Raw genomic sequence first — 64,476 nt, 5'->3', positions numbered from 1 at the left:
TGACCCTCAAGCCTTAAGGTTTATGGTATATTTTCAATATACGTGTGTAGGTAATTTGAATGGAACGCAACCAGTGTGCGAGGATGAGTTTTATATATTTACTCTTTTTAACCCTTATTTATTTTATTTATTTATATTTCAAATTGTTCCAAAACAAAAGTGCTGTCCAAACGATGATTGAAATTGCATAAAACGAAGGTCTACAAAATCTAAATATGTTGTTATGCGGGTCGATCCCTTCAGCGAAAACCTTTTAAAATTCTTTTGTTTTAATATATATTTTCTTTTGCTTTGTTTGTTAGGTTTTTCATGTTTTACCGTGTCTTGTTTTCTATTTGGTTGGTTGTTTTTTTTTTTTATACTTTTTTAAGGGGGATATTTATTCTGTGGTTTGTTTTTGTTTTTTGTTTTGTTCTTTTTTAGTTTTTGTTTTTTTTTAAGTTTGTTTTGTATGCGTGTGTGTGTATGTGCACCATGAACTGTAATGTATATAACTGTCCTAATATTTTTTCCTGATGTTATCAAGGGTCTGATGAGGTTTGATTCTGAAAAGAAGTAGCATAAGTTACACGTCAAATATGCTGTAAATACTGTAAAATTTGACATAAAAAAGTCTATTTTAAAACGTCGTGTATAAAGTAAATTAGTTTATCCCATTATATAAAATGATATAAAAACCGACGTAAGTTAAATATGTCGTATAAAAAACATGTTATTTCCATGTTTGATTAAACCAATAACGAGAGTGTAGGACGAGATCTAGATAATATATACAAACTAAATAGCGCACAAACTTAAACCTTTTTTTAACCCATTATGTGCTGCTTTATTTCAAATTATAGCTGCTGACATCACTCCTCCAGAGATTTGACGACGATGATTTTTAGAAAGGAAAAAATGCTGAAAACAAGAAAAAGAATAGATACAATGATATAATTTTAGACAAGACTATTTTTTAACTGAGATGATTATTTGCAGTTTGCTCAACAGCCAGTATTATATTGTTTTATCCATTTTTTTTCGGGAGGAGTATAAAATTAATTATGTCAACCTTGTTTGTAACTTGCATTTTAAAAGCTGCTATTCACCTATACTAAATATAAGCTAAACTTTGCACCTTTTAAATACAAAACATTTTTCCATAAAATGAAAATTAAATATTAATTTGAGCTATAATGATATTAATGATATCAGAAATGCCACATTCGATTTCATCTGTTGAATGGCACAATGAGTAAGTTAACGGTGTTTTCTTTCCTGTGTACCTACATATGCATTTAGATTAAAACACACCTTCTTAGATATGCATTTTGAGTCACTGTTTAAACCCTTATTCGTTTTATTATTATTACTGACCCTAAATCACACCATAAACATATAACACATTTCAAGTAACATTCAAATATACGATATTATGATATGGATATGGGATTATCTGTATCACTTGCCGTATTTACCATCCACCTACACTGTGGTAATAAAGGAGCAAAATGATAGAGAATATGATCCATATTTTGGCATGTTATATTCAGTATATAAAGCGCTTATAAATCGGTCAATCTATATTTTTTTTACAAATATTTAATGACATGATAATGTCATTTAGTTCTTCCAATCTTTCATCGCAGCAGAATCAATAAAATATGGGGTTTTTTTAAATTGCATTGACAGTAATGATAATGCTAAATTTATTTTGTTTTCTTAAAGGACCTTTGTAGATAGGATTTATGTTAAAATATACAAAAATAAATCTAGTAATTACGTAAATATTTGTAGAAATAAGAATACACGAAAAAGTATAATAGTGTTTGATTAATTATTTATAATGATATTGTTTGTTTTAGCAAATAAAGATATAGGAGTCCTCGTATTCACATATGAAGTTTAGCTTCATTGGAATTAATGTATTTTATGAAAGAATAATCAAGGAAATAAAATAACACTAAAATTAAAACCAAACATAACACGCCATGGAACTAAATTGATATATTAATGCATCAAATACCAAAACTTTTCAGATCATCTCATAATTATAAAATATGCAGATAGGACAAAAGCCAGTTCTTTTGATTTCGGTAGATCTTTTAAGTATACAATGATTAAAATAAGTATATTATCTTATCACTTATGTTTTTTCCTGTCTGACATGACAATAATAAAACACATCAAAACCGACAACACAAAAATTAATTAAGACGAGATTATTAACTCTTAATTGAAACCAATGCCAATATGAATATGAACATATTCCACGTATGTTTCTGTTGCTGATTGGGTGCAAAGACTTCACTAAAAACTGGGACCATGGACGAGGTGCACCGGTAGAGTAAGCGTCCTCTGCTTTTCTAGAAACACCCACCGAGCTGCTCAAAAAAAGTCAAGTCATTGAAAGAGGAAAGGAAAACTATGACTTATAAAGTCCTCTGCATATTTACTCAGGGTACAAGTAATTAGTGTATTTACCAGAATAAAAAAGAACATTTTTTTTTCAGATGTTATTTAGCCTCAAAATCAGCATAATTTACTGTCTAAAATAACTCACCATGCAGTTGCTAATACTTCTGGTTTTAATTATGTCTACAACGTGAACAAACCTTCAAAATCATGGAATGTTTCTTTGATTACGTGACCAAGAAAAGAAACGCACTTATCAGTTTTAGCGCAAAACACGAGTAAGAATTCTCAAGGGAAGTATAATTCTAGATTCTAGTAACTGAATAATTCCCTCGGATTTAAGGTGGCGTATTTCATAATTGATTTATGGTTTAAACTAATCTAACTCTGCAATACATCTCTCCCTTTTAACACTTTGATTAGCCAATTATATGTACCATTTCACCTAAGAATGTCATATCAAAACGAAAAAGAATTCATACTTTCTTTTAGAATAAACAAAATGAAGGTGAACAGTATCAGCAATGTTTGTTTTCCTAGTATGCCAAGGAGCAACGTACAATTTTGTTAGCCTCTACACATATTATTTGCACCAGAAATAAAGGCACGTGTACATATTTGCTCTATTTTAAAGACTGAACAATAAAAATATAAATTTAAATCCAGACCTGGATACTTTTTAAGGAACAGAAAAGTGTGACCCTTTTCCAGCAAATGTTTTGGAATGACAAAAGAACCGTACCGGACGACATCAGAGATCTGTTCTCCTTTATAACTGTCATAGAAGAGGTACATGGAAGGTAAAGTAAAGAAGGGCCCCTACTTGTGCATTGCATGTAAATTAACAAGAATTCAATGTGTGTCTGGAACTGAACTTCAAATTTAAAGCACACTTACAAATTTAAAAAGACAAAAGTTTATTTTATTTTCTGTTTTTAATACTTTAGATGAAATTATATATAAAAAAAAACAAAACATATTAAATCAGCAACATCAGAAATAAGGATAGTAAACTGGAAACAGTGAATAACCACAATATTATCAGGACTGCAAAGGAAGGCTTAGATTCAACGAGCGACAAGTTATCTCTTAAATGCATTCTTTGCGCCAGTGATTATATTTTGATTATTCACTAATTCCAAGTTACTATCCTTATTTCTTGATAGACAAGTTTGTAGTATAACAAATTTAAAAATACCTAAAACACCATGGCTTCATTCCTTGTTTTGAAAAATGTAGAACATCTCGGTGATTGATTTAGCTTCCTATTTCGGTAGTTTGGGTACTTCTAGTTTACAATCAAGTGTTTGATTAAGATCTTTCTATATATTTGATTTGAATTCTGCTGATGAGAGTAGTCTCCTTTTAAGGCACAGACAGTATATCGAAATAATTTGCAATATATATCATTGGTTTCTTTTATCAACTTCTTCATTATTTGAAGGAACCCAATACCTGACATGACCCATGTGGTTGCCAAAGAATAAATGAACTGTTCATATCTTATTTGGCTCTTCTTAAACCTAATTGCATTCACATAAAATTGTGCTGTGTTTTAGTTCTTATGACTTTCTTGTTCTTCGCAAATTAACACGAAATATCATGCTAATTTAGACACAATTATATTTAAAATTATTTCTTTATATCGAAAATTGTTCTGCTAATATATTCATTCCTTTGTAGTAACAGTATTTTTTCCTGTCTGAAGCTGTCATTGATTAACTAAAACAGCTCAATACCTTCGTCAGGTTCAGTTAGCAATTTTCTAATAACAAATAATGAAAAAAAAAGACACTGCAGTTAACATAAAGAATAAAAGCTTATCATTATCGACTCATTATTAACTTTTAGCAATTAAAATATATATTAACCAGAAGACTCACTTATTTATGGCAACATGTCATAATAACTTGTGTTCACGTTTGTGGCACCTACTTAGATTTATGTTTTTGAAATGTATATCCCATCATTTTTGCCGCTATAGTATTGTAGCGGATATGCATGCAAAAAGGGATTTTAAAAATGTATGTAGGATATGATTAAAATAGAGGGCATGTTTTTTTTACGTGTACCATCACATAGTAAAGCAACGTAGCATCTAAAATAGTTGTTTCAAGTCAGCAGTATTTCGTTACTTGTTCTCCATATAGTCCGTAATTCCTCTCAATTATCGGAAATAATAATCATGAAAACCAAGGTTTTAGCGGTAATAAAAAAGGATGTAATCCAGGTAAAAAGACCAGACATAAAAAAACATACATAACAAAGAACACAAAGTGACTAAAATCATATATAACAAATCATATATAAAGTAACAAAAACAAATGAGAAACTCGGACTCCACAAAAACCTGTGAGCAATGACCAGGTGCACCGGCAGGATAAGCATCCTTTGTTGTTCTAGAAACACCCGCCAAATTTCTCATAAGAAGTCAAGTTGGGGTAGTCGACGGAGAAAACGAAAACTATGACAGGTTGAAAAAATCAGTTTTTCTAGCGTGGCTGGATACACCGTAACGATCCACGAGTTCATGATGACGAACATAAGACTTCTGTTGTAATGACTTCAATCTTGTAGCAACATAACCGTTCCAGAAGCCTATTCGATAGAATTCTAGCGCGATACAAATGGTCAGCGTAGTTTCGGCAAGCTCTGACATAACGTATGAGTTGTGTAATGAACACTCAATGCGCATGTGCTAAAGGGATGTTTCCACAGATGAAAAGAAAGCTGACAATTCTGAATGAAAAAATCTCCACGTTTGTCGTAAAATAATAAATTGATTTCATAATTATGCTTCTTCTAATTTTCAGTTTTCAACTTAAGATTGCAAAAGGAAAGGTATAATCTGATTTTATGACTAAACACATTTTGTACATTTAAACATTTTCAATATATGTTAGAAGGTCAGTGATGAATGAACCCCGGCCAAGCCAGTCCCGCACATAGTTACAACCGTCTTTTATCAAAACAAAGATAACTTAAAGTAAAACGCACCCAAATTTGGAGAATTGGTTTACAAGTAACATGTATGATTTCAGAATCCATCGATGATTGAAGTGTAATGTCTCAGTAAATGCAAGCATGACGTCTCATTTGTTTACTACAGATCCTCTGATGTTTCAAGCTTCTCTGTGACGTCAAAATCGATACCAAAAAAAAATGTTGCCAGTTGTGTTCTGTTGTGCTTCTTTATCAAAATGTAGGATTATTCAATCGATAATGTCATATATTAAAAGAACTGAGGTTTTTTGTATTTTGTATGTTTTGCTAAACTGATATGAAATGCATCTAGTGGAAGTGTGTTAACAATTATGATGATTATGAGTATGAGTAAAAGTTATCTGTCATCTTCCGAAGTATAGGTACTTACATTAACAGAGATGTAAATAATCGGGGAATCTGATAATCAAATATCTTTAAAAGTTCGCATTCAGTTCCACCTTACAACAAATATGACTGATTATTGTTGTTTTGACATTGTTTTTTTTCTTGTTTTTTATTTGTTTTTTTTATATTTTTTTTGTTTATTTGTTTGTTTGTTTGTATGTTTTTTTTTTTGTTTTTGTTTTTTTTTCTTGTTTTTTGTTTTTTTGTTTTTTTTTGGGAGGGGGTGTTATACATTGGGAACTTATTAAGATAAGAAAAAAAAAGAACCAAAATCTTGTATTGTTTTCATATACAATACTAACTTTGTTTTAATTAAACGTAGCTTATTGACCTACCAATCTTGTAAAAGTCGTCAACACTTCAATTTGGTAAAAAACTTTTTTTATATGTTGGTGTACAGTGTACTTTGAATCTGAAATTGACGGTTTATAACTTTTACTGCAAATGCTGATCGCAATAAAGGCATATTGACGATATATTCTCTACAAAAAAAAAAATTGTGTTATAGGACATATCGAATAAACTTGTACAGCATCATCTCATCAGACATGCTAAAAAATGCTATTTTATATTAAAATAAATCGTGGTAGTATATTAGTATAGCGCTGTCGTTGTCTTCCGTGTCGTCGTCCCTGGAAATAGAACACAACTAGATGTACATATATATAGTAAAAGTATAGATAATTTATAAAATTACATGTATCTATACCACATAGGTCAAACTGGTATTTATTGTTGGGATTTTATAACTTCAGGGCCAAGGAGGGTGGCAGATACATGCATTGTTTCCTGATATCCAGATAATAACTTGACTACTAGTGAATTAATAGCTTTGTATTTGAACCTCAAATGCTATACTTTAAAGGATGATTTGGATTGATTTGGGAGGTTTCGATTTCAACTATTTAGGAATATGGTTTTAAAAAATCTGGTCAATTCTGAACCTGAGTCAAAAATCTAATCAAGACCAAAATTCAACGCTACATCAAGCTTGAAAGGTGTTTCCGTACTTGCCCTAACTGTTTAGGGTTCACACTCTGTGGTCGTATTAATTACTTTTTTGATAAAAGTTAAATCAACCAGAATAATGTCTTTAACTGTTTGGACCATGATATAGTGTAATTGTACGTACATATGTGCTCAACTGTTTTATTTTAAGAAAAACGAGAAAAAAACACCACTATATATCAATCTAAGGCCCTGTGGTAGATGGTTATTTCTTTGCTTCAACGAGGACATTGGAGTACCAATATAGCTGGAATGGGTGTGGGGAAGTTAATGTGTCCATTGTTTGTATCTTCGGAATGTTTTCTAAAACATCTAAGACTTTTGTGTTATCTAGAAGTTGTACAGGTTCGTTAACAATTCAACTCATTCAAAAACATATTCTTATGAAACGATTTAGTGATGACAAAATTTGCCTAATATGTACTTGATTCATTCCATTTTTTCAAAAAAAGTAGATAACCTGGATGCAGTACGTTTAGTTTGGAATCGTACTTGGTTGCCTATAGTTTGCCTTCCAATGGGCTGTCACTTGATATTAAAAAATCCCATGTACATATACACGCATAATATGTTTCAATTTGTAGTTGAACTTCTATTTGTGATCCTGATATTATGCCAAAAAATATTCAAATTTGTGTTAATTTGTTTTTAAAACTCGATCACCATTTTATAAAGTGCCTATCTACAAATGCTCCTTAACAGCTTAGCTTGAACCGTCGATGGTATGTAAAGTAGGGTTGTCTCCAACCACTCTCGCCATCTCTGTGTCTGTTTCTTTTTCTTATCTTTTGTTTCCTCATAATAATTCATGAACTTCTGCTCATAACTTATAGACAAAATATACCCATCAATATAAAATAGAAAATGCATTTCCCAAACATTTACAAAATGTAGAGGTACAAATGCATATTTCACCGAGATTTCTCATATATCCATGGCAGCACCTCCTCAATGTCCCCGGACAACAATTCTACTAAAGAAAATAAAAAAAAAAATGGACGAAAAAGAACGTCTTAAACATCATCTTCCGTTATACAAGCTACTTAATTAGGGAATATATAGGCTATTGTAGAAATTTCCTTAAAAAAAACTTCCATTTAAGAAATAAATCACGGAAACTCACTTTTTCTTTGCTTTACCATGGACTGGCAATGTTGCATTGTTTTACCGCGATAAATAACGACATAAATGGCTAGCTCATGGTAAAAATGATAATATGGAGTTCCCGCCATTTATTTCTGTTTTAATATGGCTTGTTTCTTTATATTGTTTTGATAGATGCAGCCTGTGTATTGCAAGAAATGTTGATCATGTGTTAATCACTTTTTTTAACATGGCGGTAAACAATACCTGTCAAGCACATTATATTATAAATAATGCTTTCTCGATAATAAGTACAGTGGATAAATACTAGATCTTAATCAGAGCCATACGCATTTTTATGCGCGTTTCACACATGATTATACATTTAACCGAATATACATGTACATCAACGCCATTAATAGTCTTCGTTTAATTATTATTTATTAAGATGTATGCCAACTAGACTCACCGTGTTTCAACAATGGCACATATGTATCGAATAACAGTGACACTATTAGATATTTATGTATGAATGGATTCAGTGGTGACAGGTGTGAGTAAAGGGAAGACGAATCGAATTAAGTCAAAACTTTACCTGGTAAACTCTATTCAGTATTGTGTACAATTACACTGATCTTAACTATCAGAAATGGAAATGAGCTTTTTATCAATGGATATTTTCCCAGTAAATCCATATCTCATAACATGTTCAAATGTCTTTAAATGGGTGTATATTATTCAAATTACCATTTTGTATTCTATCAAGTATTTGTTTGGTTCTTTGTTTTGTTTTGTTTTGCTTTGGTTTTGTTTTTTCATTGTCGATTTGATTTTCGCGCATTTATCATCTGATTTCAATTTAGGAGCTGAAGCTAACTCTGGTGTCTTTATTGTAATCACATTTGTAGCTGTTATTCTAATCGGATGTGTATTAGCAGTAAGCATAATATATGTACGGCGAAATAATAAGTTATCAATCATATATAAACAAAGTCAGTTAAGTTCTGCAACCAAAATTACTACGACAAACCCATATTTGAAGAAAGTTGAAAATAAGCAAATTGTAATGGTGACTAGTTTTTTGTTATGAAATGTTCAATAATTATATCATGCTCACAGTTTTGTGTCCGGGTTGCTCATTTACTCCTGTTTCTTTGTACATGACATTTTGGTTATTTAATGTTTTTTTTCTGCGTAACTGTTTTCCGTGTGTATTTGTTGTCTTTGAATTGTGTTAACTTAGTTACATCACCGTTAATCTAAATAAAGGAAGAACTGTGAGTACATGTATATCGAAAACAAATGTTAAAATTGACTGTATGTAAAGCACACAAAATACAAGTATAATACAAAGAAATTATATAATCAATTGAAGTATTTCGTTAGAGCAAATTAATTTTCCATGAATTGAATAATAGCGTCTAATGGTTTGGCGATGTTTGTCGTGTTTTCGTCTATATATTATTGTGTACTTGGTTATCTTGCGAAAGTTTGAAAATTAGTTTTTTTAGTCAAAAACATTACAACATTCAATGCTAAAAAGAAGATTAGAGCAGAGTTGTGCTGTAGTGGCTACAGTCGCAAATGGTTGCATTCCATCAATTTAATTTTATAGATTGTAAGTGTTTTTACAATCTATGAAATTGTTATATATGGTTATATATCAAAATGGCTATACTGGGTATAATTTCCTAGAATATGGTTTAGAATTAAAAAAAACACAAAATTCTCGTTTATTTTGTTCTTGGGATATTGTATTTAAGGTAGATGACCTGAGATAAAGGTGGTTATCCAAATATTAAAAAAAATGTGTAGTCACTAGATCGTTTGAATGACTCCCGATATTCAACTTTCAAAGTGAAACTGATATAAAAGACAATAACTCCAACTTCTAGGACAAGTGTTTTAGCCTTCAGCAACTTTGTACTCTGCTAAGTAGGAAATTGATGTATTGGATTAAATGTTTCAAATACATACATTGAGGAATATATATTTCATAAGGTGGGAAAATGTTTGGAATAACACCATCTATTACAAGATTCCTATAGATAACATTTTCAAATTAAAGTATAAAATATTAACTAGGTATAATGAATTAGATAGTACGGCTAACAAATAAAATTGCCAATTTTATGACTTCATAACTTTTTTAGAGTTACTATTATATAACTTATGGGATTGCAAGCTTTCCGCTTTCATTATGTATCTGCGTACTATTTTCTAGCATACAAATGTGTCCAACGCACAAGTTTGTCCCATTGTGCCGTGAAAGCTTTTTTTGGGACATTATTTTTATCATTTTGTGCACTTGACAATGCTCTTTATTTAATATAAAACATTACAACTTGATACATGGTTTAAGCTTTATTGTCCCCCGCCGCAACGAGGAGCGGGGACATAGAAATGCTGGTGTCCGTCCGTCCATCCCAAGCTTGTGGACGCAACTCCTCCGAAACGGCTGAACGGAATTTGACCAAATTTTGTAAGATTGTTTGTCACCATATGTAGTTTACCATACTTAACTACTATTTTTATTCGACAATTTTATGTGAGTTATGGGACTTTGTTCATTTTTCACATAATTCACAGTATGAACACCTTGTGGATGCAACTCCTCTGGAACCACTGAACGGAATTTGACTGAATTTTGTAGGATGGTTTGTCACCATACGTAGTTGAATATACTCAACTGCCATTTTAATTAGGCATTTTTATGGGATTTATGGGAGTCCTTCAATTCGTACCCTAACTTAATTTGATTCAATAATATACATTAACCTTGAATCGCCACATGGACTTATGAAAGTACATAAGTTTTGAATCTGCTATATGACTACGCGTAGCATTCTTTTATTTGACTGATAAAGACATTTTTCCAATGCTGTACCCCATGATAATTTAAACAATTAAAATTGTATTTTCGGTTTCGTACATACATATAAATCATTTTTTTTTTTTATGACAATCAAACAATAGGTTTTTGCAAAATAGAGGTTTGGTAACATAGAAGCCGGTCACTGTTATACAAGATAATTAAAATTAAAAAAAAAAACCTTATTCAATTTTAAATATAGATCCCTTTTCAGTGAATTAATCCTAATATTTGGTTGTTTGTTGAAATATTCTGTAAAAAATACCCTAAAATACCAGATATGGTTCAGTTTGGCTAGTGATTTACATATTTAAAATAGCAATCCATTATTTTTTTCAGTCCTTACTATTTAAAATCTGCATGGTAATGTTTCTTTCATATGTTCTACATTTAGTGTTATATTGTGTACAAATTTAAAGAAAATTGGATTATGGGAAAATTTACTACCTTAAGTTCTACACCATGAAAAATGATTTATTCAACGGATATTAATGGAGTCTACATAGTCATTAGGAAGATATCTTTTTTTGTGTGTCACTTGTTTTAAAAAAAAATCACATATTTTTAAGGAAGTCAAAAGAAAGATGGAATCTCTGATATAGAAGACTTGAAGAAAAAAATCCCAGAACCATATGAATACGTTGTATTGTAAGTTATTTTGACCTACACTTAGAAATCGATGGTAAAGGAAAACTATTGACCAAACTTTACGACAAACGTGATGACTTTTCATTCAGAATTGTCAATTTTCCTTTCATCTGTGGCAACATCCCTTCGGCTCCTGCGTATGCAGTGTTCATATCACAACTCATACGTTATGCCAGAGCTTGCCAAAACTACGTAGACTTTTTTGTATCGCGCTAGAGCTCTAACAAATAGGCTTCTGGAACAGGGTTATGTTGCTACAAGATTGAAGACATCACTATAGAAATTTTATGGTAGTCATCATGAACTCGTGGATTGTTTTTATGTATCCATCAGCACCATGAAAACTGATTTATTCAACGGGTCATAGTTTACATTTTCTCGTTTTCTACTCCGGACTTGACTTTTTATTAGCAACTCGGCGGGTGTTTCTAGAAACGCAGAGGACGCTTACCCTACCGGTGCACCTGGTCCATGCTCCCAGTTTTTAGTGGAGTCCGAGTTGGTCATTTGCTTTTGTTACTTTGTATGTATGAATTTAGTAACTTTATGTTCTTTGTTGTATATATCTCTTTTCCATGTCTGCTCTTTGTCCCTGGAATACATTCTTTTGATTACCGTTATAACCTTGGTTCCCTTGATTACTCTTTTAATAAGTCTTAATATAATGTTCATAACAGTTCTATTGGGTGGACAACCAAAATAATAAGCATTTTCTGACCAAAATTTGCTATATTTTACTTGCATGCAGTATTGTGCTTGATATACCAATTCCCTTACTAGAAACTTACTGGACTTTTATCAGCAACATTAACAATCGTCCATGTCTGAAATATCTATACAAACTACTAACCAAATTTGAAATCTATCCATCTAGTGGGAGTTGAGGTTTTGTGATTAAAAATGTCATTCCATAAACATGAAAAAATGGGTAAAAGACAGAAATGGTTGCATTTTGTATAATAGGAAGTAGATGTCTGATAGATTTTAAACGATATCGGACCTATACCTGATGCTGGATACCAAATATCAAGAGGTTGGGATTAGTAAGTTGCTGAAGGAAGTTATACAAAAATTACTCTATAGTCAATAGCCCAACCAACATTCACTATGACACATCCCAATTTTCACTATTTGAAATTCAGCCAAACAGGAAAATCCCCATTAAACAGGGAATAAACATAAAACAACAATTGAAACTGTTTTCATGGAATGCCCAATCCATAAAACTCCAGTTCAAGCCAATGTTTTTATTTTAGACGGACATAATGTTTTGAGTTGACCACACACTGGTTAAGTAGGATTATAATATTCCTCATTGAAACAAGCTACATTCTAAATTCTTTAAAGTGTTTGGAATTCTATTCCAAATGGGAATTTTCATGTACATTATATGCTTATATATTTGTATAACAGAAAAACACACAATGGCTTTTGTTACTGGGTTTGATAAGAAAAACATATACTAAAACTTTGTCTTTATAAACAATCAATTAGTACATTAGTTACCTGTGCACAATGCAATGGCTCCTACAATTTTTTTGTCAACATGTTTTAGCAATTATATTTTTAAAAGCACGGAAATTCATCTCTCTTTGTAAATAATAGTTATAGTCATGGTAAGTACAAAAATGAAATAACCTTGGAAAAAGACTGCTATATAAATTAAGTACAAGACAGAAAAAATGAAACAATTATTGACTTTTACTACAAGTACACGATGTAGGACCCAACACTACTTTTTTTTAAATTCATCATATGTGTGATAACTACAGGATCATAAACGTATAACTGTATTTACCTTTTTTAAGCTGAAGCTGTAAGGAAAGAATGTCACTTCCCTTATAAGAAAGTGGCAGATGGCGAGGTTAAAATCACAGGTGTTCCAACTAAGTTGCTTCCAATCAGGGCCATGTCAGGATATGGTAGAGATAAGTTTCTCAAGTTGATGTCTGTTAATTATATTACAGTAGACATGTGAGGCCTTAATAATACAAACACATTTTATACTTTTGTACAACTGACATATGTATTCAGTAATCATGCATGACTTTTGAATTTGCCACTCTACATGTGTAAAAAGAATCTCCCCTACATTTCTACATGTTTGTGTATTTTGGTTACTGTCAAGACTTTCACTTAGTAATCTTTGGAATGTCCTAAGAGTTGGTTTATTGTATATAAATGTATATGTACCTGACACCAAGCAGTTAATAACATGTACTACTGTATAGTAAAACATCAATTTCTTAAATCATCATTGTCTGAAATAAGTCAATTTTTACATACTTAATGCACTTTAACGATTGTCCTCACAATAAATTTACTAATATTTCTTTTAATGATTGAAGATTTGTTAAATACATGTACCTCTACTTCCAGACAAACCCTTTCTCCATCCCCCCCCCCCCAAAAAAAAAAAGAAAACAGACTAATTTCGTTAGTTAGCTCTCGAAGGTAATACATTCATCGAAATATAAAGCATTCGGGCTTGGAGGAATATATATTAATTGACATTATCACAGTTGTTGTACTCCATATTATTTGGTTACGACTGAAAAATAAAAAGAGAACAATTAAAATATCAGAAAATATATAAAGAATGAATATGTTAATTAATCTGTATTTAATCTACTGCTTATGCAATCAATGATTTAAGCTAGAGAGCCTATAGAATGAGACTCCCATTTAGCAAATAGTTAATTGTACGAGGGTCATATGGCATTATATTGACTGGTATGTCGGCCCGAAATAAATAAATGGACCAAAGCGGAGCTGAGGACAATATAATTTTTAAGGACGACATAGCTGTCCAGATAGTGCCATCTGACCTTCCGTACAATTAACTATTAGCTATGTCATACTTTTCCAGTTAACAAGCTTCATCCAAAAGGTACTCAACAGCACTTTGTGATGCTGAATATATCGTTTGTCTACAACATGCATGCTAAATTTGTTTGGAATCTTTTGACTCCTGTATAGCCTTCAATGCATCTTCATCTAACAAAGCAAATCCGCCACACAACATTTTTGTTTCGATTGAAAATCCAATAATGGAATCGAATCTGGAACAAGACTGTCAATGAAAATAAGCCACGCCTACCGGTCCAATATAATTTCCATCCGGCATATATAGCATTGTATGGACTTACACAGTTTAAATACGGAAATAGACAAATAATTTCTTAAAAGTATTGCATTATAATTTAATATGTTCTCATTATACTTTTGGATTTTCATTTTTTTTACTCAGTCAGATGTATGTTTATCAACTGGTCCATATAAGTTATACGGACCATAATATGGACCACCTAACTATCAAATAAAGAGTATTACATCATTATTTATGAAGTTGTTTTTCTCTTTCCTTCTACAAAAATCATATCTGAAAGGTGTAATATAGCAATTAGCTATGACAAGTTACTTTGGGTCAAATTACAATATTGGAGAGTTCACCAACCTCATTAGTGATGTCATATTCACTTTATTTCTGATTGCATCCCATTAGATGTCAAATTGACTGGCAAATGAACAACATAATAAACACATGTTTTTTTTTCGGGGCGACTAACCAGCCAATATATATTGCCATATGACCTTCAGCAGCCTGAACTATTTGTCATTAAGTTATTGTTTTCCTCCAGTATACAATATTTATATTAAAAACTGCTCTTTCAATTTCTATGGCAATTGTTTTTTAAATAGAAAATGGTCATTAAGTTTTTAGTTTGAAGTGTGTTAAATCATATGCTTTGTACCAGTATATTTAATGCTTGAAATAAGCTTTCCAATTTCAGATCTGACATCATAACACTTACCCAAGAAGAATACATGTAAGTAAAATGAGTTGTCAAAGTCTATTGCTTTTGTCAAGTACATACCGGTAATTTTCAAAATTGTAAGATGATTTTGTTATGACAGCAGAAATATGTCCATGTGTGCTAAAACATATAAATCTATAGATTTGTATAAATATTATAACAACTATAATCTAAGTGTTTATCATTTCAGGTCCTTACAGAAACAAGATGATTTTGTAATGGTAGAATTACCAAATGATTTTGGTAATTTTTAGTTTTTGTTTAACCATTTTACATTCACTATTATTTTAATGAAACCTACACATCATGTATAAATCATATCTTGTCAACAATTATAATAAAAATTATGAATTATACAAATACAACAGACAAAATTGTATGTAATGATTGCTTGAAAATGAAAACCATTTCATTTTCGGATCAAATGGAATGAAAAATGTATAGCATTTAAAAAAAAATAAATATTTGAAGAATAAAAACATGAAAACAAGAAACTAGATTTTGAGCACATTAAGGATTTCAGATGTCAGATCATTGGGTTCCTCTAATATCGCTTCCTTTCTTTTCCATAAGCAAGATTATTTCAAGTTGTTTTATCGGAGTTACATGTACATATGTGGAATACTATTATATTTTCAGAACTGCTAACATATATAATAATGCCAATTCCAACAGAGTAAACTACAAATACTGGAGTTCACACACTAGAAAACCAACCAAAGCCAACACAAAAAGCAAACATTACAATGAAAGCTCTAAAATCCAAACAATTAAAACCACCAGTAACACATACTTCAGCAAAACCTTAAGACACACTTACAGCTATAAAACCTGCATTAAGCACATACTCAACAATAAAGTATCCACATACACACACAACTTCCCAAGCAACACAAAGACCAATAACTGTACTACATTTTACACATTTACAAACAATAACAAAATTGATTTATTTGTTCAAAGTAATGTTTCTGTTATATGTATGGGAAATAGTAAAAGCGTCAGTGGATGGCTCAGAAAACGATTTGAATGTTCTCTTAAAAAAAAAATATTGTGCATACAAAGTTATCTCCCTTTTTCAAAGAACTTCAATGCTTTATAAGTATTTTTCTCTATAACCGTTGCATGTAAAAAAAAAGACCAACATTCAACATTAAGAATTTTTAAACAATTTTTATATGAATATGACGAACATTTTTGAAAAAAAAAATTGTCATGGATTTAGCATGCACACACTTTTAAATAGATCATTCAGGAAAAAAACATAGAAAACAAACTTACGACGCTTTCGTGACGAATTTTTAAAAGCAACATAACTAAATCAAATATTTGTTATTACCTCATGTTTCCCAGACTGACAGTTGTTAATTTTACGTCATATCATTTATCAATTTTTCGTCCTGAATATGTATACACGATTGTTTATTATAAAAAATAGTAATGTTTTATATGTCTATAACATATTTTATTAAAATATCACAAATCAAGTATGTAATACAGGCATTATTTTCGTTACATGTCTGTTTATTTTCTGCCTCCAGGGTTGGAGGACAGATTACAAGGCCTCTTATGAGCTTCACTTACATCAAATGCGTCCAGACGTTCAAACCTTCTTCTCCTTTTACTGCTAATCGGGTAACGTCGAAGTCTAATTGGCGTAGCGTTTGACAAATGAACTATGAACGTTTGGTATGAAATAAAAAGAGCAGGAAAGCACGTATCCGGGAGCAAATTATGGGAAAAAACAATAGGTTTTTCGTAAAAGATCACCGAGAAAAGTCAAATGTAGCAGAAGGATAAAGAATCAGCACTGACAAGCACGCAATGCAACAACGATCTATGTACGATTGTTAAAAAAAAAAAAAAAAAAAAAAAAAAAAAAAAAAAAAAAAAAAATTGGACAAATATTTAAATTGGTGTAAACCTAGAATATTTATAGAATAAACAGATTGATAGATGGCCCTTTTCATATTGCTTTTGTTACATGCATTATCCCCTCATTTAATGAATGAAATGGATATTGATATGAAGAGTAGAATGATATTTCTCTGAAGCAAAGTTGTACTGGTTATGAACAAAAATATGTTATATGATGATATTTGTTACTTAAGCAAATTCAACACTTAATGTTGCCAAAGAAAATTATGTGTACTTTCTTGTTTTCCAAACATTTTCTTAAATTGTATGCATCCTCCGTAACAAGGACAAGGATGTATTTATTAGTGCAATATACATACAGTTTATATTCAACAAGTTGGTCGTAACGAAATGTCATACCACTCTTCTATCATTCACTATCCAAGCATACAATTGAAAGGGGCTATGATTTGTATAATCAATTGTGTGTTTATATGTTTCAGTTCATGTCGGCATGTTGCTTTTTTTTTTTTTGTTTTTCTTTTTAGAGCATGCACATGTATTGTGGAGTAAAAAAGAATATTCAACATTTTAACTATTATTTTTGATTAAATAAAATACATTTTTCATATCCATAAATACTTCAAAATATATTTTTCCATCATCCCCTTTCAAAATCCCATTGCTAATTACACTATTCCCCCATTTTCCATTCCCAATGTACCATATAATGGGACGATTTCCTGATACGGTTTATGGCTCCTTTAATGGGTTATATGTCAGAAGTATTGACTTCCTGAGACATATCAAAAACAGAGTGATCTTTGTGTCTTTGTGTCCTGTTACACATATGTAATGTCTACTACATAAGTGCTGTTGTGTGGTCAATCATATAATTCAGCACTTAATATACATGTAATTTCGGGTGAGTGAAACCACACAATACGTATTCATCACATTTACACATTGACTACACCGATCAGCATTACTGTTAAAGCGTGCAAAAAGAGTAAGCAAGGGTCCAAAATTCGAGCTTAAATCGAGGGCACACAATCTAGGGACTAATACCAAGCAACAAAATGCAAACCATAACAGAAATAATGCGTACGAAAACATATGGAATACAAAGTCGTAGCATCAAATTGTTTTTTTTTTTTTTCAACTAGTTATTTGGTGCATTTTTTATTTAGCAATATGAATATAAATAAAAAATATTTTTCATCATTTCCAAAATTCTGGGAACAATTTTCTCGGAGAAAAGCTAGTGACTTGTTTATTTTGTGTAAATCGATTACCAAAAAAAAAGGAATACATTTTAAATGATGTAAAGGACTATTTACAGTGTTTCTGGTTAAGACTGGTATATAGACACATGCCACAATAAAAGTTGTTCCACCGGCAGTTTTTATAAACACTCGTTGGCCTTTTTTTCAAATAAGTATGAAATTCATATGCAATTCCAATTCCTCATTCTCAACTATATCAAAAAAAAATGTAGTTTTTTATCAGTAAAAAGTTATTCAACCAACAGTCTTTATATACACTCGTTTGCTTTTTTCTAATACTTATGAATTTATTTGTTTAAGACAAGGAAGAAACGATACGAGCCATATATTACAAGTTTTTTAGTCTGTTTAGTCACGGAACAAATTTTGTTTTAAACGGTCTTGCCTTCCAAATTCAAGTTGTTGTTTACCCTCCCATCAACATATTTTCAGCACTGAAGGTAAATTCCCTGAACACTGAAACGTGTCTTTTTCCTGAATACCTACATCAGATGGTGCATCTTAGATTGTAAAGTGACTTACTATAATTACTAAATTTAACGTTTACATGCCCATCATTTCACATGAGAAAAATTGTCTACTTTCACAATTGATATGCAATTCCCATTCTTAATTCTATATATACACATGTAAATGAAAAATTAACCGAACACAAATACTGTAATCTATCTGTTTATATTTTGTATCATTGAAATTTAACTGTCGTGTTACGTCTCTTAGGCACTAAAAGGGCGCTCAAATATACTTAAGATATGAAGGTATGTTTATTTGATTATCTTAATTGAATATAACTCTCTCATGTCTACACCTTCCGACGAGAGAGAAGAATTTTTTGTTTAGATCTGTCTTGGTAACATTTCAATCATGTACTTATCTTAAAGTTATCATGACTATATAATTCCTTCTGATTTTTTAAACTGAGGATTTAACATCAATCGTTTTATTGTGTGCATGTATCGTACATCCTTCCCGTTGAGTATAGCATGTTGATGACACTTCCTTTATGCGGTTTATGTAACACAATTCTCGTGTTATGGTTGTACACGTAACCGCAATCACCATAGATCATAACTGATTTTTGTATACATTAAATTTGACAATTACGACTTTTATAATATCGCACAAATTCTCTTAAATAAAAAAAGGTAAATCGGTTACTTATTATCAAGTAGACCAAACAGGAAAAATACTTAAGCCAAAATGATAGGTCAGGCTGACATTGTGAAATATATTGTATTTGAGTTATAATGTCTTACTGTTTTTTTTTTGTTTTTTTGTTTTTTGTTTTTTTTTTGTTGTTGTTTTTTTTTACTTTATTTTCTTTATTCAGGTATTACTTTCTTTAAACGAATTTCATTTCATTTCTATTTTGTATTACAGCAAACCGTCCGAAATCCCTTTGGTCGTATGTATATGTATCAGATACCTTATTTAAACAGTGTTATCTTAAATTCAATATTTACTGACGGATTGGGTGTTATCTACAAAAACAAATATCCGAAAGGCCTCCATTTCCTTGTATAATCTTTTAGATAAATGTGGGGTCTTACATGAACTGATTCGATGGAATAACAATGCTAACACATTTTGTGATATTTATATTGAATGCTGGACTACTCACAGCAGCTGAAGGTAAGATCTGAATATAGTATGAAACGATTGCACTTATTATGAGTGAACAATTTGAAACAGCTGATGTACTTTCATTTAGCGCTTATACAACACTGTCATTAACTGTACTGCATCACTAGCAGGTCGATGAAATACACATGTACAGACATATCAATATAAATAAAAATATAAATAATGGTAAGTCTTATAATCTTCTTGCATTTTCGAACGTTACTAAATAAAAACATTTTAATATAAAAAAGTCAGGTCATTCATTAATGGAAATAGTGTAATGTAATACGTTTTAAATTAAATTGTATGTTTAATGTCTTCTAATGAAAGGTGTTTTACTTGGTAGTAAAAAGTCCAGTCAAATATACAACAACTACGCAGGTTATTCGAAGTACTTCCGGGAAAAATATGATGGAATTTACGGGTCACTTTAAACCTCTCTTATTTCTACCACAAGATAAATATGTTTCAGTAAAAGTTGTGATATAAGAAAACAAACGACCAAAATTACTTTATGCATTGTTTCTATATTAAGAATCGAAAGTAAGCATGTCAAATGACACTTAAAGACATAAGGACGAAGTTCACATAAAACCGAAAAGTCCTGCGTGATAATCCCAATAGATCCATATAACCAATACATTATAAAATGCGGTGTTAAATGTAGTTTTAGAAAAGTGCTATGCCTGCGATTGTTAACAAGTTTTAATATTTTATTTTTTGATAAAATTCATAGAAAAAATCGAAAATTTTGACTTTCCCGCTGTTCAATTCGCTCTGCAGACTTTATACTTGGTTAATATCCATAGGCATAGCAGTTTTTTAATTGCCATATTATCGGGGATTATTGGAACATGATGAAAGAGTTAATCTTTAGGGCTTATTACCCAGGAATTTTTACTTTCATTCATTAAGGTGGCAAAAAATCGTCCTTCCATATTTTGCCAAGCGCACAGGTGATCATTTTCTAATATCGGATCTCGATATGAAATAACTACGATATATGACATAGTACCATATCCGGCGTATCTCTTCAATTTGTTGAAATAAATGTTCACTTTTTAAATAACTAAATTTTTAATACAAACTCATTAAAACACGAAGGCAGAAATAGGATAATAATTAAGTTCTAAATGAAATCAAAGCGCTCATTTACTGAATCAATTTATGTTGCTTGTTCGAAATTTTACTGCAGAATAAAAAAGAGATAAGATATACAGAAGAAACCGGAATTAACGCATCAGAACACAAATTTGTTGTATTAAATTAATAAAACCCACTGATTAAATATCACCATGATGCTCAGCATTTTAAAATCCCTTTACACTCGTGTACAGCTCTATTCACTTATAATCCAAGTTACATCTAGTTTTAAAATAACTTAACGTTTAAAAAAATGAGGCCAAATAAAGAAATATAATAATAATTACAAGTTATAATAACACAAAACCGCAGACTTACACAATTCGTTGAAAAATTGCATTATTAAAGTAACCAAACCACTCGTTTATTTGTTATTAGTCTCCGACTCCCGATGTCATGGATCGATAACTGTCCTCCAATTGCTTAAAATTGAGATCAGTTTCAACTTAACTGTCTGCTTTTAGTTTGTTTAAACTGGCGTGTTTTTATTTGTCGTTACTTTTTTTTTGTTTGTTTTATTTTCCTTCTGAGGGATACAGGGATATGGCAATGGCAGATCGGGGCAGGGCGTGCGGACCCCTCCTGGTTTTATTATTATTTTTAATGAATTTAATCGCGAAAAAATGTAAGTACAGACCTAGCATCCCCCTTTTCTAAGGAACCCCTGCTGGCAACCCTCCTTTTAAAGAGTCAGGACCCGTCCCTGTATGATATAAGAATGTTTTCTGTGTCTTCCATTGCTAAATAATAGGGGAAAAAAAAACATTCCAGCATAACGGTCGAATACAACGAAATACTCCCCATTTTCATAAATGCTGAGCACTGTTCTAAAATGTGAGAAACTGTGATGGCTTCGGATGTTGGGTCACCCTTTTATTAGTACGCATTAGTAGAATGTTGTCAAAAGGAGGAAATGGATCACAGCCTCCTTTTTGTCAACATGAGGATAAACTTCTGCATGAAATGAGAAGAAAGTTCATTCGATTGTCGTACAGTATCACTCTTAAGTCATCATTGTTCCTTTAGGACTAGTGAAATGGTGCAATCTAATAGGATTTCTTTGTCTAGTTAAACATCAGATGGCTTTGTATGTGTCCAACATTTATAGACAACTTGAATATCGAAAGTAGTGTAGTCATGCAAATACATGTAATTAGAAATGAGCAACTGGTACTGATAAGAGGTTATACATCAAGTGCTTTTTATTAAAATCTTATTAATTCAAACCAAATAATATGCTATTCCATGGGCGGATAGAGATGGTCCAATGTGGATATCTGTTGTGATAAAATTATCGAGATATTAAGTTTTAATCTAAAACAGCCAAAATCTACCCTTGACAACCCATGCTTGGCAAATTATATGGGAGAGGCGCATGCCCGGCACGCCCCGCCTGAATCCACTACTCTGCTATTCAGATTAACAGGTTTTCTGTTATGTTATTTTTTTTTTATTCCGGTAAAAAATGCGGAATCTTGTTTGATTTTTTTTTTAATATAGGGATCTATTTTCTTGCAGCGGTGTAAGAGATAATTTCATGTGCTAACAAGCTTTACATATCTTCAGGTTCTGGTGATTGCTTTATCATTTCTGATTTTCAATCTAAATTGATAAAATGATAGAGCTTGTGCGACCTAAACATGCCTCGAATTTTATGACACATGTAGGAAAATCTAACTGTGAATAAATGATAATCATTAAACTGGTGTATTGATTATTTTGTTCTCTTTCAATAAACTTAGACACCCTGTATGGTTATAGATAAGCTTCGTCGCAAGGCACTGATAGCATGCTTAACTAGTAATATTTATAGTTTGTATAGTTACAGTAACTACTATTCCCTTTACATTTACATACATGTATGTAACAATCAGACAAACCAGTTTCCAATACATGGTTTCACTGAGGAGTTTACAATTATTTGGAGTGAAAACTATGTAACTTTTGAAGAAAACTGATTTGTTAATGTGTAATGATAATAGTGATTGAACTAGTATACAAATAAAAAAAGATCATACTTAGAAAATTAAAATCAATTAGTTCATTATTACATGTTTGATATACATGTATTTAAAGGAATCATACCTCTAGTAAATCTTCCTTTTGCCATATTGGAAGACACCCATTCTGGCTTTTGTAAGTACATGCAGTAAATAAGATGTACATGTGTTGTTGTCTATAAATAAGTGCAAGTGTCTTCTTTAACATTGCCTCTTTAAGCCTCATTCCTCCTCATACTTTGTTCTAGTTTCAAAACATGAAAATTTCACTTCATGTGCATCAACAAACAACACTGTGAAAAAATATCTAGCATCATTTGTTACATGGATTTTTATATATGTACATATTTACATATATATTCTTAATCCCATGTTATGCCATGTGGCCAAGACAACTCTCAAGAGTCAGTAGAAGCAAGCTATTATTCTATTGACCTATCCAACATCATGGCATCACATAATGAATGGTTGGAGTTATCAGCTTGAACTCAACAATTTACTTTGGCGCATCCTGAAATATATAAATATACATAATATAGTTATTCATCTATACTTAGACTTTCACTGTAATGGATTACATGCTATGATTGGCATGTCATCTTATATACAGCATATATCAGGGTTCTCTAAAGGTCATTACAATCTTTATATTAAGCTATTAACTATTTTCAATTCATAAAACCATGTCCACACATCATGGTATAATTATGGACCAAATATTTAACAATTAAGCTAACAAAAATGCATGCAACACTATTACCAGAAAGACAAGATGATTGTAATTGCGCTTGTATATTTGTAAGAAGGGTACATGCCTTATAAATTGGGTAACCAGTACATCCCACTATTTACAAATTTGCTAAAATCAAAAAAATGAAACAATTGAAGACACAGCTAACTATTTAAAACAAAAATCCCATTGTATATTTCTTCACCAGGTAATACATGTATGTACATTGTACATGTTAGTTGTAGTCTTATTTACTACTGGTACCTAGATACATGTATTAAGAAGATGTTATCATAGAAATATTAATAGACAGTGCTACAATTCATCATCACCCATATACACTTGTGTGTGTCAGTGAACATGTAAAATGCACTTTGCATTATGAAATATATCAAACCATCTGGTTGTACTGGCAAATGTCGTTCATATTTGGTCATCTTCTACATCATTTGGATAATGCATACATACATACATTTATGTGTATGTATATAATCCTTGTTACAGAGTTGAGTTACAGTCCTTGATCTGCTTGAGGATAGCTCCGACAAAAATTGATTAATTACAAATTCAAATTGAGTGTTGTTTATCCAGATTTTCTCTGGAAGTTCCTAAGACATTAACGTTTACATGTAAATGCATTTTGATACATTAGAAGGCAGTATTCTGATTGTAAAATAACTTTTTTCGTTGAACAAAACAACAATAACAAACATGGCGGCGTCCTATTCTGATGTTGCGAGAACAGACACTAACGCTAGTGGTGATAAAAAAGTTGATGACGACCCTAATTCTGTGAAACCAATTTTCGTAAAAGACAGTGATATATTTGGTTCTGTAATTCCCAAAAAAGAATCATTTGTCACACATGTTGAAATATACAAGGCTATCGGCGAAGTAGTAGACCCATGTACAATCAAAGGTATCCAACGTATTCGTCGTATGTGGCGTATATATATGGACAACCAGGAAGGTCGTTTGTCGTTGTTAACAAAGGGCATTGCGCTGAGGGGTAAGCAAATAAACATTCACACACACAATCCAAACAACCCTTTGACTTCAAACCTGGCCATAATGAAAGTTGTAGTGAAAGGGATCCCTCTTAGTGCTGATGATGGCATTATTAAAAGAACAATAGAACTTAAAGGGGTAAAAGTGGATTCCATAACAAGAGCACATATCAGAGTTGATGGGAGACTCACTAACTGTGAAAATGGAGACAGGATCCTATTGTGTAAAACCTTTATAGAACCTCTACCTAAATTCATGAAAATGGGGAGATACAGTGCTATAGTCTTACACAGTGGCCAGCCTACAGACAGTTATTCAAATGAGTCAAATGTTAAAACATGCAATAAATGCTTTGAAACTGGGCATATGATTCTAGAATGTCCAAATGATTGGAAATGTAAAAGGTGTAATGAATCAGGGCACAGACAAATGGATTGTCCAGAAGCATTAACACCAGAAATGTTTAGTGACAATGAAGGTAAAGATGATGATGATGATGTTGAATTAAGTGAAAATGAAAATGATGATAATGATAGTACAAAAACTGATGAGCCTGAGGTACAACAAGAACAATGTGAACAACAAAAACAGACAATAAAACAACAACAGACAATAAAACAACAACAGACAATGAAACAACAGCAGAAAGAAAAAAGGGGTCAACAGTCAAATGGACAGGCCTTTGGGCAATCTGACAAGACACCCCATCAACAAGAAAAACCAAGAACTTGGAGAAATCAAAACACTTCCAAAAAAAAATGAAAAGTCTGTTTCTTTTGTTAAATCTCAAGGTACAATCGACGCTTCTGTAAACACACCAGAAAGTAGAAATCAACATGGTAAGGGTAGAAACAAAAATCAACACACTCCTCCAACACCTGAGGAGAGGGACAAAGGTAAAAAAAGCAAATAAAGGTTAATTACTATGTAAAAGTGTAATTTTAATTAAACCCCCAAAAAAAAACTTTAAAAAAAAAGATAAAAATGGTATGTAAAAACAAGCTCTTCAAAAGAGTAAACATTGAATTGTGTTTTTTTTTTGAAAAGATATTGATTCTTTTCTTAAAGTTTGTTGTATTGAATTTAATTGTGATGTATATTTCACATAGAGATGATATTAATATTTGTGTGAAGGATTCTAATATAAAGAAAATCAAAACTTGTTTTAGTTTTTCTTTTGTATGCAATACATCTTTAATGTTGTGTAACATTATAATTAAGTTGTACCGTACAGGCACTTACTTTATTAAGTTGTTACAAACTATGAAAAAATGTAAAACAATACAAGGTTCTGATGTAAAATCAAAATATTTAATAGAAAGTGGTAATAAGAGAGTTGCCAAAATAGAGTTAATTATGTCAAACTATGTAGCTGATTTAATTTACAAAAACTGTGAAATGAGTTTTACCAACAATAGCTTATTAAATAATTCGTTTACAAACAAAAACGAAAGAATAAAATATGTCAAGATCACATATCCTAGTTATGTTTACAAACGTTTATTAAAACAGCTGAAGTTTGTTTACGTTTTATTTTGGATTTTACCTATTCTATTTTTAGCACTAGACAAACTATATTTGGGTTTTTGTCTATACCGTTTTATAGTATGTATGTACGACACTGTCCATTTAAATTCTGATTTAAGACCAAATTTTGGAAATTTACTTATCACTTCATATTTCATCCGATCTAGAAGTGGTTACAATATTTGTCTCAATCGGTGTTTTCATAACATCTTATACGTGTACTTGCATATGTTACACGATGTCTGCAAAAAATATTTGCTAGCTTATACTGAAGAAACTTATAAAATCGAGAAATACTCACAGTATTTTATCCGTTTGTGTCTCGAGCTCCACGTCTTTGTAGGGTTTGCTGTCTCGGTGCGTTTCAAAGAACACATTAATAATTTTTATCTCGTTTTGAGTAAGGAAACACTTGTTCAATCCGATTTCATCACATTTTGTTCCAAAGTTTTCATCTTACAGCTATCTTTCACAAAATACGCAATTGTCACAACTTACATTTTTTATATTTCTCAGGCTAATACCCATTGTCACTTCAGAACAATAATTTTTCCACTTTTTACGGATGTTAATGTTATTTTAGATGAAAAAAGTGAATATCCAGGTAAAATAGCACACGCTCTCGACCACATGTTTTTTGTCTATCATTATAAAGCTTTGACCCAGACAAGGTCAATAGGTGCTATCAGGTCACGTACACTTTACCCAATGTTTGTACCCGTTTTAAGTGTGTTGTGTAACTATATCTGTGTCATCGTTTGTGTAAAGTTTTTTGTTTGTGTAAATGTTAATAAATGTTATATTGATATATACGTATTTAATATAAATATTATTATCACTATTTACAATGGGATCTGAAAATGTATTAAATCTAAATACTTTAAATGTAAACGGTTTGAAATGTAGAAATAAACGGAATAGAGTTTTTGAATGGATTAAATCACAAAAGTGTTCGATTTGCTTTTTACAGGAAACACATTTTGATATTAATATTGAAAAAGAAATGTTGAAATACGACGAATTTAAAGTTTATTGCAATAATGCAACAACAAACAGATGTGGTGTTGCAATAGTAATTAAAAAATCATTAAAACATAACATTATTGATACATTTTCAGATGTGGAAGGTAGGATCATTTTGATTAATATTGAAATAGATAATTGTATATTCTCTTTATTATGTTTATATGCACCTAATTGTAAAACTAGTAGAAATGAATTTTTTTAAAAAAGTAAATAGTATGCTTAAAGAACATGGGATTGGAATTCCTATATTGGGGGGTGGGGTGGTTTTAACGATAATTTCAAAAGTATTGATAGGAAAAGTACTAGAGTAGGGACACAAAATAACCAACCAGTTAATAGTCTTAAAGTTTTAATAAAAGAAAATAAGTTAACTGATATCTGGAGACTTTTAAATGAAAATAAACAACAATTTACTTGGCGGAGAAAGGATAAGTCTCAAGCGAGTCGCATAGATATGATATTGATCGGAAAAGATTTTATCCCGTATGTAGAATGTTGTAAAATTAAGCCAGCTGTCATTAATTATACAGATCATCAGAGCATATTTTTAAAGTTTAAGACCTTTGCGTCAGAAAAAGGGAGGGGTTATTGGAAGATAAATAAATCGGTTTTAAATGATGATGTTTATGTAAATACGATTAATCTATTAATCGATAAGTGTTTTAAAGATAAACAAAATACTAATGATATACAATTGGCATGGGATGTTTTCAAAATTGAGGTAAGGGAGATAACTGTTGAATATTGCAGAAATAAAGCAAAAACAACTAGGGAAAATTTGAAACTTCTTGAGAAAAAATTGGAACATAAGTTGAAGGTAAGGGATGAACAAGACGTAGATTCAGATATTACAGATAAGGAAATTAATAATCTTGAAATTGAAATTGGTAAAATTTACGATGAAAAGGCAAAAGGGGCACAAATCAGATCTAGGGAAAAACGGATTGAACTTGGTGAAAAAAATAATTCGTATTTTCTTGGTTTAGAAAAACAGAGACAAATTAAGAAATCAATTAACAAATTAACGTCCGGGGATAGAAACATTCTAACAGATCAGGGGGAGTTGCTAACAAATATTAAAAATTATTATAAAAAGTTATATTCATCTTCTTACCCAGACAAGACCAGTGACTTAGTGACCAATACATATTTAATACTAATCTTGATCCTAAAATAGGCGAAATCGACAAATCTAATTGTGACGGAGAAATAACATTGGACGAATGTACTAACGCTATCTTTAAAATGAAGCTTAATAGGTCACCTGGTTTAGACGGACTAACTGTCGAATTTTACAGAAAATTTTGGGGGAAATTGAAAAATATTATAGTTTCGGTTTTAAATACTGGCTATAGAAACCAAAACCTCACATATTCACAACGTACAAGTGTATTAACACTTTTATTTAAAAAGGGAGATCCTTTGTCTTTGGATAATTATCGCCCAATTTCGCTCTTAAACGTGGATTTGAAACTTCTGTCATATATTCTGGCTCAAAGGTTGAAACAAATTTTACCTGATATCATTAATGAAGATCAGACTGGTTATGTTAAAAATCGTTGTATTGGTTTCAACCTGCGGCAAATACAAGATATTATCGACTACACAGAGTTATATAAAATAGAAGGGGCAATTGTATTTGTTGATTTTTCAAAAGCGTTTGATTCCCTAGAATGGAACTTTATGTTAACTGTTCTTAAACATTTTGGTTTTAATGATTCATTTATATCGTGGGTTAAAACGTTGTATAATGGTATTCAAACTTGTGTCACTAATAATGGATGGATTTCTGAAATATTTAAAAACACAAGGGGAATACGCCAAGGATGTCCTTTATCTGCTCTTTTATTTGTATTATCTGTAGAAATAATGGCATCACGAATACGAAGTAATAATGACATCAAAGGTATCAATATCAAATTAGACCAAAGAAATCATAGTATAAAAATTTCTCAGTTAGCAGACGATACTACTCTGTTATGTAGCTCAAAGCAAGAAGTAGAATTTGCTATGAACGAAATTGAAATTTTTGGGTCTTTTTCTGGGTTAAAATTAAATCGAAACAAGACGGAAGGAATATGGGTAGGGAAGTTAAAATCTTGTAAAGATAAAGTTGCAGGAATTAGTTGGACTATAAATCCAGTAAAAACTCCGGGGGTATATTTTGGCTATTGTAGGGAACAATGTGAAAAATTAAATTGGGAAAATAGAATAAATAAGATGAATAGACTTTTTGATACATGGGGAAAGAGAAACCTAACAATTTTAGGAAAAATTTTAATAACAAAAACACTTGTCTTGCCAATTTTTACATACATAGGGTCCACTTGTATCGTACCAGAAATGTACATTAAAGAAATAGAAAGTAGATGTTTTAAATTTATATGGGATAATAAACCCGATAAAGTAAAACGAAACACAATTATTGGTAGATATGAAGTAGGGGGATTGCGAATGGTAGACATAAGGAGTTATTTTTGTTCATTGAAAGCCGCGTGGGTGCAAAAATTAGCTATCGGAGAAATTGTAAATTGGAAGGTTATTCCTCATAAATATTTTAATGGTATTGGTACAAATTGGTTAATTTTTATGACGAATAATGATAATAGTATAAAACATAAATATTTTAAAGATATTCCTGGTTTTTACAAAGAAGTATTAAAATGTTGGAATTTATCAGGTGGGGGCAATCAAGAAAAACCTACTACATTCACAGAAATAAGAAAACAAATATTATGGAATAATAAATATATTAAATTTAAAAATAAACCTGTAATTTTTGATAATTGGATTTAAAGTAATATAATTTATATAAATGACATAATAGATGCAAATGGATGCATATCTCAAGAAATCATTTTAAGTAAATTGAAAAACAAATCTAACTGGATAGCAGAAATTCAAACTTTGAAAAAAGCCATACCTTTCGAATGGAAGCAATCTTTATCATCAGAAAATTCTGTAAAGAGTGTGGTTCATTTTAAAAGATTTCAAATTTGTTGGAAAAATATAGATATAAATGTAAAAAATATTTCGAACAAGGTATTGTATGAATCATTTATAGTTAAAAAATTTGAATCCTCTATTGGAGTAAGCAAATGGTTCAGAATTTTTGATATAAAAGACGTGTTTTTTATGCCAAACATTTATAATTTTATTTTTGGTTATTTACAAGAAAACAAATTGAAGATGTTTCGATGGAAACTTCTACAATTCATAATTCCTAACAGAAAACTATTATGTAAGTGGAAAATAACTCAAAATATTCAGTGCAATTTCTGTAATGAAGACGAAGATTATCTTCACTACTTTATATCCTGTTCGTGCTTAGATAATTTTTGGACAAAAAAGAAATTCTTCGTATATGTAACATGAATTTTGAGATTACTTTGAAACATCTTGTTTTGGGATATAAAATATTTGATGTAACATATTTTTGGTTAAATCTCTTATTAACTATAATAGGTTTTTCTATTTATAAAGCATACTATGTATCTGAACATAGAACCAAACATGTTAATACTTTTGATATCTTTGTTAAAGAATCGAAGACTACAATTAACTCAGTTAATAGTAATTCAAAATTAATATTCATCAAAAATCATGTTAAAAACAACTATTAGAAGTGATATTGTATGTTAAGTTGAATGTATTTATGTATTAGTAAATTTATGTTTGAAATATTTTATTTTGACACTCTTTACTACCCTGGGTAACTAGTGATCATGAACAGGGAGCGTCAGAAGGTGCTTGGACTTCTGACGTAAACTGTAACAAGCTTTATTGATAATAAAGAATATTATTTGTTAAAAAATATAATCCTTGTTCAAACTGTTGAGGTAGTAAGTGAGGGTCCTAAAATCATTAATGCAAATTGTGTTTTTTAAATATATACTTGTGAACTGATTATACAATTTTGATGATAAATAGCAAACATGTATGAAATTGGTTGTCATAATTATATCGTGTGTTCACAACAGTTACATTTTGATGAAAATCAAGCAAACATATTACTCTTTCAAAATTTTAATGACTTTGTAACTATAAGAAATCAGTTGAAAAGAACATACACTCCTGAAAAATTGTTATGAAATCTCAAAGTGCATTTATTTCTGAATTCATACACATACTGCTAAATTTCCCATTTGATCTAAACTGTTGTTCGGTGCAGAACGAAATTATATGCATTATAAATGCAAAATATTGCAAGAATTTTCCCAAAGTTTCAAAACCATTGGTACAGAAATTTCAAGCAGATCAAACATCAAAATCAAAGATTTCTATTATAGACAAGTAGACTAGTGCTGAATTGTAAACAAGTAATGATCACAGAGAACAGATCAGAATGTAGCATGACACATATGAAAAAATAATTCGTGCATATGAGATTATGTGAAAGTGCTGTGTATAGTGTAGAAAAATCAAAAAATTGAACTTTTGAATAGATCCGGAAGATCCCACATTGGCATATATTTATCAAGCACTTCAGGCTAACTTATAAAACTATAAAAACAGTTTATCAAAAAAATTTCATAAACTTTGTTACAAACATTTGTAGGTAGAATGTTATAATACTGAACGCACTAGTGAGTAATAATAGAAAGTGTGGTGAACAATGATTTGAAAAGGACATAAATCAATATTTATAGGGTGATTTGATGTCTGGGAATACAGTATATGTATTTTTTGTATGAGGAACTTTAATTAATCTAGGCTCGATTTGTGAAGCCGTTTATATTAGTTCCCCATATCAGCCTTTGAAAATTTAGTCAGCTTGAATGTTGGTGAATTCGTAACTTAATTGAGTAGAATTGAAATATACAATATTCCTCAAATAATAACAATATTGTTTGCAGCATTATTATTAAGAATAAAAAACAACTTCCATGCCGAGTTCATTCAACTTAGGGAAATACGGTCTTTATGTTTACATCAGGAGTAAAGTGGTCTTCAAATATTTAATCTGTATATCTGAATAGTGAATATATAAACAAATCAAATTCCATTTATGTGCTTCTAGACAAATGAAATTGAACTGTTTAGTAGACTGTATACAAAGCATATTAAAACTTAAAGAACCGTATCAAAATTAGATACTACAATAAGTAAAGATACCTTAATTGGTAGATATGGAAAACAGAAGGACAATGGAAAGTGTAACGAGACAAAAATTTCGCAAAAGACAGTAGTTGGCCCTCAATTTACAGAGACTTGACCGTGATCGACGCAATTTGGTACATGAACAACGATCGGGTGATTGTAGGACGATGATCTATTCTAAATTACGTCACATATAATAGAAAGATTCATTGTCTGGAACTGTCCAGGGGTATGGCAGTATAGAACAGCTATTCGTATTTTCTTTGTCACGACCAAGGACAGTTTCTGTGAGGATCTGTCAGGGAATAGGACAAAATGTGTCCTGACCCAGGACAGCCTCTCTCAGACCCTGTCAGGATCTGTCAGGATTTCTGTTCTATCTGCTGTCGTAAAACAGAAATCCTGACAGATTCTGGCAGAATTTGAGAGAGGTTAGAAGTGTTCGCAACTGTAGCATTTAAGAGGAGTCCAATCCAGATTTCTTTCACTCCTCGAATGGCTTACTGCAGCGAAGATGGGGATCAAATAATATGTATTTGAAAATTTGGGTGGGTGAGAAAGAAGGAGTGTGGCAAAGTTTGTTTAATATTGAATTAAAAGACTAATGCGGTTTGAGGGGAGCCTTTTCTTGAGAAAAGGTAAAGTTATTAGAAGTATTATAGAATATAAACAATCCAGATAAAAATAAATAGCAACCACGATCAATTTATGCATTAATAATTGAGTGAACGGATTCGTATACCCATTTAATCGTAATTTAACAAATCGTAAGGCGCATAATTACTCGATAACACACAGTAATGCAGAAATTTAAAAAAAAAAGGGTCGACGTGGGTTCCATAACCCAGAATCAGCTGGATCCGCCACTGTATTCATTAAATGACGGTCAAATATATTCCAATGCATACTTTTTATTGTTCATTGCAGTTGTACATTTCAATGCGTGAGTCCTGACGCTATTTTACACAAATATCAACATGTATCGGATTACAATACTGGCGAATTAAACCATAAATGACGAATAACTACTTAACCTATACTTGTATAAAGTTGAGACAGGCAGACTAATGAATTCGCCACTTTCTAGTTCGAAGGTTGTACACGGTCTTCATGTTACACAACTTACTAATTTACTCTAAATGTTTTCAATGTGTAAGATGAGTATAATCACTATATTGGAAGTTGACATGTAACATCATATAACGCGTGTATATTGTGATCGTTGTGGTTATATACGATACAAAGCGATGTCATTGTATTTATGATATAGTGACAGTGCATGATAGAATGTTCCTCTGTAACAAAATTTGATATTTCACATGACTGTGAAAAAAACTATCGGACTTTCATCTGCCAAAACACTGTAAAATTTAAAATTTATCTGAAAATTGCTACAATGTATAAAATGTGTAGAAAATCTGTATAAGAGAAAGGATAATCAATTGGTCATTTATTTTATGAACTAAAATACACTGATCTTCTATATAGTTTCAAAAGGTTTCAAAGCTAAATGAAAAACTAAGTATCAGCTGCCCCTAGGGCATATTGTGCAATATTGAGTAAATTTTCAAGGGTTTTGTTTCTTTTTTTACATTTCAATTTCATACAATGATAACAAAGAAACATCAAACGCAGACCAGAACTTAAAAGTCAGACCAATGCTTATTAGATTAAAACCTGAACGCATCATCGACTGTAGATGCCAACGAGTCATGGTCACGGTCAGTTACTAACGTGATTGTCGACAAGTGCCCGGAAGTCATTGCACAAAAGACTTAATAACTAACCTTTTTTTTACAAATAAACTTTACACAGTGTAAAAATGACTTTCATGGTGTGTTCTGAAGTATTCTAGATGCCTTGATATACAAACGTTCATTCGATACATGGAACACAGCGCCCTATCAATTTGAGAAAATTTCATAAATTTGATAAATATGAATAAATGAAATTTAAAAAAAAAATGTTTATTCTACTCCACAACCTATATCTGTCTGTAAATTTGATAGTTTCCCGACGTATTTGTGAGGCTTATTTTAAACTTATGTTGTGAAATGTTGTTTTTCTCTATTTCACGATTTGATTTTGGTTAAAGTAATATCAAAATCCCCCAAAATGTGAATACACAGCATTTAATGCAGCTTTACATGACATTCCGACTACTGCTGTTTAGTAACGTAATATTCACATGCAAACATTATGTAATATATTTTACTATAATTGTTTTACTTATTTAAAAAAAGAAAGGTTTTAGCGGTGTACATTTACCTGCTAACTTGAGAGAGCACTTTTTTAGAAACAAAAATGTCAAACGACTTTTTTGAAAATAACATAGTAGTTTGATCAGAGTAGAGACTAAAACCATCGTACTACAGCCTGACACCGTCTTAATAACATTTTCGGCGCAAGTCTGAAAAAGTCTGAGCGTGACTGAACAGGTACTGGATAAGAAAGACTGAACTGATTAAAAAAAACTGGACAAGACTTAAATGGTTACGGCTGATAACAGTCTTAACATCTATTGAACGACTCAACTAGTCTTAACAAATTTTTTTACAGACAGGTCAGACTTGTTCAGACCGAAATGGCCGTTTAAGACTGTAACCAAAGTACTAGTGTTAGCAACAAAATTTAACACTTAATATGTTCATAAAAAAAAACATATATTAAATAAGAATCATGCAATAACAAATCGAGCAAATTAAATGATTATATCAAAATAAATAATACCTAAAAGGTATTACCAAAAAGGTAACATTTGACATTTTTAAAAATAGATTGCTGAATATCATAACATGAACCTTTCATTTTCACGAATTTACAATATATATCAAAGGTGCAAAACGTTTCGTCAATAATTAATTATACATGCCAACGGAAAAAAACAAACAAACAAACAAACAAAAACAAAAACAAAACAAAGACAAAAAACACAATTTTACGTCATAACCGCATAATCATGGCTTTATACGTCTCACATGAAAAACAGATTCAAATATCACGTGCCAACACATGTTAATGCTATGTGTCGCTGTTAATCATGAAAGTTGCGTTTCACGTATAATAGTTTTGTTTTTAAAATGTTTAGTATAGGCTACAGTCAACGGTAAACTGTTGTTCAATTCAATACACAATTTTCTATTGAAAATTGATAAGCATAATAGAAGTATAATTCTTGCAACGTGCTAATCCTAAGCGAATGAGAATCTGTAGAATGCATTATTTTTCATATAATTCAATATTTAACATACTTTAAATCAGCTATTTATTGGTAGTATTTTGCTAACAAGTTGATGTTCAAACTTCCAGATTCATCTATTTATATGTACATGTAAATGTCTACGTATTAAAAAAAATCATTGCACGCTCATTTAAGCATATCAAATGTAAGAAGAATTTTTATTTCAATTTTAAAATCTGGAACTTTAAATTGAAACAAAACGTTAAATTTTCCAGATAAGCAAACACATTTCTAAAGATCAAAATAAACTCTGAAAAAAATAACTTGCTGTAGGAAGTCAAGAGTGTATGCAATCATATCCGAGTAACTGGGAAGGAACTTACAATGGTACTGTTCATACAACTGTCACTGGTAAAACATGTGCGATGTGGAGCACAACTATATATCCTGGATATGGACCGCTGAACTATTGTCGTTCACCAAAAAATGATAAAGATGCTTCTAAAGGACCTTTTTGCGTTATTAAAGGGAGTAATAGTCATTGGGAATACTGTTTTGTGCCACTTTGTGGTGAGTATATTTTAAAATACTAATAAGGACAGTTTTATTTGTACTTGTTTTGGATTTAAATGTTTCCATTTCACAAGGTAAGCCGAAAATTACTACGACGACTTCTCATTTCCAGTTGATAGTTTTCATTTTCTTGACTGCATTTTCATACGGTACGTGTATATATATTTTCAACTATTTCCATATACATGTGTTTGTAGCATTTTTTTTCAGTTTAAAAAAGAATTCGCTGTGTAACAAGTTAACTCCTAATTCAAGGTTTTCGTTAGAATACTTTAGTTAAGAAGTTTACTTAACTCTTTTATAAAATAAAGATTTGATCGTACTTGTCGTAACTTAACCAAAATTGGATTTCACATCTAATGTGTTAACGAAATGCTTTTACTCTGGAATAATATTTGAACAAACTAGTGTATAGGGCTTATTTTTACCGTATCCTTGTTCAATTTTTGAATAATGTTTTATTGTTTCCAATAATGACTATTTTGTTAATAATCTAAATTTTAATGAACGTAATCACAATTTGTCCTATTTCCTGGCAATACTTTTTATGTAAATTGCTTTTGTTTGAGTATACAACGTGTGCTTATCAGTTGCTTTTGGATATAAAACTAGCTTACAGAAACCACATGTACTCATTCGAGGAAGATATAGTTTGTCGTCTTTTGTTCTACATGTTACGTTTTGTAATGTGCTTGTATTCTATATCGATCTCAAGAGTAAAATCTGGATTTGAATGATTTTTATATTCTTTTTTTTTTGTATTTTACCACCACTGTCCATGGTGAGGGGGTTGAGTGCTCACAAACATGTTTGAATCGGCTTCATACTTTATGTGCATCTTAGCCAGGAACCTGTTTTCGTCTTTATGAATAATTTCAAATTATTTGTTCTCGAACTTTTTTACAGTCTGCTTATTTGTGGGTTTTATACCCGTTAAATAATAGCATTCGATATGCTTTGACACATGTTTTTTTTTTATTTATCAACTGGAGACACAGCTGTTTTATTTATGAAAAAAAAGGTTTGAAAATAACTCCTTCAACCTATACTATTTCAATCCAGGGAGAAATTGGTTTCTGCTTTCAATCAGGTAATATTTCAAAACAATGTGCAATCGTTTTAAGAAACCAAGATTGTTTCCCTGATAAATTATTACAATATGTGTCGTTAAAGGTAAAAGTATGATACCTTATGATAACACTATACATGATCTTACAATATAACACAGATATAAATATACCTTGAAGGTGGATATAGTTTTTCTTATTTCTCTAATCATGATTTTTATTATATCATTTTAAGATAAAGATTGTAGAAAAAACGTAACTGACAGAAATTATAACGGAACTCTGAATGTGACGGTTTCTGGATACAATTGTCGATCTTGGAAGTTGGCGTCTGATGTTCTAATTGGTGGCACTCAACCAAGCTATCAAGGGGAGACTTTAAACTACTGCAGGACACCACACGATGATTCAAGGACGGCACCATGGTGCTATATTGACAATACCGAAAAACAATGGGAAATGTGTAACGTATCCTTATGCAGTAAGTTTATTTGTTGCTGAAGCCTTATATAATGCATATCTAAAACTAATGATAACTTTTATAAGATGTTACAGTGTCTTTCCTACAACCATGATAGTCTTTTCTTACCAATCTGGTTAACAGTTCAACGGATTGACAAAGTTATGGGGACATTTAAACTTATCAGTTGCTATTGTAAGAGTTGATGAATAGGTAGTCACTCAACCATGACAATTTACATGGTCAGGTGTAAGGCAGCCAATACTGGCTAAGTTTCACATCATATGGAATATAACTCACAATGTGCTTTGAGGAAATTTAATGTGTTTTTCACATAATTTGTATTTTTTTAACTTGCTAACGCAGGAAAAGTACTAATGTGGAAAACTATTGCTTGTGAATATTGTATATATTTTTCCAAGGAAAAAATATTTAAACCCACAGGTCCCCAAGTGGATAGCAAATATGAAATGGCAAATTAAAGTAAAATTGAAACACTTTCATGGAATTAACAATAACTTGGAGTTACAATGTTATGCTACTATTTATTTATTTGTCCCATCTCAAAGCTGAATCCGTTGAATACTGGTTTTTAAATATATGCGTTGAAATATACTCCTTCAAAGTATCTTCTTTAACAATAGTTTGGATTCTTATAAATTTCTTGCACACATTTTTTTTTATATTATTTAAAATATATAAACATGTACAAATTGTATATATAGTTCTGATGACATTTAATGGACTTCAGCCATAAGTATAATTCCAATAAAATCATTTTCACACAAAACACTCAAATAAGAGCTGTAAATCATAGCACTTAATCCGGAATGAAAATGAAATTAAAAAATATTCTCCATATCCAGTTACATGTATATCATTGCACTAGATCCCAAGCTGTACTTCCAATGAAAAAAAAATTAATCCAAATCTTTAATTTACAAATAACCATTGCACAAGATCCCAAACTACATTTTACGGTTATGAAAACCATTGCACTAGATCCCAAACTACATTTTACGGTAATGAAAACCATTGAACTGGATCCCAAACTACATTTTACGGTAATAGAAATCATTGCACTTTAAAAAATGCACTAAATCCCAAACTATTATATTTGAATGAAAATCATTGCACTTTAATAATCTACAACAATTTCAAGGAAAACAGCATTTAAATCCAAAGCTATACATTCAATAAACAGCAGTTAATCGAAAGAAGTTCCAATGTAAATAACACTTATTCCAAATCTTGAATTTCATTGCACTTATCATCCCAAATTATAATTTCAATCAAACTCAATGCACTAAATCCCAAACTATAACATAAATGAAAATTATTATTAACATGAAAGTTAATCCCAAACTATGAAAACCAGTGTAGTTAATCCGGAACATCATAATTCGAATGGAAATCCTTCACAATTGATAAAGCACTTAATTCACTTTTAAGCTTACTCATACTCAAAATTAAATAACATAAACTCATAGCACTATTTCAAAAATTGTTATTCACGTGAACCTCAAACTGTTTGCATTTTGTATAACACTTGTTCCTTAACTATAGTATGAATCATATATTTTCCATTAAAATGGCAAATTGTTAAACCTATTCCAGTTTTATGAAGGAGGGAATAAATACTGATCGTGATCTCATTTTTACAATAATATTTAAGATTTCCGTGCAATGTATTTAAGATAAAATAAGTACTTTAATATTCCTTTCTAAGTCATGGTTTTCAACTTTGGCAACAAAATACAAAACAAAATATAATTTATTTAATTTGAACTCCCCTTACCAATGATAAGTAGAATACCCCAGGTAGCTGCTTCAGATTTTAATAAGTAGGAGCTAGCTATGAAAAGATTCATAAGTAAGTATTCATAAACTCTTTCGATAGCAACTTGTCAGTTTAAATGTCCCAATAGCTTTGTCAACCCATTGATTTGTTAACCAGATTGGTAACATGACTGTCATGGTTGTACGAAAGTCATTGTAATATGAGTTTGGCCTATGTATATGATGAACGGAGCCCAATGTGTGCCCTCAAACCATGAAACTATCCACTTTCGTCTGAGAGAGCTTAACAAATTTCGAAACATCTGGGCGCCGTGTTGTCGAGTGCTTTAGTCATCGCTTTCTTGATATAAGCTTTTATTCGATTTGTATTTAATCATCGAAGCTAGCGAATATTTTTTTCGTGACTGGTTTAGTATTCAATTACACTTGCAAAGTACACAAAAATGAATCAGTCATAACAACTGGATATTGATGCTTTGTTCTTGCCATGAGTATGCAGAATCCAGTTAATAATACAACCATACGGAGCTGGGCGTATTAATTAAATAAATACATATATAATCGTATCCATCGACGTAACATACAAGACAGCACTCCATCCACCCCCTAGGCCTTCACTTGTACAATTATCTATTTCTGTGTCTTCCATTCTTCATATGTATGACGTCACGGACACTCCATTTAGATAATAACATTCATTTTAATGTGTTATAAAATACGGTTACACAACATAAAGACGTGTTCATTGCCAGCTCTGAGCTAATATCGCATTGTCCCTATTTTAGACGAGCTAACTAATATTTGATGTCAATGTTAACCCACTGCGTGCTTAGATTGAGAACAGACACAAACATCATGCATAAATCATTTTGATCTGTTCTTTACGTAGAGTTTTATCCATGACTCATGCAGTGTTCAAGGGCTGAAGAGATAACAAAATTTAAAATGCTTCTAAAGTTTTGCAACTTAAAATATTTATAAAACTGCTTAATGTAGTCCAAAACAGTTCGTCCTTTTATATGCACAAAATCAAGCTTCATATTCTTTGATTATTTATATAGAATTTGCTTACAATTACAATTCGGGAAATGAACGGAGGCACTGGTTTGGATATTACTTTTACGTACAATTATGATGTTTGTAATTGGATGTAAATGGAACATATATGAATGTTTTTATTCATATGCATCTTATAAGTTTCAGTTTATATGCTTCTTTTAGCGAAGACAAAGCTTTAACTAACTGTTATGCTTGACTATCAACATGTTTGATACTCCTACTACAGTTCATGTTAAAGACTAAATGATTGATTGATTGATTGATTGAGTTTTGCACCCAACCAGCAATATTTCTGTATTATACGGGCGATGAACATGACATGGATGTAAAAATGAAGATGAATTTATGATGAATTATAAAATAGCATATGACACAATGATAATAGGGTCAAAGAGTTTCGATTGCCACTAAGTATGGGAGACGGTCAGGGTCGGGAAATTTAAGCAATTTTGGCGGAGCACAAAGGTTCCTATTCCTATCTAATGCCACATTAAAATTATTTAACGTTTCATTTTTCACAATGCGTTGCGACACCATGGTTTTCGGTCAGGTTTTCTGTATTATGGCCTGAGAAACCAAGCATGCCAGAGGTACACCATTCCATCACCTGGGGCACATAACCAATTTACTCCGTGGGCAGAGCACCCTATCTCCAGCGATTGTTCTGAGAACTATTTAGTTGCCTTTTTTGACAGGTTAAGCGCTACTGTCAGTCTATTCTTTTTATACCCGCATCCACACCCGGCTTTTAACGGCTAAATTAAAATGATAAAAACGCTACTAGCGTGTTTCTCCGCGTGTTTGTTTGTCAAAATCTGACACAAACACAAACGCACACAGCTATACACAAAGTTTTACGGGGAGATATATATCATGATATAATCTACATTGATAAACGCGGAAAATTATTTTTCCTCCCTTACTTTGTGCACTTCGTTTTTTTCAGTTTTAACTTCGCTTGTTTTTTTTTTTTTTTTTTTTTTTTTTACAGAATCGTTTGCATTTTTCACATTAACAAATAAATCTTATCGCTTCGCCCTCTTATGTTGTAGCAGTAGTTGCACAAAGGAATTATTCTAGACCTCACTTAGGAAAACCTTGTAAATGCACTCTATATTATACTATACAATACAATATTTAATGTGAAAAATGTCTTTTTTCAGTTATCTAAGGAGTACAACAAATCATCAACATGACTTTAACAAAGCTACATAATTTGTCTTGTAACACTCAAAATAAGAACTTAATGTTGTTGATCAATAATAGCGTGAAAAACATCAAACCGTTGTAAGTTAATGTTCATTTCATTATTTTATATATATATATTTTTTAACTTGATACCCTGATGCAGTTCAAAATCAATGCCAATAGTGTAAAAAAGAAACGGATGGGAGATGTTTCTTGTAATTTTCACGAATTTTTACAACAAATCAATATTTTGACTGTGACAACATGCATCAAATATCTCATGGAAACATATTTTAATCCTTGAGTCATATTGATATACACTGATTAGATTTGATTTTTTTATGTTAAATGATTTAAGTCAATTCTTTTAAAGAATAACATTATTCTTATATTTTCATCATTTCCTTTGTAGGTGATATCAGATGTAAGTTTTTGTCGAATATGTTTTCAATATAATTCTTTCTTTTTTCTTCTTACTTAAAGTTGTATCTGTGATGTTATAAAATCAACTGTCGCTTTCGGTAACAGAGTAATCAAGGGAACCAATGTTATAGCGGTAATAAAAAAAAATGTAATCCAGGGACATAGACTAGACATGGAAAACAGATATACACAACAAAGAACATAAAGTAGTAAAAACATACATTGCAAGTAATAAAACTCGGACTCCACTAAAAACTGGGAGCATGGCCCAGGTGTACCGGTAGGGTAAGCGTCCTCTGCTTTTCTAGAAACACCCGCCGAGTTGCTCATAAAAAAAATCAAGTCCGGGGTTGACAAGCGAGGAAAGGAAAACTATGACTCGTCGAATAAATCAGTTTTATGGTGCAGATATACCATAACGATCCACGAGATCATGATGACGACCATAAAACTTTTGTATTGATGACTATAACCTTGTAGCAACATAACTCTGTTTCAGAAGCCTATTTGTTAGAGTTTCGCCAATGACGTATGAGTTGTGATATGAACACTCCATACGCAGGTGCTGAAGGGATGTTGCCACAGATGAAAGGAAAGTTGACAATTTTGAATGAAAAGTCATCACGTTTGTCGTACATTTTGGTCAATAGTTTTCCTTAACCGTCGATTTAGTATAGGTCAAGATATTGAGGCTGACTTCACAGTGTCTGTTGTATTCTTTATATCAAGTTCTTTTCGGTGGATTCATTTTATCAAATTCCCGAAATTACGATTGTTTAAAGATAATACGCCATCTATATAGCGGAAACTGAGAGTAAAGGATCTAGCTAAACGATATTCTTTCTTTCGGATCAGATCATCTATAAAGTTAGCCTCATAAGAGTGAAGGGAAAGGTCAGCAAGTAAAGGAGCACAATTTGTTCCCATTGGAATGCCGACCGTTCGTTGAAAAACACGTCCACCACACTAGACAAATATGTTGTCGATTAAAATTTCCAGCATTATTTATACATCTTCCTCTGAATATTTGGAAGATGATTTGGAATTATTTCTTACATAGTATGAGGAATCTCTACCAAGAACTATATATTCGTATCTAGGTGTACCATCTTTGTTGGAAAAACAACAATGTATAATGTTTTTAAGTCGGGATTTTAACTGAGTATAGGAAATAGAAGTATACATTGTTGAAAAATCAAAGGTTATAATGATATGATAGTTTTAATTCAGATAATTAAAGATTTTTTTATAACTTAGTAAGTTCCATTTGACTTTAGACATCTGGTTACAGCTTGTCTTAATTTTGTATCGTAATTTGTGGCAAAAATTGAGTTTAAAGTGTATGCTGCAATAATAATAGCGACATACAAAGCGAAGTCACAAACACGGTTCTTCTGGAGTACCGACTACTTTCTCTGCTCTGACGTCTATTGCATCATTAGGCCTACAACGGCAGACCATTCATACCGCTAAGCAATATTCTAACTTACCTTTCATTTATCAAATACTGTGAAAATATCGCCGTATACTAACTTCCATTATTTTCCTGATAAACACAAAAGTGCAAAATCAAAGTAATGCACCATATTTTGTTTCATTTTTTAATGTATTTTAGTGTTGGTCTCTTGCCTATTATTACTATGATAATATGTTGAACCAATATGATGGGTATTTTATAATATTGCTAATGTTTTACCGAATGATATTATTAATCCTAACCAAATAATTATCTCTGAATGCAGTTATGCTTAAAATCATTATTTTAAAACTTGAGTGAAATACCACTTTCTTTACAATAAACTTAATTTCGCAAGATACTTATTTTCCCTATTGTCGCGGTAAACAGTACAACGCGAAATATAGTATCCGTGCAATCGAGTTTTAACACTGTACAATGTAAGTTATTTTGTGAAACTGCCAAAATTGATGTTTTTGTATATGTGCAATAAACATATGATCCACGAAAATTAATACGTTTACAATAATTCTTTGTTTTTTTCGGAAAACTGATATGCCTATTCCGATTACATAATTTATAAAGTTTGTTTTGCAATTTTAAATGAAATCCTCTTTCGGAATGTATAATAACGAAGCAGCTTGGGGTATGCCTTTTTTTTTAAATTAAGCCATTGTCGCTATAGTCAATGTTGTATTCACACATCATATATTTGAAGCTACCATTTGCCCTGACTTGAAAGGTTCTGATCTGTTGATGGAGCCAGCAATTTTGACAGGATATAGGTATGACTCAGAGGTTTCATTCAAATGTAAGAACGGATACAAGTTGGAAGGACATCCAGCTATAAGGTGTACGGTTGATCCACAAAAAACGTTTAAAGGTCATTGGAATGAAACACAGCCAATTTGTATAGGTAAATGTATTATGTATTTTACACAAACATTTTTATCAAAAAAATAATCCTAACAACTCATATTTCTTTGCTCAGCAGTATGAAAACAAATGATATTTGACCTTGTTCGTAAACACTTCAAAGGTAATTTAGTTTGTAACAAAAGTAAAAAAGAATAATAACAAGGATTCTGAAAAAATAAATAAATCTTGAACTTATAATAACACACATTTCTTTTAATTTTGTTTTTTCGGTGAATTCAATTGTATTTTGTTTTATTTTAAACAGATGAATTTTCAAAGTTATTTATACATTACAACGGGGAGACTATATGTTATTGCGCAAGGTGTAAGCGATAACAAGTTGATCGTATCCTTGTCGCCTGAAGATACGAAGTTTACTCAATTTGTAAGTTTAACGAAGGTTATAGTTATTTGAGACATCAGATACAGCGTGTATTTCAGACAAAAAATAATCCATCAATTATTGTAATTGATTAAATAATTTGTGTAAATATCTCGAGAGAAGTATTGGGAATTCGATCAAACATGTAGGATATCGGCAGCATTATCATAACAAGAGTACAAATAATATAAATAATGGAGGTTTTCAAATACATGTTCGCATTGATTTTACCCATTACTCTAAAGATACAAACCCAATTGTGTTTGTTAATAACTTATATTTCAGTAAATATAAAAAAAGTGTCGGCAATACACCGAATTTTGTATGTCGGCTACACCCACTTTGCCGTTCTTTGCAATACATTGGTTTATCGTGGTACTAGATTATGTAGATATTCGGATATGTATGTCAAATGGACATTTTTATATGATTTTAATTTCTTTACGGGTGGTGATTTGGAACGTTTTCAAAACTTATCGCCTACACAAGTTAAGATTGGTTTCTCTTTTAACGCTGATTTTATATTAAAAATTGTCATTTCCTGTGCACCAATACCCCTCCATCTCCTGGATATGGTGTATATATTTCACGATTAATTCGATTTTCTGGGGCAAGTTTAAAATTCCCTTATTGCCTTGAAAGCCATAAATATTATTTCATAGATATCAGTCCTTGGTTGAAAAAAGTCCTTCTTAAAATAATGAGTAATGATTGTTTTGTGTATATTATGCTGATGATGTGATCGTTGATTTGCCGATTATGTCGCAATAGCATGCAAATACTATTTATTTCATCATCACTGGTTTATTCACGCCACATTGGAAGAAAGAAGTGTAGCGCGCTGTAAAACCCTGATTTAAACCCTTTATTTTGCTTGCAATGCTTGAACAAAGTCAGAACCATTGTGGAACTAGCTGATTCGGCGGTGCAATTTTTATTTTGGATTGAATTAATTATGAATTAGATTCGGCAATGTTGTTAGCATTATTTACATCTAAAATCACAATGTTTACTCCATCTCTTACATAAATATTAAACCACTTTATTGATAAGAAAGGTAAATCGTTTGTGAAGGACATCTTCAAACTTTAGTGTGTTGCCGACACTCTTTTTTTATTTCAAGTCATTTGACAACATTTTGAAGAATTTGTATATTGTATCCGCATTTTGGAGGATTATTTTCATTTTGAACATGTTATTTATTTTAAATAACACATTGTTTTTCTGTTTCTCGTACTCTTCTTATGAAATTGCTGCCGGTATCCTACATGGTTGACCGAATTTCCGGATCGAGTATGGAGGTGTTTACAAAATGTACACAACCTCATACAATGACTGATGAATTATTTCGTTCCTCAATTGATGCTTTATTTCCATGGTGAACTATCTGAAAAAAAAAACGTAACCTTCGTAAAACTTACAAAGTAAGTAAACATCTTACATTCAGTCGACACTATGACGGTTAATATTGTATCGATTACACGCTGTCTGATTACGTACATAACCCCCATGTATCAAGTCAATAGTCAATATCTTATAAACAAGCAATGTCGTCTACATCTCAAAAACTTCCTTTTAAATATACATTAAATTTTGGCAATTTAGAAATGTACACGAAGACAATGCTATACATGTTAAAGTTAATTGTTTGCATTTTGTTTGTTTCAAATTCGTAGGGTAAAATCTCATTTATATCTAATTATTTTCGCCACATTTGCTGAGAGTGAATAAACAGTATACAAATTAAAAGATTTTTTATCAGTCGTCAATATTCGATACTATTTTCTGTTGAACTAGGTATTCGATGTCCACCCATTTCTTTAAACAATTCAAATATTACGAGTGTGGGCAACAAAAGATTTCCTGATAACATACACATAAAATGTGATACCGGTTACTTTTTAAATGGAACACGGAGTATACAATGTACAGAATCTGGTAATTGGAGTAAAATTCCTACGTGTGATGGTGAGTAACAAACTAAACACTTTTTTTACATGCATAATGAACACACAGTTACAATATCTGAATTATAAGTGTAAATCTTATCAATACTTATTTATCAGTTTCGGAACACTCTAGAATCCGTAAAAATGATCGATTTATCATCTCCGTTTTACTCTGCGTTTATTGGATGATCGAATAATAAGAGTCCTCGTCGTATTTTTACATAAATTTAACAAAGTTTTGAATTTGAAAATAACGTTGATATCTTTTCTTCTGTAATTGTTTTTTTTTTACTTGAGGTGTAAACATTAACATTACCTACATGAGATTTTTTTACTAAAACTTAATTTGGCTAAGAACTGAGAAGAAGTAAAATAGTCTGAAGGAGAATCAGTTTATCCTATGGAATAAATACAATAATTTGAAGACAAAGCAACTGCGGGTAAACTCTTGCAAATATTGTGATCAGCCCCGTTTAAAATGCTCATCCTTACCTTTTTAGCCATCCTTTGCCCAGATTTGATCAAATCAGACCATCTGTTGATTGAACCTTCGAACCTCACAGGATTACAGTATGGCTCAGTGGTAACATTCAATTGTGAAAACGAATACAATCTCAAAGGTCCCAAAGCTATTATATGTGAAATGGATTCACAGAAAATGAGTTTAGGTCGTTGGAATTCAACACAGCCAAAATGTATTGGTGAGATATTCAAATATACATATTTTGAACAAACACTATATTTGACTACCAAAGCCATTGCATGTATGATCTAACAACATCAGATTTTCTATTTTGTGTTTTTGTAAGTATTATTCAAGGAGAAAACCCTGAGGATTCTGAAATATTCATATAAACAGGAAGTATAATGGGGCGACGTAAGATCATATATGCAGTGCCTGAACGGAATAATTGATGTATGCAATTTTAATAAGATTGTTGTATATAGCTTTTACGATTTGGTCATATATTTTATAAAATAACGGATCCAACATTCCAATATTGAATAGTTTTGACTTGTTTGTAGAACGCTGTATTTGCTTAAAGACCTTTGATTAAAGAGAATGACTTTTTCATTATTTTATTATTTTTTTTTCTATTTTCATTTTTCTTTTATACGCTAAAAAGAGTAACAAAAGGAAGGTATGCTGTTTTATTATTATGATAAAGAACACAAAAACATAACTAAGAAATTGTACGTAATGCTAAAATCATCTGTTCGATACAATTTCTTTCTTGCAAGTCTCTTATCCTCCTCTATGTTTTTAGATGCTCAACTATGCATTCAAATGTTAATGTGTATTTGAAGTTGATATGTGTTACTATTAGTTCTTGATTTTGATGATAGCACCACGCATTGTTTCAATATTGTGTTGTAAACATTGTAGCAATATCAGCCATTTTTGAATCCCCCTATAAATTCGACGCATTTTACTTCTGATCAATACAATGAAGCCTGTCCAGACAGAACTTATTTGGAATGAGAAATAGTTCGGATTTGAACAAGTTTGCTTTAACTTTGATTCAAAACATTTTTACTCATATGACACACCGTTGTCTGTTTGGTTTGTTTTTCGTTTATTAATTGCATTATCTATATGCGGTAGATTCATGTTTTCAATGCATTGAAATCCGTGGTAGAAAACTGAATTAAAAAATCAATCGCGTCTTATCAAGACAATCAAATAATACACAATCATTACTTAGATAATATTTTGTATAGCGTCATTATGAAATGATTCTTGTTAACAGCCAAAATAATGTTTCAGCAATTGTTGGTTCTTCTACACAAAGTTCAGGCACTGGAGCAGCTATAGGAGGAGGCATTACTGCAGTCATTCTTGTTGTTGTCATTGTGATAATTGTTGTTATTTTCATTCAGAGGTAAACTGTCTCCATGTTACTAATTTCTGCCGTTAAATATGTCAATAGAAAAATAATCCACTTTGGATTGTTGTATAACAATGTGTACCCTTGCATAAATTTGAACATTCAAAGTCATTCGAGTTGCAAATATGCGTGCTTGGTCTATTCGATGCATGTGAATAAGTTTTATGCGTCCATTCCAAATCGATATGTTGACCTCCTGCTTACTAAAATAACAATCCCTGACTCGGCCTGCCTCAACAGCTCTCAAGAAGTTTTTTTAACGTTTTATTTTGTATATTTCGTGTCATTTTTTTTTCTACTATTTGGTTTTGATTTTTGATTTCTTTACTTCAGCTTTGTTTGTGAATGATATTCGTGTGTATTTAAAAAGGTTACCAAGGGAACCAAGGTTATAGCGGTATTAAAAAGAATGTAATCCAGGTACAAAGACCAGACATAGCAAAAACATACATACATAACAACGAACACTAAAATCATACATACAATGTAACAAAAGCAAAGGAGCAACTCGGACTCCACTAATAACTATGAGCATGGAACAGGTGCACCGGTACGGCTTTTCTAGAAACACCCGCTGAGTTGCTCATAAAAAGTCAAGTCCGTGGTTGACGAAAGAAGTAAGGAAAACTATGACACTTTGAACAAATCAGATACACGAGTTCATCTTGACAGCCATAAAACTTTTGTAGTGATGACTTCAATCTTGTAGCGACATAACCCTGCTCCAGGAGCCTATTTGTTAGAATTCTAGCGCGATACAAAACAATCCACGTAATTTCGGCAAGCCTGGCATAACGTATATGTTGTGATATGAACACTCCATACGCAGGTGCTGAAGGGATGTTGCCACAGATGAAAGAAAAGTTAACAATTTTTAACGCAAAATCATCACGTTTGTCGTAAAATTTAGCTTATAGTTTTCCCTTACCATCGATTTCTAAGTGTAGGTCAAGATAGGAGGCTGACTTCACAGTGGTTTTAGTATCCTTTCCCTCAAATGTTTTGGTATAGATGCGATGTATCCAATCAATTGTTTAAAGAGATTACATCTATATTGCTGAAACAGAGATTAAACGACATTTTTTTTCGGATCAGATCAGCTATAAAGTCAGCCTCATAAGAATGAAGGAATAGGTCGACAAGTAGAGGAGCACAATTTGTTCCCATTGGAATGCCGATCGTTTGTTGAAAAACGCGTCCTCAACACATGACAATGATGTTGCCGATTAAAAATTCCAGCATTTTGTAAACGTCTTCTGTATATTTGGAAGATGATTTAGAATTATTTCTAACAAAGAATAAGGAATCTCTTCCCAGAACTATATATTTGTAAAAATGGGTCCCTTTCTCTTTTATTCAAGTAATAATAATCATATTTTTTTTTCAGAAGACGGCGTGACAGTAATGGTAAAGAAGAACCCACTCACTATAAACATACGAACGTAAGCAAAAAGGAAAACAACGAATATTCTGAAATCAGTTTATCAGGTATTATTTTTTTATATTGCTTGTATGGTAAGACTTGTATAATATGAATTAATCATTCTCTTACTCAAAGCATGTTGTAACATATACATGGTAACAGTTAACTTTATTACAGATGTAGTAAAGAATAAACAAATATCAGGTTTGTGTAGGTACGTCGGTCGACGAAGCTAGATATTTTACGTTAAATTATATCGTAAACCATAGCTTTATATAGGATTTTTCGTGTACAACTTAATAACATCACTTAATATAATATTAAATTCAGGTCTTGAATTAGCTGAAGAAAATCAAAGTTCTATACCTACCGTAAGCATTGCAAATAAAGATAGGACTTACAATAACGAACCAAATGAAGATGGTGGATATTATGATTTCACTGAAGGTCCACAGATGTCAAAATCAGCTATTCTAGTTAAGGATTTCTATAACTATGTAGATGTTGGTCGGGTAAAAGGCGGGAAACTTGAAGCTGAGTTTTTGGTATGTTTTGTTACCTTTTTTGTTTCCATAGTTTTACTATGAACATTTTTGAACGCATATTAGGTTATTCATGTTATTAACATTAAGGTTTATTATGAAGGCTATGATAACACTTTTAAAATAAATTATTAAGGTTTTGATCACAACATCAAGTTTAAGCATGACAATCAAGGATTTGAAGGATTGTATGTATCTTTGAGATTTGTGATAAAAACAGGTTTTATAATGTCAGATAGATATTTATGAATTTTTTTTATACATTTTAATCTATCAAAATAGAACGTCTAATCTAACTGTGAAAGTCGACACAAATTTATAGTAAGAAAAGTTGATGTTTCTAAAAAGCATGTAACGAAGCAATCACTTTATACAGATGTTTTAATTTTTCAATGTTTTTTGAGTCAGGAATGTAAAGTGCTATTTATCACCAGAATATCATTTAAGTACCTGAAACTTGTTTAAAATAGTACAAAACTATCAATAAGACACATTTTGAATGTTGGTAAAATGTCTTATGTTGACATTATATGTATAGGTCAATAATGTTTGTAAGAAATATATCCACTTCCGGAAAAGTCTTATATCCTAATCCGTTAAACCAAATTTGCTAATATTTCCCTTAATGCAGTCTTGATGTTTTTCCATAGCTTGTCGTGTGTCACTATCATGATTATGTCGTGTGTGTGTGTGTGTGTGTGTGTGTGTGATTTATTTGTTCGTTTTATTTCGTGTTTATCTTGTATGGTAGGATATGTTCGTACACTAATTCTTTATTTAATTGTGGCATATTTTTTTCCGAAAAACGCACATTCTGCCTCAGAATGTGCGTGAGATAAGGAAACTTTTCTCCGTTTAAAAAGGGGGATTTTCTTGTATCTTATGTATTTCAGAAATTTAAGACTGGTCTCCAATACCCAACAACTGCAGCACTGGAACCTGAAAACAAAATGAAAAATAAGTACAAAAATTTATTCGCGTGTGAGTATTGTTTAATTTTATAATACGTTCATAAGTTCAACACGTGTATGGTATACGATATGATAAGGGCATAACATAAACTCGATAAAACCTATATAACCTTTACCAAGATATGAATATCTAATATCTTAAGTAGCAGTCTTTATAACGAGGTGATTAATGCATGTCAAAAAAAAACATTGAACTCACTTGTACGTCTTGTTCAGAACCAGTTACAAATTACATAACCAGTCCTCCTTTGTCATTTGGATTTTGCGCTTTTGATATGAAAAAAAATATATCGATTGTACTTGAAATTAACACTTTCAAATAGTTATGGTCTATGATTTCGTTTGATTTGATTGATGTTATATAAATCAATGGTTTTCTCAAAAGTACAGATCAGAATATGGAAAGGACATTTGTTACGTAAAATAAAGCATATGTTATTTGAAAAGAAAAGATCATTTGTTCGGTGGGTTTCTCTTCACTATAAATCACTTTGATATTGAAACTTTCTTGATTTGATATGGACTGGTACTGAATTAGATTGATACAAATCCCTGTTTTAACTTATTATCTTTTTTCTGTAAATAAATTCTAATAAATTTAACTTTTTCCCTTTAATGATACAATCTGACATATTTTCGTTTAATATAATTGATAACTTCACAATTTTTTTTTCACAGACGACGAAACTCGAGTTGTTCTGAAGACAACACCACATTTAATGTCCGACTATATCAACGCTTCTTATATAAATGTTAGTAAAACAATTTGTTTCTCTCTCATAAAATATTCTAAATAAACAAAAACAAACAAAAATTAAATTTGTTGCTGTTATATATCCGCTTATTGGTTTACAATGTACAAACACAAACTGTTTGACGACACGTTTTAGATTAAGAAATGATATTACATGTATTGGGTATTGGCTTAAAACCCGTCCATAACAGAAAATGTCTAAATTCAATAAAAACATATTCCAGTATTATTTGTATATATACAAGTGAACATATATCTGTAACTACAATTAAAATTACAAGATAAAGCCTTCCGAAGATAGCTACAACATGTTTGATTCTAAGGAAACCCATTGCCTCTTTAGGTGGAGTGATTTGTTACTTCGTTCATTACTCATTTGGAATTGGAAAAAAGCAAAAAAACAAACCATTTCCCTCATCAACATGTCTGTCAGAAAAAGAAATACTTTCATCGTTCATTGGTTTTCGTGAACAAATAAAGTATTACCTAATATATATTTGCTTAAACCGATTTTTATTTAATAGAGAGAACGTACGCAATTTCGTCTTTACTTCAGGGTTATGGACAATTAAAGCAGTATATTGCAGCACAAGGTAAGCTAAAATATGTAAATATTGTACGTATAGCTCTACATAAAAAAATCATGCAAAAGAAAATGCCAGTTAAAAATGAATTAAGCAAACACCTAGTAACTTAATTTATGTAATGAATTTTGATTCATCATAAATGGTAGTAGTATTACTAAAATTTATACATGTTTAGGTATTAATAATACTTTAAAAAAAATACATTGTAGGCCCACAGGACAACACTGTCAATGAATTTTGGCAAATGGTTTGGCAGGTTGATTGTTGTAAAATAGTAATGCTGACCAATGTTTTTGAGGAAGCCAAGGTACAATTTAAATTATGCAAAGCAAATAATTCTCATTATAAATAATTGTATTTAAGCAATACATTAATTCAAAACATGTTTATGCCAGTTTAACAATCTTTGGATTTCTGTATATATACAATTGCATATAATTGTAGTTATAAGATACACTGCTTATTAAATGAGTGTTTTGTTTCGTCGACGCTTTATTATCAGTAGTCACTTATATGGTAAAGGAACAAAATTTGTTAAAGCATTGACGTCTAAAAGATTTCTTCAAGATTTCTTTGAGATTTGGGAATAATCGCACTTAATGTATCACGCATGGAAACTTGCAGATATATATACTGAATAAATGATCTAATTTCATTTTTTTTTCATGTTGACTATAATTATGATTCGTTTAGCAAAAATGCAACCACTACTGGCCGGAGACGGTTGGAAAATCAAATGACTTTGACGGAATTGTGATAACATTGAAGAAGGAAGATGTATACTCAGATTTCACCATCAGGCATATAAAACTTCAAAAGGTAGCCATAATAAATAATCATGATTTGTATTATAAATTTGTTGAGGAATTGATCAAAATGAACTTTTTTTTAATTTTCATACGCGTATGCGTCAGTTCTGTAAACCTATGTGTACAAGACCATGTCTTACAGGCGTCAGTAGTATATGAGCGCTAAATATTTAGGAAATCAATTAAACTTCTTTTTGTCATTGAGTAAGAACGTTTTGAGTCTAGTGACTGCAGGTTCGAATCCATTATTTATATTTAAGGTGTTTGGACTCGCTGCTGGAATAGGTACACTCTTCTGACTTGCATATATGTGAATAGGTGGGAAAAACTTTTTAAGTAGGTGTCTTTGTAAGAATCATGCAAAATCAGAAAAATGTGATACACCCCAAAAAAGACTACATATTTTTATTTTTGTAAGTAAGTTGTTTTTTGGGTCTATGAGTAATCAAGGAAACCAAGGTTATAGCGGTAATCAAAGAGTAATCAAGGGAACCAAGGTTATGCGGTAATCAAAAGAATGTAATCCAGGGACAAAGACCAGACATGGAAAACAGACATACACAACAAAGAACATAAAGTAACTAAAATCATACATGCAAAGTAATTATGAAATATGTAATTAATCTGCCTGCTCTAAAAAGATAATCAATATTGAAAATCCAAAAGATTATGTTATATTTGAGTGTCTTATATCCATTAATTTTGAAGTCTACAGTACATTCTATACAATTCTTATCTCCTATGAACACGGGTAATATGAAAAATTGAATGTTTATTTCTGTTTACTATGGCAATTCAAACAAGATATCATAAACAAAAATATGTAGGCTTTTAACCCATGAATCACATTTTGCATGATTCATAGCTGGAGTTCTACTGAATGTTTGCATTGCGAATTATAAGGATAGTCAACACATTATTGTTCTATCATATGTTGCAACTGTTTTCGTATTTTTATATACGTGGTGATGATTAATATTGCTATTACATGTCGTAGTATATCATTATTAATATATTTATGAGATAAGGTATATATTTTTTTTCTGACAAAGTATGTGAAAGTTCTACATTTTCTCAGAGACAAAATTTATGAATAGGGCAGCACTTTTTATCAAAGAAGTATTCGAAGGGCCCTGTGACATACAGTAATGAAATAGATTCGTAAATTGTTGAACGGTGACTTTAGTGTAACTATCATTACTTTAACATTAATGTGACAGTCATAAGCACATTTAAACAGTACTGTAACGGTAATTAGAAAATAGTGCAAGATACGGAGGGTCATACGACTATATATGGACCGTTTGGTCCTCTAAAAAAAATTATTTTCTTATGTAATAGGATGTAGTGTTAACAATTATGTTATTAAATTTTTTTAAGAGAAATAAAGTTATATGTGTGAACCTATAGAGCGATATTGATTTCTACACTGCTAAATCTAACTAAATATTAGATGAAACTACGAGAGGCCGGCTGTTCCATGACTTTCGCATTTCTCAGTTCAAATTTGACATTTTGTTAGTGTCAAGTTGTCATTTCTCACTCCCAGGCTGGAACTGAGAAATGCGAACAACTTGGAACTGCAAAATGTCATCCAAGACATGTAAAATGCAAAATTGGAACTGAGAAATATCAAGGTGCATGTACAACTGCAAAATATCTCGCATAAATGGGGAAATATTAAAGATCCACGGCACTTCAGGTCTTTTGTATGAAACATCAAGTATTTCAAATTTAGTATTTCTCCTCTCATGTTACAAGGAAAGAACAAAGAAGTTCGTCGTACAGTACCATTTCACAGCTTGGCCAGACAAGGACGTACCGAAATATCCATCCTCTCTTGTACATTTTCGACACAAGGTTAACTCGACGGAAAGTACATCAAGAGACCCAGTTATCGTCCATTGCAGGTAGAAACATTCATTTGCATGTTCAGAGTAATGAAGTAGCAGTATGACGAAAAAAACTCTTACTTTAAACCAAAAGTTTCTCGCCCTTTTTCGTTAACCTTAAAAATATATTTTTGAAGTGTATTGAAATTTTAATGGAGTGGTAAAATAACAGTCATTCATTTTTGTTTGGTTAATTTACAAATATAAGGATCTACTGTCGTGCATTGTATTGCTGGAAACAGAACTTCCAAATTTATCACTTCATCAATTTATTTTAAAGTGCTGGGATTGGAAGAACAGGTACATACATATCCCTTGATTACGCTGTAACCGAGGCAACAAAAGTGGGCTATGTTGACGTGTTTCGTTGTGTTGAGACATTAAGAAGACAGAGGGTAAACATGGTACAGACCGCTGTAAGTTGAATCTACACTTACACTCATTGTTGTTTGACAGAAGGCAAGCTTAGTGTCTGTATATGAATACAGGGTTATAAATTTATCGACTACGTTTATAAATTAATGTATAAATAAGCAAAGATATGTTTCACATATTATTGTTTCATTTAAATTATCAATAATACTCAATGTCGGAAATTGGTATGTTTACGATATTAAAATTCCTTTTGTAAATAATCTTAACGAAATGAGTAAGACAACACGTTTGGTTGGATGTAGCAAATTGCATCTTCTGTCTGACACTAGTAAATCATTTTAATAATAATGGATGTGTACCCTCAACACCAATTAACAAAATGTTCGCTCAGCAGTAATTTTCAACGTGTTTTTTTCTTACATAATCAATGTTGTCATACTAGCGCCAGTACGTATTCCTTCACGATGCTGTCTTAGAAGCATTGGTTTGTCCTTACACTGCGACACCTACTAAAGATTTTCCTGATATTTACAAGGATCTAATGAAGTTTGATTATACTATAAAAAAACATAAGTTGCAAGTGGAATATGATGTAAGTACTGTGGTGTTCGGAATGAAATTGTCCATTTGAATTCGCACTATTATTAATGACACATTTAACCTTTTGAAATGGTTTGATAATGATGATGATGCTATGATATAAAAGTAGAGTTATTACAATATTACCGGATTGATTAAATCAATGTCATATTCAAAGAGAAAGTCTATCAAATTGCTATATCAAGGCAAACTCCGGAAATAAGAAATAACAATAATGACCTCGACTGTGTACAGGCATTTCTGATGGAAATGGTGGGTTTACATTAAGTTTTATAGATCAATAAACATCCCGATTGATTAGGGTTAGTTACTATTTGGTATATTATAATTAAATGAGTACAAAATGTAGTGTTGGTTAATACAATTGTCAAAACAGTACAGGATATATATATATCTATGATATAATATATGACAATTCATCGCCTATATTTTTTTAGGGAGTGATTCTATTACTTTAGATGAATGTATTGTATTTTAACCAAGTTTTTATACTATATTTTACCGATGTAGATGAACAAGATAAAAGCATTATAACCCACAATGAAAAATGTGCATTTTATGCCTTTATCCATTGTCGTTATTCCAATTCTTCAGCTCCTTACATCACTGTCGACGAAACATGACAAAGATGATTTTGAGAAAGGAAAGAATCCTGAAAACAAGAAAAAGAACAGATACAGTAATATAATCCCAGGTATAAAATTAATCAGTTTAATTTTAATAACGTACTGTGCTTGAACATCAGTTTGTGTCATTAATTTGTGTGTGTGTGTGGGGGGGGGGGGATGCAGCTTATATCAATTATGTCAACATTGGTTTTCACTTTCATAGTCTTGTTTTTTTAAATGTCTTGTTATTTATTTGTACAATGTACTAATTTGAAAGTTAATACCAATAAGAAACAATTTTTTTTTTTTTTTTTCAGTAAATGAAAAATAAAGTTTATTTTGAACTACTATGATAAGATTTCCTTTGTAGTGGAATCAGAAATGCCACGTTTGATATCAACTTTTGAAGGCCATAATGAGTACATCAACGCTGTTTTCTTGCCGGTAAGGGGTACTCTCATATGGCATACTGATAATAAAATTTACGTATTTAGTATATACATTACAAGTGATGTAAACCCTATATTGTGTATCCTATATATCATGACTTTTATCACACCACAGTATCTATATTACATTACATAGGTTCATATTCCACACTTAAACTATAGTTAAAATATATGTAACGTCTCAGAATGTGACGACTCTATTCGCTACACTGCTCCATCGGATCAAATTAATACAGGGAAGATAACGTTGAATTATAGAAGGGTCTGAACAATTCCCAACGATGTTAGAACTGTCAAATTTGCGAAGCAAATTTTTTGGTCGTACCCGTCGCGGGACTCGAACTCGTACCGCTGTGACATCTATGGCAACACCGCCTGCACTAAGTCTAGCGCCCTAGACCACTCGGCCAGCTAGGCTTTATAAAATATAGCTTTCGCTGGCCGGGTCATTCCTCCTCGTACGATTAATCTAGGGCTGTAACTTAGTACACGATATATATATTATTTTACGTAGTTTCTCATTAAATGAATTTACAAAATGTTTGATAACATTGAAAATTGCTCAGCATTATGGTGGGTTTCTAATCTATTGTTTTTAAACAGACTTAACAGAACAGGCAATAATTCAATCTGAATAAATATGTTGACAAATTTCAGTCAATTAAAATTTTGTTTAAATCTTATAACAATCAACCTGTATAGATCGGATTTATCTTGAAGAATTTCTTTAGTTACGAATGGTAGATTTTTATTTCTAATGGTATTCCAGAAAATAAAGAGTAATGAATATCTCTGCATATACATATTTAACTTCCGCTTCGATTTAAGAATAAGTCTAATACATTTTAATACATTTAATCAATCATAACACGTGATACAAACTTAACTGAAATATAAAAGTATTTGTCACCAACACTCACACGATTGCCTCATGATAACTAGATATGCACATGGACAAATATTAAGCCAGATCCAGGGTTTCATAAGGTATAATAAATATGATGTAATTAAAATACGTATTATGTAGATAATTACGTCTATTCTTCAATGTTGCATAGGCATTGCAATAACACATCACAGACGACAATACTAAGATTAATGCGAAATTTCAACTCTTAACTGGAAAACAAAATGCTAATCGGCGAGTATGAACATATTCCATATGGATTTTGATAGTTGAATTGTTGAGTTTTTCACGATAATATAATTCTTAAGCAATTGTTTTCATAAAACATTACAGGGATATAAATGCAGCCGCGCGTTTGTTGTGACCCAAATGCCGATGGAAAACACAGTGGTAGATTTCTGGAGGCTGGTTTATGACTATGGAATATCAGTTGTCGTCATGCTTAACACTGAATATGAACAAAAGGTAAATACCAATGAATCGTTATTAAATTTTCTTAGCATTTAATCCCGTTTCTTTGTACATATGCGAACAATACCATTGCTGAGGTTTCGACAGGTTTTGCCAATATTTATGTAAAGAAACAACGTCTTATAAGTGGTAACGGCTATCTGCTTAAGTATCTACTATGTAGTTCCAGTTATAATTATAAAGACAAATCTATGCATATTATCACTTAAGCTCGGATAATAAATAGTTTAATCTTAACGCTTCGTGTTTAAAAGAAAGAGCATTAGTGCATGCAGTAAAATACTATCTTCTTGTAAATATATCGTGCACAAAAATGTAAAACATTAAGCATCACATACATTACAAACTGTGTAAACAAAACCCATTATATATTTTACTTCGAATGAGACAAGTGTTTGATTTATTGAGATGCAAAATGCATTTTCAAAAGCTGAAATTAATAAGATTTCTGAAAAGTGTATGCTTTGCATAGGTTTTTGAACTGTTCAGTGTTCGGTTTAAACAGGTTTAACTATTGAATGTTTCACGAATAGAAGTTAAAAAATAGCATGAATACGAAACCGTCAGTCTTTCATAAAATAGGTAATAATGATGTAATTCTATCGAAGATTACATTATTGTGTTTAAATTTACAGGATGTGTACTGGCCTAAGCAAGACGATGGAAATTTAAATTTAGGACCGTTTGAAATCAAGCATGAGAAGTTAGTCAGAAAGAAACATTATGTAATGATGGAACTTTCATTAACTTCTAATCATGTAAGTTCTGAAAATCCAATCGTACATTTTTGTAATTTTCAATGGTCGTTGAATATTCATTTTTGGCAAAAGTAAGTAGTGCACTACTAAGCATCTATTAAAATCATTAACTAAATAATTTGTCGTATATATTTCATTGCACTACTAAGCATCTATTAAAATCATTAACTAAATAATTTGTCGTATTTTCATACTTTTAAAAATAACCTGCCTTATATATAAACTGAAGAGAACAATTTCGTCTGTATCGTGAACAAACGTTCAAAGGCATGGACAAATTCGTTGATTACGTGACTGAAATTTTGGCGCTTCGTAACAACATCTTTCTCTTGTTTTTGATATGATGTCTTCTTACAATTCACTTATGGTTGAAGCTTACGCTTTAATACGTCTCATTTTTTCTATCACTCGAGTAAGCCATTTTGATGCACCAAATAAATTAACATTTAAATGAACGATATATTTTTTTTTAAATATGTGTTAACAAACACACGAAATTGTATGTTGCCTTGAAAGCACCTTTAATATTGCTAATTGTTTTTAATTGGATCTACAGAATATTTTCCAGTGTAATTAAATATATATATAAATAAATCAATATGTGCATGCCAGAATAAGATACTCCAACAATTGACACATATGTACATAGTTAAATAATTTGCTTTCTTTCAAGTATAACTGAACAATAAAAATTCATCCTTAAAAAGTTGACACGTTTTCTAGGAACAGAAAACAGTGACTATTTTCCAGCAAATGTTCTGGAATGACGAGAAAACCATACCAGATAACATCGAAGATTTGTTTTCCTTCATCAGTGACATAGACGAGGCACATCGAAGGCAAAGTGGAGTAGGCCCTCTTCTTGTCCATTGTCTGTAAGTAAACAAGAATCCAGTGCATATTTAAAACTGAACATTTATCGTAGAACACAACTATTAAGATTTTATATTAAACATGTTTAATTTTCTTTAAAAGGTAAGTACATGAACATTTTAAAATAAAAGGTGTTAATTTTAATTCACACACACACACACACACGTATATACATATACAAACATCTTAGAATGTGACAACTATATTCGCTACACTGCTATATCGGATCAAATTGATACAGGGAAGATATGTAAACGTATAACAATGTCTGCCCAATTCCCAACGATGTTAGAACTGTCAAATTTTTGGTCGTTCCCTCTGCGGGACTGGAACTCGTACCGCTGTGACATCTATGGCAACACCGCCTGCACAAAGTCTAGCGCCCTAGACCACTCGGCCAGCTAGGCTATAAAAAAGATAGCTTTCGCTGGCCGCGTCATTCCTTCTCGTAGAATTAATCTAGGGCTCTAACTTAGTACACGATGTATGATAGTACGTGACAGTTCATCTATGTGTTACTATGTAGGATAGAGGATCAAATTAATGATGCATGTCACAACAAATCAATATTGTACAAACGTCTAAGAATGTGACGACTCTATTCGCTACACTGCTCCATCGGATCAAATTGATACAGGGAAGGTAACGTAAACTTATAGAAGGGTCTGCAAAATTCCCAACGATGTTAGAACTGTCATATTTGTGATGCAAATTGTTGGAAATCTTTGGGATACCCGCGCGGCTGTCTTCTCCATTAAGTATCATTAAGTAGTTATAGGTTCGAAACACTCATTTCAATTGAGCAAGAACAGGTATACAACGTACAGCTTCGTTTGTAAATTCTTTACGGGATGTCATTGGCAGCGAAATTCGTATATTGATCTGATTGAAATAACTTTTTTTTCAAACAATTAAAAGCAATAATGATTATTCACATTTTATATCGCTTTTATCGAACTAGTCTTTTGTCAGTAGAGCTCTTAGTAGTTTGTAATAACAGTCTTTCTAAATATTTCAGAAATGGATGTGACAAGAGTGGTCTGTATTGTGTAATGTCAGCTGTTATAGAGAAAATGAGGATAGAACAGGATGTTGACATACAACACACCATCAAACAGATGAGAAATAGAAGACCTCAAATTATATCTAACTATGTAAGTGCATAGACAATTTATATAAACATATACATGTGACAATCTTCAACTGATCGATTGGGAACAGAAAACTTCAGATCATGCAAAGGAAAGTAAGGGCAATGAGAACAAACACATCTATTAAAACAAATACAAACCAACAAATCATATTAAACATTAAAAAGTAAAAAAAAAAAGGAGACTAGATAACACCATTATAATGCAATCAAGTAAAACACATATATGGACATACTGGAATCACTATTGAATATTTGAAAGAATAGGCAAGGGAACCAAGGCTATAGCGGTAACCAAAATAATGTTATTCAGGGACAAAGACCAGACATGGAAAACTGACAAACATAACAAGGAACATGAAGTAACTAAAACCATACATACAAAGTAACCAAAGTAAATGAGCAATCCGGACTCAACCAGTACAGAAGTACAGAACACCGTATATCATTACTTCAAAAACATTATAGAATATAGGCTAAAGTAATTTCCTGTTCACAGTCATTCCCACAACATAACCCCAAGTCAACTTCATGACAATTTTAAGGTATTTTAGTTTTTATACGACTCATTTTGTTGCCAATAAATTAACTATAGAGTTCATAACTTTAGGTCTATTTTACACTTATTCGTGTTCCCCAAAAAAAAATGAGTATACCGATGAAGACAGACAATAATACATAATATTAACCGCATGCTTATGCATCAAGGAGACAAACATATCTTAATTATATTTTTTTTGTAGGAGCAATACCGTTTCCTGTATGAAGCTGTCATTGAATACCTGAAACAGTTCGAGACCTATGCCAACTTTAGCTAGCAGTTCCCAATAACAAATAATGAAATATCAAACGTGTACATTTAACGGGAATTATATAATTTTATGTGTATGACATATTCACATATCAACCAATTCAACTTGCTTTTATCATTGTTTATTATTAGCTTATATCACTATTGATTTATTTTCCTCTGCTATCACGTTCAGGAAGTGCACCTGAAAGATTATGTATATTCATTGTCCAGTTATTGACCGTCGGTATGTATTACCGATTTGAATTTTAAGATATTATTTTGAAAGTAAGAGTAGGGTATAAACAAAAGTATATGCTTGTTGTGCTTTATTGTTATAACTATACAAAAATTTGTTTGCATTTCTATAAATTTATCATGACCCAAGCTATGTTTAAAAAGCACGCATAGTAATAAACAACAAATGCAGTTTTTTCAACAATATTAATAAGCATTTTTTCCAACCGTCTAGCAAAGTCATATAATTATTTTTTTTAATTATGTTAGAACACTATTCTCCACAGTTACGACATTGCCCAAGGGCACAACCAAATATCACAGGTTCCACGAATGAAAAAAATAACACATTCCATTTTGTACGAATCTGAAATACAGTTTGTGTCTATTCAATTACCACTATTTAAAAATTAAACTAAGAGTTGACTGGCTCTGCTTACCTATTTTTATTCTTTGCCGAAATCATTTTGGTAACAGCGGAAGACTCATACTGAATTAGAAAAAATTAGTTGTCCAAAAGCCATGTTATATTGAATTTACGTTCCAAGATTTATTTTTAAAATGTATTCATGTATAATATTATATATTGTAATGTTCAAAAGTCGCACTAGTCTTCATCATACTAGTCAAACCTCTTAGGTAAATAGCACGGAGAATCGGTGAATAATGCTTTTTTAATGTTTATTTTTTTATATATTATATAGGTGCGCAATTGAACCAAATTAAATTGGTATATAAGAAAGAAACTCCATTTTATCATTTAACCAAGAACATGTCAGTCTTTTATACGTGATGAAGTAATGACTAATATGATTACTTTCGTATTTATTTATATCGTTTAAAAAAACACAGCTTATACCAGATCTTTTACAATTAAAAAAATGGTTTCATGTCCGAAATTATACACGAAAACCTAATTTTATCTTTTTACCACGGGCTGGTTATCTTTGTCGGATTATTTATCACATGAAAAGTAACGACTGATAGGACTATTTCTTTATATTGTTTAAAACACAGTCCATATTTGACATGAAATGGCACTTATATTGAGCAAGATCCGGTGTAGTGTGACATCGGTAACTTATTGCTGACTTCGAAAATAAGTCTGTCATATGTCAATGACGTTTGTAATATGTTTATTAAAGGTTTTTCAACGACTGTGTACTTAACCACTGTCAAAGCACGCAATAAAGTTATATTTATTGTGCTTTTTTTAAATATGTAATATATTACCTTTTCAAAAAACTTTATCAGTAACAACAGTTTAAGCACAAATTTCGTGATTAAGATGTTACATCTTCTAATAAAGGGTAATAACACAATTACCCTATTGATAAATTTTTGGCAGTTCTGAAAAGGATCAGACAAAAGCGAAATGTAACCACAAATTACAATATAAGGGTAAAAACCGGATAGTAACTG

The 64,476-nt window shown here is 31.3% G+C and overlaps 1 protein-coding gene across 4 annotated transcripts; it reads left to right on the top strand.

Moving 5' to 3' along the window:
* The first annotated feature begins 19,757 nt into the window (after positions 1-19,757).
* LOC148605230 (receptor-type tyrosine-protein phosphatase alpha-like) lies at positions 19,758-63,800 on the top strand. 4 transcript variants are annotated; one of them, XM_088548009.1, is made up of 24 exons: positions 19,758-19,988; positions 36,028-36,264; positions 37,570-37,815; positions 44,439-44,636; positions 46,818-46,988; positions 47,470-47,670; positions 48,738-48,852; positions 50,246-50,346; positions 50,612-50,826; positions 51,717-51,804; positions 52,473-52,546; positions 53,105-53,141; positions 53,345-53,442; positions 53,829-53,954; positions 55,706-55,854; positions 56,117-56,252; positions 56,654-56,803; positions 57,406-57,505; positions 57,790-57,863; positions 59,109-59,240; positions 59,882-60,004; positions 60,728-60,879; positions 61,404-61,519; positions 61,896-62,032. In XM_088548009.1, exons 1-23 carry the CDS (start codon positions 19,931-19,933, stop codon positions 61,468-61,470), a joined length of 3,048 nt encoding a protein of 1,015 aa, XP_088404135.1. In that variant the 5' UTR covers positions 19,758-19,930; the 3' UTR covers positions 61,471-61,519; positions 61,896-62,032. The 4 variants fall into 4 exon arrangements, with proteins under 4 accessions (XP_088404135.1, XP_088404132.1, XP_088404131.1 ...); XM_088548006.1 differs by lacking the exon at positions 61,404-61,519 and adding an exon at positions 62,771-63,800 and having other exon boundaries at positions 19,769-19,988; positions 50,249-50,346; positions 61,896-62,031; XM_088548005.1 differs by lacking the exon at positions 61,404-61,519 and adding an exon at positions 62,771-63,800 and having other exon boundaries at positions 19,769-19,988; positions 61,896-62,031.
* Positions 63,801-64,476: the final 676 nt, after the last annotated feature.

This window comes from Perna viridis, chromosome 10 (genome assembly GCF_037379345.1).
Source record: "Perna viridis isolate PV_CMFRI_1.1 ecotype Kerala chromosome 10, ASM3737934v1, whole genome shotgun sequence".
Lineage (NCBI taxonomy): Eukaryota > Metazoa > Mollusca > Bivalvia > Mytilida > Mytilidae > Perna > Perna viridis.
The sequence above is the reverse complement of the archived record's forward strand: the minus strand, read 5'-3'. Positions and strand labels throughout refer to the sequence as shown.

Coding starts and splice junctions, on each gene's coding strand:
- LOC148605230 (XM_088548005.1), top strand. CDS start 19,931: ATGCTAACACATTTTGTGATATTTATATTGAATGCTGGACTACTCACA. Junction 47,671..48,737: donor AACACAGCCAAAATGTATTG/GTGAGATATTCA, acceptor ATAATGTTTCAG/CAATTGTTGGTTCTTCTACA. Junction 59,241..59,881: donor ACACTGAATATGAACAAAAG/GTAAATACCAAT, acceptor TTAAATTTACAG/GATGTGTACTGGCCTAAGCA.